Raw genomic sequence first — 60,948 nt, 5'->3', positions numbered from 1 at the left:
TTATTTCTAAGGATCTTATGGTGATTTTTGGCTTGCCTACCTATGTAGGTATTATCCTGCCTCTGTGATACTGTATGATCTTACTTTCCCAATGCAAGTATGGAAATATATCCCCTGTTACAAAAGATTAATTTAAAATATCTCTGGATAATCATTTGTAACCTAGGTGATGACTATTGCTGTCCATGAGGAGAACTCTGGGCTGTCACCCAAATTTAGAAAAAACAATGCTTACCTCTATCAATAAATGAGACACTTATATGCAAAGAGATTTCAAGGAAAAAATAAATATTGGACACTCTAATTTAAACACTGAGGAAAACATGGTGCTATACATTAAACACCAGAATTGAAGAAAGACACTTAGACTTCCTGGTTTTCACACTCCCAAACTATGAACAGTAGATACATTTAATATTTAATGCAGCTTTATTCCAAGTAGATAAAACCATTATTGCAACAAGAGAAAAGAAATACAAGAAAATCCAGAGCAAAATAAAAGCACCCTAGAAAACTGTCATTTCTGTTCCCATTAACAGACATTTACTCTTGCAAGAACAACTGATTTCAGTGACTTCAAAGGCAGTTACTGACACAAAGTTCAGACAGGAATTGCTGGAATTTCAGCTGCTGGCCTTAAAGAAAAAAAAAAAGTAGGAGACTTCTCTGACAGGTGCAAAAATGAATACAAAATGTATTAACACAATATGAAACAAACATACATTAAATAGTTTTGTTTCCTGGTACATCAGACTTGCAAACAAATTTTATAAAATTTACATATTCAATTAAAAAATTTATCTATCATTGTGAAAAACACAGTTCTTTATTTCAAGTTTATATTAACTATAAATATCTACGGACAGGAGAGATCCATTTCAGGCTGGCACTCCTCCCTTCCCCATCCTTTATGTCTTCTGCTCTTTGCCTTTTGGAGAAAACATCACAGCGTAAGGCTGCCGCCTTTTTGGACGTTGACAGGGAGCAAGGTCCTCTTTAATGTAACCTTAAAAAGAATAAACCTGGGGTAAGAAATACTATATAAAAACAGGCATAACTTTAGCTTTAATGTGTGTTTAGCCTCAAAAAATAACTTGTAACTTTTTTTCTTTTTGAGGCAACTGGTTCTGACTTCACATAAAAGTTTTGAGATCCCAGTGTGCAAATATCATTCATTAAAATACACAGCTGCTTTCTAGTAGGTGACTGCACAGTAATGCAATACAGACAGTTAACAACGAAGAACAGAATGGAAACTATGAATTGTTCATCTATTCAAAACACAACTGCGCTTTCCATTTTCTTTCTACCAAGGATTTTACATAAGAGTAACAAAGTATGCAAGAACTGCTAATTCAATTCACTTATAAAAGTCACTTTTGAAAATGTAAATCCTAATAATACAGAGGAAACTTCAGGCACATGTGTTTTGTAGGTATAAACAGTACCTCCCTTTGTTTTAAGAGCACCCAGATTTAAAAAGACTGGAAAAAGCTGAACATGAGCCTATGGATCAAACACACCTTGAAAGCTCTCTGATAAGAGAAGTGGATAGAAAATTTCTATACCATACTCAACTTAGCTAACACTGACAGTGAACAGACATTTTATGCAAGTCCGTTTCAGCACCTGGCTTTTGTCAATTCCTTACTGTTGATCAGCAAAAATGCCCTCCAAAATGAGAGTAGCAGATTTCTACTTCATAGTTGGAAAATTCTGCCTTTGTAACTAAATTATTAAAAAAAAAAAAACCAAAAACCAACAAAACAGCACAAACAGATGGTTCAAGATACCAATAAGGAGGAGAAAATATCTATGTTGTACCCCACTACACTGGAGTGTAGAGCAATTGCTCATCGTGGGAACTCTCTCGTGTTTTAGTTCTCTTACTGCACTGCTATAAAATATTTCCTTTTCCAAGGGAGGATTGATCTAAAATCTGCCTCTGATATGCTGTTGAGAACCATTAACAACTGAACAGCTCTTCCTCCAGAAGAACAAGGAGACAGCCAAGAAGCTAATTTTTAATGAGGCTGCAAGCAGATTCCAAATGGGTAGTAACAAGTTATATGGTCCATAAAAATCAAGGCTCCCTGTTGTGAAAGATTAAGGATGATACTGCAACACTATCACACAACACACATATGCAACTCTGGCTACATTTTCCTATGCCTGACTTGACACTGTTACAAGAACAGATAAAAGCAAAGATTAATGTTTCACAGCTAATGCACAAGTAGAGATATAAGGAACTCAGAGTTCCTATAGGCCTGCTCACCCCAGCACTTCACCACTTCTGAAGAATTGTACCTAGAGTACACTACAAATTCACTGTGTTTTAACATAATTTGTAGAACCTCATTTTTACACCAGTCTCTAAGATTTTGAAAAATTATTTAGAAAGAACAAACTTCTATGTGAACAAGTGCATCTAAAAAAACCCCAACCACATCTTTTCATTGCCACCAACAAGCAGGGTATATGTATGAAAAACTGTTTAACTACACCTTACCTGCAACATTTCCATTATCACCTGGTATTATGAAGCTGTAAAAACACTGACAAAGGACATCAATAGCGCTGCCTATCTCTCCTAAGTAAGTACAATCTCTTGGCCTTTAACTCTGAAAATCCAATTCTTGCTTATGGTCAAAAATATATAGGGTTTAAATTAAGTTCTATGAAAATCCCAATTATTTCCCAATGCCTTCTCTATCTAGGCTCTAAGAAATTCTCCTTATATTCCTTTCTTAGAAATACAGGAACTGCTAAAACCAGACAATGGTGGCTGCAGTGGCTGCTGATAAACAGACTTCAACAGGACTGGGTGAGAAAGGCTGCAATGAGCTAGAGATAATTTCAGGGGAAAAAGAAAAAAAAAAAAGAAGAGCTTTAAAAAGAACTTTTCAAGCTTTTTTTGGCACAAACCTCTTTCCACACAGGTTTGGGTGGAAGGAAATCCAACCTCCCAGAAATTTTCAGGAGTATTTGGAGGAATGTAGCGAAATCTGTGTCTTGAACAGGAAGCGAGTTTCTTCTCTCTCTCTTCTTCTGGAATGTCTGCATAATACTGAATGTAAGGAGGGGGAAAAAATCCCAGTTAACAAATTCATACATAACAGAAACTGCTTTACACAATTGACATTATCAATCACTGTGTTTATTAACACAGTTATCTAAAAACAATGGTGAGGACAGCCAGAGTGGAGATTCGTTATCCAAGTGACAAACACTTGGCAATTATCCTAAAAGCTTACTGAATTTACAGACTAAGTATAACAAATTTATCATGGCAAATTTGTTAACCTTCTATCTTTTAACATACCATAAGAGACAAGGTTGAGGCATGTGTACAATTACTTATGTCAACAGTCTACTTATTGATTTTACAAAGCTAAGTAGCACAGGTGTTGAAAGAGATTGGAATTTTAAAATTTTTTAAGTGTCAGCTTGCATCTAGAAATAAAATAAAAAAATTAAAAAAACCCACTACAAACCCCATGCTGCAGAATTATTTCCAGTATCCAAATTTACAGTAGTAACTGCAAACTTAAGTCAAAATGCTTCCTACTTACTTAGCCTCAAATTAGAAGTAAATAAAGAGGTAGTTTAAGTAGCTGACTGACACTGGGACTCCAAAAATTATCTGTCAGCTGAGCATTCTCTACAGTAAATTGGCTACACTCTTTCACCCCTGTCAGCTACTGCTGGGGGCTGCAGTGAGAAAAGTATATACTCCCTCCAAAGCTTTTTGCTGGGTGTTTCCCTGAGTAGCATCATAGAAAGGTAGAGTATATTTTTTTCCATGCAGTTTTCTACTATTTAATTTGTAATTCTCGTTGTATCTCCTAAAAATACATATCTGGACCTTAGAGCACATAGAGGGTCAAAATATTTTAAAAGTGAATGCACTGTTTGATTCAACTGGTAAGTCAACAGTCAGAGCCACACAAGAAGCCTGACCCTTGGTAGAAAATGGTAAAACAAATCTACTGAAATGGCAGTGTTACAATTCAAAAAGGCAAATTAAAGTTTATAACTCATTCAATCAGATGAAAAGTGACCTAGACTGGGGAACTCAGGAAGAGAACAGGATACCTCTATCAAAAGAGATTATTTCAAGCTCTCAGCTACTGGCATGATTTCAGAAAGCCTACTTGGAATTGTAAAGCATGCTCATTCAATTTTTATTGACAAAAGTTAAGAACAAGGTGTTAAGTCAACAAAATTAACTATAAGAATTTGATAGTGTCTGTATAGACAAATATTGCTGAGTTTTATTTAGGGATAATTATCAGTGCTCCTTATTTTGTCCTGTAAATAGCCTGAAATTTTAGAAATTAATCTACTAAAAGTTGTTAGTGTGTTGCATTTTTAAAAATTAAATAATTTATGATTAGTAAGGAATAATTACAGATCCAACAATGAAAAATACAGTACAGTTTAGGAGGAACAGAAAATAAGAACAATCAAAAATCAAGATAAGCATGTTTAAAAAATAAATTAGAAAGAAACTTCTTTGGTTTCTTTAGAAATCTATTAGGATTGACAGAGAATGAGAGTTATGTATGTCAGCTAAACAGCAAAAAGAACTCTCAGTTATTTTCTAGATTGATCCCACTGTCCACAGCATTTTTAATCCACACAAAACATTTGAGCTAGGCTTTTCCATGTGTGAAGATACTGCAATCTCATCCTATTTCCCTGTGAAAGAATTGTTTATAGAACTCTACAATTTGCAGTTTCAGAAAGTGAGCAAACCCACAAAATGTTCCTCCCATTAGTTTAGCAAAAATTTGCAGAATAATTTTAGTAATCTAAATGCATATAAAAATGCATCTGAGTGATCCTCCTACTCACCTAAGTGTAGCTACACTTAATAACCACACCAACAAAGTCTTTACAAGCTACCTGTAACTTCTGCCTACAATCTCTGATAGCATCACAAGGTCATAAAAAACCAAAACAAGACTTCTTATCAAAAGTTCTACACTGTAAAGTGAATTAGATGCTTCCACAAAGCTTTAAGATAAAGCTTATAAAGGACTTTAATATCAGCCTGCTGCAGCATGTGCAGAAGTTAAATCCCAGGTCTTCTCAGAGTGACAATAACTGACCCCACTGACACCACTTGCAGCAGAGGGCAGGAATCAATTTACTGATCTCCATCCACTCCTTAAATATTCCCTTAGACTGTGGCAGCTTTTCAAACCCATATGGCTAATCAGCAAGCCAAGGCTTTTCTAAAGCATCATTTATACTTTATCCAATACTCCCTTCTCTCACAGGCATTTAATTCAAAGCTAGTTTTATTATTGTGCAATGACACAGCCAAGCATTCCACACGTTCCAAGACATTAATCTTGAATGGTGCAGACTTAAAAAAAAAAAGCCACAAAAAGCCAAAACCAACAACAAACCCGAACTTTCCTAGCATTTAATGTAGAAACCTACTGTTACAAAACTGGAGCTGTGAATGTTTCCAGACACTATAGTTATCACTCCAATTTGACAGAAAGTAACACAAATTGGATTTACAGAAGGAAGATCTCTAGCTTACAGAAACAGGAAATTAAAATGCTTAACACATGGCTCTGGAACCATGAAACAGACTGAAGGTTGGGGGCTGTTTCGTTTTCTTTCAAACTCTTTAAATCAAACATATTTTTTAAAATGGTATTTATAGTTGACTGTAAAAATTAGGTATTTGTATTTAGGGAGTTTTACCAATATTTTTCAGAAAATAATTTCATTAAAAACATACTCTAATAAATTTCTTCAGCTAAGTAAATGGGACTTGACTATAAAGTGAATAGCAAGAGAATCTCTGAAGATGTTGGTTCTAGATACGTGTGGAAATTAAGTGGAAAGATTCCAGAAGATCCATCATTGTTCAGTCATGAATCCACACTTCTACTGAGTCATCATTTATGAGCTCATAACTCTATTAATGGCTAAATAAAATATGTTCTTATTACACATGTAATTATGTCAATATTTTATCTCCACACCAAGTACCTGAAAGCAGCTTAGAAAATAGAAAAGGAGAAAAAATTGTGTAATGTGAAATCAAAAATTTCATACTTTTTAACAAGTATTTTAAACAAGCAACTTTAAACATTTTTGCATGCATTTGCATAAATATACACATTGTCTCCTATGATGGTGCAATTATCTGAAAAAATTAACCCAGAAAAGAAAGAAAAAAATCAACCAAAATGAGGTCTATAGATAGACATATAAAGGTACAATAGGATACAGAACTTACTTATTCCAGCACCCATAAAGTTCAGTAGAGCTTTTGATCTAAAGTTTGGAAATCTGTAATAGCTCTTTGAACTACTAATGTATTTTTTATTAACAGTAATTGTACTGGAACCATGATGTAAGAAGCTCTTCTGTCTTGCAGACACACATAAAAAAATCAAACCCAAGTCTTTCCATGCTATATGTGGTTACTGCAATAAATACAAACAAACCACCTGCAAATTTGGTTATCCAGCTTTGGTAAACACTTACTTCCCAGCTGCTGTAGGTAATGATGATGATGCAACCAGATTAACAATTAAAAACAGCACTTCAGCACTTAAGATACTGTCTGGAGTTAGAAGAATGGAAGACTGACAAATTTTAAAGCACTACTTACTATTTCACATTCCTTACAAGTGTGGCCAAGTAATTTTCTTCTTTCTTCTTTTTTCCGAATAACCTCAATATGAGGAAAATCTAACACAGTATTCTTTCTGAAAAACAAAAACGTTTTCACATAATAGTACTTTTATTTCTTCTACATGACTGGAATTTTCCATTTTTTTACAACACAATGATGGACAGACAAGTTAAAAAAATAATTCAGAAAATATCTACAAAACCCAAATCATACTGCCTTTCATAGTTGAATAGGACAATTTCCATAAATAAAACAGTTTTCAAACATAATATGAATGTTTACATAACCAGAGATGTGTGTTTCATTATTATGGCTTTTCATAGTGTAAAAGTAATTCCTATATAGAAATTACTCAAATAGAGATCTTCTATAGAACATTTTTGTCCAAGACAGAGTTGTGCTTGCAATGATTTCCATGAGAGGAACATATGTTGGAGTTCAAGATCAGTAGTTTCTTTTCAACTTAACTACTTTCAAAACAGTAAACAAGTTTTCCTCTACAAAGAAAACATGCACTGAGATAAAATATAAGCTAACTGAAGGGCTTGGTGTCATTACAAAAGGAAGACTCAGACTTCTAATTATGATTATACTGGAAGGCAACAGAGGAGGCACTAAGAGGTGCAGTTGTTGAACACTATTCATTTATTGCCTAGAGAGCAAGGGGTAAAAAAAACAGAGAAGGAAAGGTTTTCATTTGTACAAGCAGCCCACAGGTCCTTGGCTCATAAATTCAGGCATGACCACACGCCTGTAAGAAGCCACATAGATTACAAAACACTGCATTCACTAAAATTATAAAAAGCAGAAGAGGCAATCCCTTCTCTTCAGCAAATGTAATAGGCATCTCAATATTTTTTTCCCTTACCCCACTTTATATCTAAAGTCTTTTATCTTATGTAGTTGATCTTCTACTTCTGCATCTTCTGCAACTGTTAGGCTGTTACACACAAACACATTTATTTTATGGAGGATCAAGTTTCCTATAGGGAAGATACAAAGAGCCTTAAAATGCCCATAGAGAACAAACTAAATTACCTCTCATCACTTTTGAAATAAGGCTCCACAAAAGCTTTCTGCTTGGCTTTATCTTGTTTATCCTCATGTTCTGTAAATGGACATGCAAAACAAAATATAAGGTTAACACACTGCCTGCAGAAACTTCTGTAAAATTATTAACTAACTTTTAAGAAATATAAAAATGTCATGTACAGTTCAGTCTGAGACAAGAGATTCAAATAGATACAAAAAATGATACAGAATTGATAGAACCATCAATCAAAAAGCATTACTGGAGCAGAAGGAAAGCAGCAGTGACATAAGCAAGAAAGAGAAGAAGAACATCAAAGGAAAGGCTGCTTAAAATACAACATACTGTAAAATCTTCCACAGAACCTAGAATAGTGAGGAGAAAGGAAGTAAATAACTGTAGCCAAAACCTGGTGTTTCTTTTAAGAGTCAATTTAATGTTCTGCTGTTGTGCCAACTTCCACTATACATTCCATATTTGTGTGGTGAAAAATGAACTACCAAAAAAAAAAAACAAAAAAAGAAATTCATATTGCTTTATGTTTTGTCCTTAAAAGTAATCAACTTTACCACAAACTGATGCAAAAAGAACTGGTGGTTAATTTGGGATATTTGTTCCTAAAGAACAGTCTGATTTCAAATCAACTCTTGTAGTTTAAGTAAGCTAATAAAGACAAAACCAAATTATATCCCACTCTTTAGTTTCTTGCTTGCTGCTGTTATTCCCTTATCCTGCTCTTCATCATGAAGAGTTTCTCTTTCATCACATGCAGAAGGACTATCTTCTGGTAGGCAGGATTCATATTCTTCATGGCTTGTCTGATCAAACATATCTGTTATTTCTCCTCCTGTTATTAAAAGCACAAAGAACATCCAAATCAGTGTCTCAATGATTTTAGTCAAGAAATTGCATTTTGACTAAATGTGCATCAAAATAATTAACATTTACTTACTGCTCCAGTACCAATTAACTCAAAACCAGCTATACCTTAATTCTTGCTGCAACTTCTCTGTCAGTGTTTCAAATGTGGCCAATGCTCATTTATTTTTCAGATACCTTGGATCCCATTTCTAAAATCTGATTAACTGCTAAAATCACCATGAGGCACCTTTAACCTTAATACTGGATATGTGATATTTTTGTTCTTGTAATTATGGACTTATCCAAGCAAAAGGAAATACTTTTTGTGGGTAGGAAATTGTCACTGCCCTGCAGCCATGATTCACCACATACCATACAGTAAAAGTGATATAAACTCATTTGGATTTATTTTAAACATACTAGTTCTATTTATATGTCATTAAAAACGAAATTAGTCTTCTCATACAAAGTATGATGTGATTACATAGAAAACTTTCAAAGCTGTTTACTGCAGGTGAGATCAGAACTGTTACATGGTTAAGTATTTCACCCTTTAAGCACTGTAAAGGAATAGCTAGCTAATGGCTTCCTCAGCACAAATCCTGTCTTTTTTCTTAACCTATGTTAAAAAAAGAACAACCTCAAAACCCACCATCAACTCTCTAGGAAACAGACTGACCCCGTGTAACCTATAAAAATTCATCACCAGTTTTTTACTGCAAATCATTTTCTACTATCTAGCCATACAGGAAAAAAAAGATACCCTTTTACTCTTTCCTCCTCCTCAAAAAAAACAACCAAACAAAAAAAAACTCCAACAAATCCCCAAACCCCCACCATACCACAAAAAAGCAAACCAAACTGAAGAGAAAAAAAAGTCTTACGTGGACTGCTTTCCTGATTTTGCTGTTGATTTTTCATTTCTAATAGCACACTGTCACTAACATAAGTATAATCCATATCAACAACTTCCCCTCCAACTCTGGTCTGAGAACCACCCTAGGGAAAAAAGAAGCAAATGACAATTCCACCCAGAAGCAACTGGTTAGTCAGTGTCAGTGCTGTGTATCTGCAATATTTTCAAAGCAGTTACTGGCTTCTTTTTGGACACTGATTTATTTTTTTTTTCCTGCAGGTTACAGCTTCATTAGAATTCTTTCTCACAACCATTTGTCCACTTTCATACTGAGAATATGCCTGCTGAGTTTATGAAGTACAACTAAACAGTGGACATGTTTTAGGATAACTATAGCATGAACAAATATCAAATGAGCCAAATTCTGAATTTTGTTACAAAGTGGGTTTGGTCTGCTCAGAACAATGTTCATGATACTGCTTTGCAGGCTTTTCCAACATCACAGAACATGCAGATTTATTATAAAAGTTCACCTTTGTATCAATCACAGTAATGTCCATTTTGTACTGTGAAAGGTCAGCTCCTGGGTCTATGCTCCACTGGAAGTTTTCTAAAGAAGGTTTATCTTTCAGGTCTGCATGCACAGAATATGAGAAAAGAAGGACAAATAATTAGAATCAAACTCTGCCAGAAGCATCTGATCTGCTGGCTGTTCTGTATGTGCTTTATGATGGCACTCAAGGTGATCTGGGATAAGCCTGGGTCAGGCTGACAGGCTTGTAGCTCCCTGGATCCTCACTCCAGCCCTTCTTGTGGATGGGTGTCATATTTGCTCACCTCCAGTCAAGTAGGACCTCCCTGGTTATCCAGGACTGCTGATAAATTATGGAAAGTGGCTTGCTCAGCACTTCTGCCCACTGCCTCAGTACCCTCATGTGGATCCCATCTGGCCCCACAGACTTGTGTGTTTAAGTGGTGCAGGAGGTCACTGACAATTTCCCCTTGGACTATGGGGGCTTCAATCTGCTTCCTATTCCAGCTCAGGGGCTTGGTACCCCAAGAATTACTATTAAAGATTTAGGCAAAAATGCACTAAGTACCTCATTCTTTTCCTCATCCTTTATCTCTATGTTTCCCCCACATCCAATAAAGCTTATTCTCCTTAGCCCTCCTTTTGTTGCTGATGGATTTACAGAAATATTTTTTATGGTGGTAGCCAGGTTAAGCTCTAGCTGGACTTTGGTCATTCTTATTTTTATACTTTATACTCTTATTTTATATGTAAAATAACAACATCCTTGTAGTTGTCCTGAAGTTGCCTGCCCCCTCTTCCAAAAGTCATAAACTCTTTATATCTGAGTGCTAGCCAATGGTCTCTGTTCAGTCAGGCTGGCCTTTCTTGCAGCACACGGACACAGCCTGCTCCTACAACTTTAAGATTTTCTTCTTCAAGAATGTCCACACTTCATGGACTCCTCTGCCCTTCAGGACCACCTCCCAAGGAAGGACTATCAAGTGATCTCCTAAACAGGCCAAAATCTGCCCTCCAAAAGTTCAAGGTAGCAGTTCTGCTACCTCCCACTTATTCATTCTCTGAAAATGGAAAACTATCATTTTGTGACTGTTGTGCTCAAGATGGCCCCCAACCATCACTTTACCTACCAGTCCTTCTCTGCTTACAACAGGTCCAGGAGGTGCCTTCCCTAGTTGGGTCACTATTGAAGTTAGATCAATGACAATGCAAGTGTCAGGTCTAAGCAAAGAGTACAAGTGTCTGGTCATTGCTTCAAAGATGCCTCTTGGTTTAGCTTTGAGGGGAATATTTATATTTCAAGCTACATGGCCACACCAACTATTGGCAAGTATCTCTTAAAATCATAATGCAATATTTCTAAATAAAGTATGCAGTGTAACAGCTTGGCTGAGGAGTACAGAAGCTTTGATTCTACAATGCTAGTTCAAGAAGTTTTCCACCTGGGAGAACTTAAGAGGAAAGAAGATACATCCTCTTAAGAGGAAAGAATATATGACAGCCTGTGTTGATTATCAATGAAGATACAAATTTCCTTACCAGATCATTAGGAATAAAAAAAATGACTTATGCTTACACTTGAGTAGTTTTCAAGTATTTGATATAGATAGTTTAAACTCAAACTTCATGAGATTTTATTATTACACCGCAATAAATAACAATGCTGAACAAACAACAAAGAAGAAGATTCCTAGCCTGTCGAATGTACACCTGAATACCAATGATATACTTATTATACAGTGGCAAAAGTATGCCAGGAAGACAGACTTGTACATGTTAGGGGTCATCTTGAGAAATCCCAAATAGAATGTGACTGAGTTAGACGCAGAACAAAGGATTAAAGTGGAAGAAAGGAAGACAGGAAAAATTCTATTCAATCCGAGCACAGGCTGAGGGGGTAGGCAGGCAGTAAAAGGAATATTTTCATCAAGTTACCTTGCTCATTTTGTTGTGCTTTACTTTTTGATAGTCTACAAGGGTTTGGCTGAAGTACAGATGCTGGTTCAGACTCTCCATGTCCTGTCCTTGTTTTCTTTCTACTGGGTACATGGCCACTGGCAACCTAACAACATATTGCAATTTTACTATTACCCAAAACTCAAATAAAATACTTCAAAGGAGAAGAAAAAAGAGTCAGAAAAGCATACCTTTACATCATCAAAAAGTTCCTCTGTCTCTGCAGAACTCGGCAGTGGTGCAAATTTGAAGGGAGGAACTTCTTCTTTTGTTGGGATCTGGTTTTTCCTGTCAGGGAATGTTCTTCCCAGCACTGCCTCTTGTACACAGGATTCCTCTTGTAAATCTCTGCCAAACAAACAGCTCTCATTGTTGGCATTTGAAACGGATGATGAACCTTCAGGAATGGTCTTCCCTACGTGTGAAAAAATGTCATGCAGAGTCACTTGCTTCAGTCTGTTTTTATATGTCTCCTCACTTCCTTGTTTTTTCTCTTGCCCACGAACTCCAGAGAAGCGATCAGACAGATCCAAGGGCTTATCCCCTGTATGTTCCCCATTAACCTGCTGAACATCAGATCTAAAGGGCACAGAGCTCTCTTTGCTGAATGATGTTTTCTCACAGCTAACTCCATTATCATCTTCAGCTTTCTTTCTCTTAGCACACCTGCCTTCTAGCTGCTTCTGGTATACAAGGAGGACATCGCTCTTGATCACCTCATTTTTAGCTGTGCAGGTGTTTCCAACACAGGTCACAGCCTCATTAGAATTCTTTTTCACAACCATTTGCCTATGGACAGAGGCCTGGCTGATAACCGAGTTGATTTCTGTCCCAAGATTCAGCGGTGCAACAAAAGCAACATCTTCAGATTTTGATCTACTTTTATGAGATCTAGAACTGGATGGATTGTTGAAGAGATTGGTTTTGAGATGAGGCTTCAATCCCAAATCTAAAATACAAGGAGCATGAACTGTACTTGAGTTGTTCTTCATGCTGCTAGAAGCTCCAAAAACAGGAGAAGCTACCCGAGAATCCCAGTCATCATGTGGTGGAGTGTTATGAGATGGATCTGAAATACTGAATACAATGAAACATGAGAGATTTTTCTGGTGTACAGATGGAAGGAGAGAAAGTGATATTAAAAAAAACATGGTTTCTATTGCTGATCTGCTTTAAAACTGTGTGAGCTGCTAGTATTAACTGAAAACAGAAGGAAAAACAAAAATTAACCTATTCTAGGGATAGGTACTGCTGCACTTAGAGCTGTAGAAGGCAAACAAAATGCAGATCTTGCCCTTCATTTTGGTGTATGGTATGAAATTCTGTTCCACATTCAACTGAGAACCAAAGACAGAATTAAGCTTGCCAAAGTATCTCTTCTATCCAAGGACTCCCTACCTTTCAGTGCAATGAAAGGGAAGAAAGTGAGAATGGTTGCAATAGGAGTCTTTTTAGGTTCTTGTATAGATCTTAAAACCACAACAGATTCTTAAAGCTTCTGCAAGCGAAGGAAAAAAGTGCAAGCTCCTTTCAGGTACTGTTTTTAACCTGTCATCAACAAAACACATTCAAGACGACAGATAGGGCCAAAAAAATCCAGTTTAGACCACAATATCCTGAGGAGAGTGGGAAGGGCAGCAGTCAATTGGTTTGACACCTAATCAGAGCAATAAGATCCTTCTTGCATTCCAGCTCTAGGCCCACTATCAACAGGGTTGTGGGCCTCAGAAGATACCTTGCAATAATGAGAAGTTAGGAAATAAGGGACTGTGTACACAAGAAGCCCAAACCAGAAGTTTGTGAATTAAGTAAAAGCCTACAGTTTTGCATTCTATCAGTTTCATTGCTTCTCATGTTATTTACTTGAAAGAAACCCCTCTGATACAAAATATTTGTTTCCATTTCTATACCTTTAAAGCAAAATGCTGCATGGTATTTGAAATTCTATAAAGACCCAACTTCTATAAGCCTACTTGAAACAATTATAACTATTAAACTGAGTGGGAAACACACCCTAAATTGTTGTCATCATTTCTTGATTCAGAAGCTGGATGTTTTCTTGAGTCTTCAGACTGCATGTTCTCTGAGGCCTGGCTCATAACTGTATTAGTGAGGGGAAGATTCAGTACACTCTGGGACTCCTTGCAAGTGGTGAAGGAAAACAAAGAAAAGAAGTGTGAGAAGATATTGGATTTAAAATTAGAAATATGCTCAGTTGGCACATAAATATTCAGAAGACCCATTCAAATCAAAACATTCAAAACTCTGAAAAATCATAAAAGCTAAGAGACGAAATTTGGACCAGAAGCTTTAAAGAAATCTTATGGAAACTGAAAAAATTCATTCACATGCATAGACACAAAAATATTCTTCATACTATAATTTTCATGGTAGTTACCAACCAAAACCATCAAATAATCTCACCTGAGTCACCAACCAGTCTCAAGGCCAAGAAACATTTTTCAATGTCTTAGATTTGATTACAAAGGGAATTTATCAGACCCAGGGATTTAGATCACTGTACTAACAAAACATGAAAGGAGGAACCATGTCTCTACCCAACTCCTCAAGCCCCCCAGACAGGTCAGCACAGTTGTATCTCTTCATGCTCAAGTCAGCAAAGACTAAGCAAAAGCAAACCAAAGTAGCTTACTGGAACTCAGAATACTTTTGCAGAATTTTAATGCAAAAGAGAAAACCACTGTTTTTGTAAACAACTGGCCCAAAAAGTTGCTTATGTAAGAAATTTGGGAATACTTACAGATTCCTCTTCAACACTAAGTCCAATTGTTTCTGCAACGACTGCAGCCAAGTTAAAAGATGGCTTTGGAGCAGGATATCCTCCCACCCTTGGTTTATCTTTGTGAGTAGAAAGAAGATCACAATAAGATACATATGCATTTTAGTATCTTGCTCGACTCACAGAGATGGTACAAACACAGAACGAAAAAGATCACAAATTAAAACTGGCATTTATGGAAATAGTTTGATCTCTGTCAGATAAAAGTCACATCTGGAAGCAGTAAGTGGCAAAGGAATTTCTGATGAGAGCAAACTGCTGTGTCAGTTTGATACAGAGAAATATGTGTCCAATTTGAATAATACAGCTCCACAGAATTAAAAATCAATGTATAAGTTGCTTTTCACACTCCTGGTCCAGGGCACAAATAGTCTGATAAAAGCACATAGAAGAGAGATAATGTGTATTTATGATACAATGCTTATATTGCATATTTTCTTGCATATTTCCATTATTTTTCATTTGTTTTTATTAGGAAAACAACAGTTTCCCCTCTTTGAGGGGTTTACCATTACTCAGTTCATTAAACTGGGGCAAAATAATAATATTGGAAAGCACAAGAACAGCAACCACCTCAGCCCTGACTTGCATGAATAATTCCATGCTGATTCTCAGTCATTATTTAAAAAGGTTTGTGCTTTATTAGGTTTCTGTGTTAAAAAAGGTTAAAGAGATGAAACCTCAGTTTTAAAATATTTTTGCCTTATTTTGAATGGAATTAGAACTAAATCTATTAATACACTTACGTGGCACAGGGGACAGTTGTGGATCACAGGTGTCTGTCACTAGTATCTCTCCTCCATGGTGAGTGCTCACTTGTGTGGAAAAGAGTGGAATTTTTCCAAACTCTAGGAAATGTGGATTTTCACATGGTGAAATTAGGTATTCTGTTGTGATAATTTTGCATAGATACAAACAATGACCTAGATCTTAAAAGCACTTCAATGTGAGATTTAATATTTCAGTATATCCAGCAATGTAAGCACATCTGATAATTTGTGACAGTGATGTGTCAGAATAAAAATAAAATTATAAATATTATATATTAATCCTTTTTCTCACAAATATGATTTCAGCCAGTCAGCCCTAAAACACTACTAACACAAAATGACACCACCATCTAGTCTGACCACATAAAAATAGTTATTCAAGCTGTATTTGGCCTGTTAATAGGGCAATAAAATTATTGAAGGATAAAACATCCAAGGCAACAATGTTCTGCATCAGCTAAGGTAACAAAAAGGTGAAAAACCTGAGATCTGAATCATGACAAACATATGCCATGCAGTCCTTTCTACCTTGATGACCAATAGCTTTTCAAAGCCATTAACTGTGAAAGGTATTCCCACCATTTCTTACATATTAAACTTTGGATTCATTTAGTAGCTTCATTTTTTATACAGAATATGGAGAGAGAAAGGTATGCTTAGAAAAGAGAAACTACTCACAGCACTAAAAATTTCAAATGCAAAATAAAGGGCATGAATAACCAGACCACCCTTTTCATCCCACAGTTATCCTATGTTTATTCTTGGGAAGAGGCTTTTAGTCAAGACCAATACTTAGATGTATTCATACTTAAAATACTTTTTTTATGCCACAAGATAAATTGACCTGGATTATAATATTTCCTGTGTATCAATAAAATACAAGCACAAAGTGCTTTATTTCACAAAAATACTTTTTGTAGACAAAATATATTAGAGTTATTTCTATGACACGTTTCTATTTCTTGACAGAACAAAGTCTGGAAATTAAAGGCACACAGTACTTCTGAATTTAAGACACAAAGCAAATGCAAACAGTGTGGAATACAGAGAGATCGTGTAGATATCTACCAGTTCCAGTTACATTACTTCAGTTGCAGAATACTTTCAGAATGTGGCAAAATATCTGTTTCACTCTCCACTAGGTGGTGACATTGCTGCATGCACAAGTCAAACGCGAACAGATACTTTATCAGCCAATTTGCACGTAGAGAAGAAACATAGGCTGGAAAACTGTTACATTTGCATGTGCACATGGGTGAATAAAAGTAGAAGGTTGAGATAAGTTCTGAGCAAATGTAACAGTTGAAATGATGTAACAGTTACTGCTATAGACTTTTTCCCCTGGACTCATGCATTATCACACAAAAAGAGAAAAAGCAGAGCAAAAAAAAGCACAGGGGTTGTTTTTTTTTTAATTTTTGCCCTTTGCAAACAAGTTTATACACCATCTTTCTCTTTAGCCCTTAAATAATTACAAAAAAAAAAATACTCTTACCACTGTTGCTTTCCCTAAGTTCCAAATCTTGGGGTGTATGTTCTGCATATCGGACATGCCTATTCTCTTTTTTTCTTCTCATACGATTAACCACAGAAAATGAAGATGCTAGAACTGGAGAATCTGGAATAACTTCTTCTGCCTCCACTGCTTGCTGCTTTTGCACCCTGGAGACCAAATCAAGTGGTCAAATAAAAGCCCTAGTCAGCAAGATGAAGAGTTTTCACTTCAGCAAGCAGGACAATCACACAGTACGAGAACCCAACAATTCTGGAAATGCAGCCACCTCAATAAGATTACACTGTAAAAAAGTCATATTCAACCCAGTTTTTAGATACATCTAACAAAAGATTAACAATTGCTCCATCAAGCCCAAGAACAGCATAGCCCAAGAACCCTAGCTCTTCACATTTGAAATCAACATACAACTGCACTATGGAAGCCCTTTTTCCCAGAGGAAGCTAGGTACTGTAGAGGTTATAGCTTGTCCTTTGAAGCAGGTGCTTCTTTAACAAAAGAATGCTGAAATGGATGGATCAGTGTCTCCCCCCCTGTATGGAAATCCCTGTACATCTTCACAGTTTATGACCCTGAGATTGGCTGAGTTGGTTAGAGCATGGTGCTGGATAACACCAAGATCCTGGGTTACTTCCCTGGATGGGCCATTTGCTTAAGAGCTGGACTTGATGATCCTGGTTGGGTCCTTTCCAATTTAGGATATATTCATTGATTAGAAATTCTGCCTTAAATACAAAATAAAAGCTTTTGGACAATTTTAAATAGTACCGAATAGCACTGTATTCAAAGCAATCCCCCTCCAAAGCATTGATGTTACCTCTAACTCAACTCAAAAAGATCTTCAGGAAATAATGTAAAAAAGCATGGAAAAAAGTAATGTAAAATACAAGATGAGCTATGAAGTTTACCTTCTCTCACACTGTCAGCTCTAGCAGCCTGCTGGAGAGTAGGTATATAAAAACTGGTGTAACAAACAACGTCTTTTCTTTCCAAAAATTCTATCTATACATAGTGAGGAAATAACAACAAAAAAGGACTGATTTTGGATCTTTGAATTTAAATAGTTTGTTTAGTACTTCACAAGGGGCTAACTGCCCTATGGTGGTGGCAGTGAGATGTGGAAGAGGCAGTAAAAGAAAAGCACACAGAAATCTATCTCAGCCTGCTTGGTCATCTTCCTGCAATTGCATTTTCCCTTAAGATTCTCAAGAGAAAACACAGGCCAAAAGATAATTTCCTAACTATAAAGAGAAGGATATAAGATTTTGATTTAAGGGAAGAAGAGGAAATACAGATAAATTTTTGCTTGCATTGAAGCTGAACCACAACATCTTATATAAAATAAGGTAATGGAAACTTTAAAAAGCTGTCTGGCTTGAGACAAAAAGCATTTTTGCAGTTAGGCTTTTTACCACTACTAACTTGGAACACTTAATGATGAATACTGATGCACTGATGCTCTCAAGTCTTGATGAATCCCTTTTGGCATTTTGTAATTCCTCTTTTCTAGCACATTTACAAAGAAAGCACTGGAAAACTGTATTATCTACTACCAATTTCTTAAGACACAAATCAAAATAAACAACAGAGCAATATATTAATCAATTTACTTCGCAAATTTAAGTTAGCTGCTAGAGTTCTCTTTAAATTTACTGGCACACATGGCCTTGTTTGACAAATGAACCGACTAAAAATATATTTTTCTGCACCTTACTTCTATATAAACCAAGAGGTAGGATGGTTTCTACATACCATCACAGAAAAAAAAACACCAAATGAAGCAGCTGCCATACATACTGTACATCATAACTATGTAATAAATAACTCCTGAATCACAGATTTATCTGAGACCCCAGGAGAGGTTTTTGCAGAAATTTCCTTGCTGCTCCCATCCATGCGTAATGAAATCTCAATGTCATAAAGGATCAGATAATACAATTCTTCTACACTTCCTCTGACTTCACTTATATGGAGAATTCTCCGATTTTTATTCCTATTATTATAATGTGGTTACAAAATACAGAAGACTGCAAAAATCTGATTTCATATCATGCAGTGGAAACAATATGCTACTTTGCACCTACAATGTGATGATATTATATCAATCTAAGTTGCTAATTCTAAATAAAGTACCATGACTATAGCTCAACCAAACCAACCAAATGCAGTAGTATTAAAACTGCAGTTCCATCCTTGTAAATTACTGTTCATCCACTCAACTCTGCACTTATTTAAATGATCACCTAACATGCAAAGCAAATAACGTATTGTGACATTGGTCATTGTCAGCTTTCCTGCATTGGCCAGAGATTTTTAGTCGAAGCTCAGGTCATGAAGTATGTTACCCCAAGAAAATTAAATGCATACATAAAAAAGAAAGGACAATGAAGGTGCAAAGATGGGAGACAAACCAAGAAATACAAAGGAATAGGGCTGCAGTCATTCTGAACTGAACTCTAGTTGTTTCACTCCCTACTGAAGTTGAATTCTGACAGAGACAAGAAATAAGCCACATGCATAAAAAACCTTCTGTATCAAGTCCACACATCCTGTCCCATTTCTCCCAGGCATGTACACAACTTAGTCACAGATAGGGAAAAGTGAGATAATTTTCAGATGATGTCAGACCACAACAAGAAAGGAACACTACCTCTGCCTTGCACAGTACACCACATTCACATATTAACAACAACATGAGATGGCACATTCTTACTATAGCAGATTAAAATTTCAGTCAATTTGTAGCTCATTATTTCTATGTCTTTTTTTCAAAATTTACTATAGTATTTTTCTTTTAAAATTGCAAAATTATAATAAGTTTATTTTAAAAATGTATTGCAAGATCCTGGGACTTTTTGACTATTTAAGTAACTACTTTTCTGAAGTCTTTGTCTAGGAGGAAACATAAGGTAAAGAGGCAACCAAGGAATAAAAGCATGAGATGTAAGGCTTTGCTATGCACTGTGATCAGAAGTCAAGAAAAATTTCTATGATAAATTCACTTCTCCCAGTTTTACTCCCAGTTTAAAACAAGATGCACACAGATAAAAGAAAATAAAAATCTGCACAACAGAAGGCAGCTGGGCTTATGTTGTTACGTTGTAGGCTATCTTATCATAGTCTATCTATCAGAAAGAGGAAACAAGATTTAAAGACTTAAAAGCTGATATTTATATTCCCAGACATTTCTACTGAGGAATGGGGGAATATCCCAAACAACCCAAAACTTACTCTAGCTCCTTCTGTAATTGCTGGAACTGTTCAGTTAACTTTTTATTCTCATCTTGTAAGTTGTTTTTTTCATTCACTGAAATTTATAGAAAAAAGTATTTAAAAAATCAATATACACATGTTAACAAAATAATCTTGTCCTTGAAGGAAACAGAACCAATTGTAAAATGTAATACCATGCACCTTCTCTGTGGTTTACAAAAATTAAGTTTCAAGCTAGTCATTTAAAAAGTAGTAAAATGACATGTTAGAAAAGGCAGAGGTGACACAATTACTGTATCACAACATTAGTTCTACACAATCATTAATTACTTTTGTCCACATACACACAAGTGAGACTGTGTTGTAAAGATGAGTGAATTGCTCACTTGCCTCCATGGACAAAATTGCTACCTTAGACTAAGGATAACCTATGAAATACAAAGCAATTTGAATTTGCTTTTAGCCACTAGTGCAACCATTAAGCCTTTCTTCCACGCTGTCTCAAACTAACATAGTGATAGCTCCAACTCTTCCGTCCACTTTAATTTTTGTTTTTGCTTTTATTTTGCTGTTGTCTATTTTGCCTCTAGATTCCTCAAATTATCTTTTTCATTGTTCTACAGATCTCAAGCCAAAGCCATGGGAGCCTACTGTTGTGTCACAGCTCAAGATTTGTACCTAATAGGTGCCACCTTGATTTTTAAGGTTCAGAGCTATATTTAGAGATTGGCTGTACCCTGTTTGCTGTTCATCATTAAACTCACAACTCAGAATAATTTTATGTAAGTGCTCAATATTAGAAGTCCTTAAAACACTGATGTGTTCTGTATTAGCATAGTATTTCCACAATTTACTTAAGCACCAAAAAGCTACTTTTTGTCTAGCATTTCCTGTATTTTAAATCTCATTTAATGTCTGCTTGTTCTTGACAAATAAAGACAATTAAATGATACAAAATAATTAATGGTAAGGATACCATTAACATTCAAAAATTCTGTCCTTTATTATTGTATGCTTTATACAACCAATCTTTCCAAACTCTCTTTATGAACATATTTCTGTCCTGCTTGTGTATCACCTGAAACAAACAGTGTAATTTGTGTCACATGTACTATTTCTTGATTTCAAAATGAGCTGGCTACAAGCTGCCAGGTATAAAGCTATTTTTTGTGGCGTCAGTTGGTTATGTGACAGTTATGGGTTTACTGCAGTTAAAGTCCAAGATCAACTACAGGACACAAGCTGGATCCACTTCTGTCTGAACTTGATACTTTGCAATCACCAGTTCCTTTTGAAGTCAGTGTATTCTTAGGAAAGCTGGCAATCATTCTAGCTGTAGGAATAAACAGAAGCAGTCACATTTTATCTAAAGTAGCTACTTTACAGTGTAAGATTTTCCACGTCAGTTCACTTTCAGTATCAGCACTTCAATCTAAGAAGGTGGGTCAAATGACTAGTCACTGGTATGTTACATATTTTCAGACTGTACAGTTAAGTATCCCCTGACTGAACTTTCTGGGCTTACTAAATACACCCCATATAAATTATATCAAGTTACAGGAATAACTGGAGAACCAGTTTACAAAATAGCATGTTTTGTCTTCAGGCTTGGGGATAAAACTCACTAAGCTCAGTTATAAGTTTGAGATTCTGCTGCCGGATATTTTCAAATTCTTGCTGCTTCTTTCTCATATGTTCTTCGGTTACAGCACAGCGATCACATAACCCCGCTCTCAATCTACAATAAAATGAACAGAAAAAGGTCCCTCTGTTAAAAAAATATTGCCATGCATGAAGCAGATACCAATGTTTAACAGACCTTTTGAACAATGAAAACCAGAGAACTTCTGACAGCTGTGCAGAACACCACTAAGTACTGTGGTTTTATACATTCACATAGCAATGTTTTGAGATTTCTGAACGATCTAATACTATATGCTCTAACATTTGCATAAATGATTGTAAGTACTGGATGCTTCTAAAGCAACATGCATTACTTTATATAATAAAGTGGAGCATGTGACACCTTGCCGCTGAAATCCTTTGTAAGGCATCCTACTAAAAATACTGTTGGATATAAATCACCATTTTATGTAAAGTTCATTCAAGAAAATACAAATAAGCAAATCACTTCACTAAATAGAATTACTACCTCTTTTAAGAAGGATATGTACTGTCATTAAGCAAAATAATAAAATAAAAAGGACAAATAGTAATTTCACTCTTAACAACTGCCAAGCAAATGTGAAACCCTTTATCTTCATCTAAGCACCAATAATTTTAAGTGGATACAGAAGTTCATGAGAGGCATTGACTCCACTGTCTCTAACAGTTCAGATTAGCTGTTTAAAATACATCCATGATCAGAAAAGGACTGGTTAGAATCACTCCATCTTACCTGACACATTCATTCATGCAATGAAATATGTGCTCATTTTATAGTTGATAAATGGAATATATTTATTTCTGGTACACAGCAAAAAGCTAACAGTATTACCAAAGTGAAAACCAGACTCTCTTTTGCCTGCTAAATAAGAAACCAGTTAGTCAAAAGTTCTCCATTGCTGATGCTACTACATCAAGTATTAAAAAATCCCAACTAAACAAACTATGTAACTTTCCAATTTCACAGCTGAATATTGGAAGTAAACCCCATACCTGTTTATTGGTGTTTTAATATTGTGGAATTATGGCAAGCGTAAAATACTGAAATGCCTTTTCATACTAGCTTATCTGAATGTGTAACAAACACAGCATTACAATCTCCTTGTATTAAGTCAGTTGAAATACTTCTTTTGTTTTTCACAATGTGAGTAATTCATCTGCTAAGGGATTAGAAAAGTCCATCCAGACCATGAATGCCTGTCTACTAACATGGTATGAAAGTTTATTACCTGCATGGCTAAAGCTTATCCCTAATGCCTGTCACAGAGAAATGGAGTTGAAAGTAAAAGTAGAGTATCACAGCTCAAAATTTGAGGTAACATTGGAATAGTGGAAAATCATTTACTATGTAATGATCTCCTGTTCCCAGAAAGTTTCTGAGAGCCTATTAACAGCAAATTTACCATATACTTTCCAAAACAGGTATAGTTTTTAAAGAAGGAAAAATGCACTGTAATTTCATGTCTATTTGTTTTGCTTTGCTGCACCAGATTAAACAGAAACAAATTAGGAAAGTGTAGAATGGATCAATATGTGAGGAGAACACCTAAGTCCAAAAAAAGGTAACAGATGGAACCTATAATCAAATTCAGGTAAAACAGGCAATTGGTAAAAAAGACCCCCTCAAACTGAAACATTTCCTAGTGAGTTATTTCATTAGTTTCACAACATAGTATATAGCCTTTGGGTTTTGTACTTGTATTACATCTTGATCAATATAAAATTTAACTGTACAAAGATGGATACAAAAGAACAAACCTGAAAATGTCTGTTTGCTTCCAAGCTGCTCTATTCTAAATTCTTTTGAAACTGAACTAAACAAGCTAAGCACTTTGAAGATAACAATAGAACAGAAATTATTTATTTTTATTCATTACTGATTTTATGTTTAATTATATAGATGAGATAAATATATATGTTATATATTTATTGATTGCTCTTCAGAAAAATGTAAATTCTACACCTTTGTCTATAACACACTATTTGGATTGCATTAGAAAAGGACTGGCTTACTAAAACAAAAATCAATAATGCCACACCAAAACACAATAAACTCAACTTGCAAAGTATCCAGAGCTACTCTGCGAGAGCAAAACTCAACAAACTCAAAAGCCAGAAGACACTACTTCACCTGTCTTCTAAAACTTTGATAGTGTCATGAAGTGCTTTTTGCTGTTCTCTGAGCTGTTGGTTTTTGGTATAGAACTCTTCAAGCCTCTCTGCATCCCTGAAAAGAAAAGGAGGAAAAATTAGTTCTAGCTTTAAATTGCAGTAATTACTTTTTCACTAGAGAATTTTCTCTGGCATGTTTCTTTCATATCCTCAGGAAATGTGATTATCATGAGCACAAACATTATGTTGAAGATACACAAAGCTAGTGTTTCTAATTAATAATTTACAAATGACAGAGGAAAGATGCAGCTAGTTTCTAATTCATAATACAGGTGATCTTCTGTTATATAACTTTTGTTCAGGTAAAAACTAGAATTAATGACAGTCAAGACATAAAAGCTAACAATGTTCAAGCAACAATTTCAGAGAATAAACTCAAACACTTCTCTTACACTTTACTGTGTTGTGGAGCTGTGGGGAATCTAATGGGAGCTTCCACAATAAGGTCGTTTTGTTCTTGTCATATCAGTAAGTAAATTATGCAGTGTGGCAAACCACATTAGGTTTGGAAATCTCTGAGAAGTCTTTAGATCCATTAGAGGTTTACTTCCTCAAGAAGAAATTCTCTATAGAGCATGTATTCCCATAATATGTATAAAGACAAAAGAAGTCTCTTTACAAAACGCTCAGAAGCAGTTGTAGAAGATACCTTCTCTAAAAACCAGAACTAATTAATTGACAAAGAATATTTTCTCCTTAAAAGAGCTAAGGAAAAATAGTCATGTTAACTCCCCAATTTCAGCTCCCTTTCAATGTTATTATCAGATCACAACATCTCTTCAAGATGCAAACATAGTACGAGTGACAACCACACAATTATTTTCTACAGGAATATTAATGTTCAATAAAAGCTAAGTGCCTGAATCTGTGTAACATGACTGTGGCTAACTTCTGAGAAATTTCCAGTTCTTCTTTCTACCATGGAATACTTTGTATATATCCATGAAAGCAGTTGTTTGTTTTCAGTGTGCCTGAGATGGATTATTTGTGGAAGTCATGAAATCGGCTCATGAAAAGCTGTTAAGTGCACACACACACACACAAACACAGCAGGAAATGAAAACATATTTACTAACTTGATACAGTTCTTTTACACAAACAAACTTTTCATTTGGCACTATCCCTTTAACATATGTTTAGCTAACCACATTTTCATATTGCTGGCATTACAGTAGTTCAAGAAACTAGCAATCATAGGTAATAAAGTGAATGGGACAGCTGGAAGCTTCTACAGTGTACAATCACAAGCACATTTAATAAACTGTAATTTACGTACAGATGCTTTATTTTTCTGTATTATCACACAGGCCCACATAGGCCATTCCAACTGCATATGCAACCTATAAAACAGCTACATGCAAACAGCATGAGGGACCATTTAAGGCTTATACTTCTACTTGGGAAACACAAAATGTTAAAGTTCTCTTACCTCAGTTCACTAACCAAGTACAGCCAGACCATGGCAAAATTCAAAGTCTGACAAAAGCAGGCTGTATTTTCCTGATGTTTAGGACATTAAAAAATCCCTCCAACAAAAAAAAAAAACTAAAACCACAAATAATCCCCTCATTTTTCTGTTTATACCACTCACAGGAGGCTTAAAATAGCAAATTTAAAAATCGTTTCTTGTCAATTAGATGTCATTCTATGGCATTAAGTCACTTGCAATAAATAAGGAAGATATTAGTGTACACTAATACTGCATGCCTTTCACCTAAACCCTGTAAAATGCCCCATGAAGACAGTAAAACAACAGAAATAACTAGGCTTTTGGTTGGGTTTTCTTTCCTTAAAATTTCAGTGCGCCTGACAAACATGACAGACTCTGTGGCTATGAAGGCACTGCATAATGGCCGGTCTCTGACCTAGGGTTTACAAGTCATTAGCTCCAATGCTGGAGTGGGATACAAAATAAGGTGCTCATTGTCAGCTTATTACCAAGTTTGAAATACTAAACCCCATGTATTCAGATGCAGCAAGGAGAACAAGACCTCCTATGTAACAGTACTGTATCCACAATGTGGCAGCTGTAGAAAGATTCCAACAAACAACAACTAACCTATTTGGTACTTGTTCAGTCACATCACTGATAATATTTCTCATCTAGAAAACTGACTGATCAATTTAAGACTCCAGAACAGGGAAGCAACTTATGATACAGCAGGTTAATATCAAAAGTAAGAGATAATTTCATCATTTCAGATTAAAAATGAGCAACTACTTAATTTATAAATTATACTTAAGAAATAACACATCCTGTAAAGAGCTCTGTACATCTGCAGATAACTTAAGCTGAATTATTAAAGTAAGCAGAGTTTTTTACACCTCTAAAGAAAGAATCCATGAAACCTTAATTGATCTTACAAGAATTGCAGCTCATCAATGGGACTCTGACTCTCCTTTAATAAATTAATCATTAGGACGAGTACTTACAAGCATCTTTCCTTTTTCAACTTAGATATTTTCAGCTGTAAGCCTGAAAAGTGGAAAGAAGAATTACATGTTATAGAATTCTGATTTTAAAAAATGAGTGAGACAATAAATTAACTCCCCGTTTACCACTGTTATCTGCAAAGAGAGACAAAAAATGTCAATAACCTGGAGAGAAAAAGGTTCCTTCTGGACTTTTTGAGTGTGTTCTACAGGATCTTGGAAACAAATATAGTCATTGTGATCTCCAGGAAATAAGGACTTAAGCAAACACACAGATTTCCACTTACACAAGTAAACAAACACCTTTGTGAAATAACCACACATGAATAGCCAGCACTGTCAATATATTTTCATTGACTATGCCCACAGAAATAGCATAAAATATGTTCTGTGTGCACATAAATTCATAATACAACACTGGAAATGAAGCATCCAATCAATGAACTGAGAAATGCTTTACAGTGTATATGCATAAAGGAAACATTAAAAAGATGTGATTCAAGGCTTTAAAGCACAGAAGGACAACATCCTTCTTTGGAGACGAGCTACCAGATTGTCTCAGTCAAAGCTTCCTTGGACTACCTGAAGGTGAATTGATGAATGATATTTCATCTGTGGCCTTTCTCCCCCATAAGAGTTCCACACTCCTAACTCTATATTCTGAGCAGAAGGAAAAAGGTTTTCAAATATAACTGATGTTCTCAACAGGAGTGGGCAGCTGACAGCCCAGGGGACAGAACACTGTCCAGCCAATCTGCTTGCAAGGTCTTGGGTGCATTTGTATGTGCATAGAGACAAGAAGATATTTGTGCACAAAACAATTCAACAAGTGGGATACAGTGCTATGGAAATTTATGTGATATTACCCACACACAAGCTGGCCATTCCTATTCCAAATAAACAGAAATAATCAGACCCCAATGACAGAACAGTTTCTTAAACAGAAATACAAGAGAAATTTTCATATCCATCAGAAAATAACATTTCCTAGCACGGTTATTTTCTTCTAACTATGAAAAGTTGCTACCAACTTCAGGCTGAACATTAGGTGTCTTTTAAGTTCTCTTGCAAAAGCATTATGCATTTAGGATAGCAGGATAAACTTATAAAACCAGAACACTTGTAAGAAAACTTCAGACTATTTTGAATTTTAGCCTAAATACGGAGTTGATACTACATCTTACTATAGAAAATGTAGGTTAAGGCAGCTAACAGACTATTTTTTTTCTCCACTACCACACTCAACTAGGAATAGCTCTAAGGGAAAAATTAATTGCCTGAGAAGGTTCACTCCTCAGGCCACTTAAAATGTCAAGCCAGCCACAGACTCAGTGAACCCATACTTGCTACAAGATGCCAGTGAGACAATGAGTTAAAAATGCAGACAGACTACTTAAAAAAATTATGAGGAAATATAGCAAGATTTCTTTTATCTCCAAGTGTTCAGCACCTGTGAGAAGTTATGTTCTATCATGCAGATCAGCAGAGAAAGAGGGTTTATTTTTTTAAGCAGTTGCTATTCATCAAGTCAATTAGGCATCTGCAATTAGAACCCCTATAAAGCTTGCTTTAAAGCTGCTCCACGCCCATCGGAAGGAATGAAGCTGCACAACAATGCATCTCCTGTATGAACAGGTAGTCTGTTCAGCAAGTATTTAGGATTGTAACTTTGGCAACCTGAGCAACCAATTGAAGAGGCAGGGCTCAAAAGGCCCAGCACTGTGCTACAGGTAACACTATCTCCTCTCCCACCTGAATTCAGGAGGAACTAAACTAGTTACTTAAAGGTTGCATTTTTTCTTAGTTCAAATGACTGCAATGAGAAGGCAGGAAACCAGCCTGATACATTTATCCAAGAGCCTTGAATTACTCCATCTGCTGTAGTCTCTTCCTTTTACTTTTCCAGAGCATTGGGATTTTTAAGCATGCTCATTTAAGGAGCTTGGGTTTTTCAGATTTCCTTATTTAACATAGGGAGCACATAAAACTCTGTGGAACTACACTATGTCCCTTCCCAATTCAATTTTATCTTTTACACAATATTTTTATGGAATAGACAAGCTGTAGATTTATATAATCTACATTACCTAAAGCTTGTAAGTGCATTAGTAAATGACACTCTACACCTATTAAAGCAACAGAGATTTTATTTAAACTATCATTAGGCAGATTAATTAAACTATTTTATGAAACTTGCTATGTGATTAGACTATATAGCTGTAATATTTCAATTAATGGCTATGATCATTTCTGTTCTGATGAATTTTCAAAAGCATTAAATGCACTTCCTCAATGCTGACAGTGCCTGGGAAGACCACAGACTCTTTATCACTGAAGATTTCTTGAAACAAGTTGGACAAGCTACTGTCAGCAATGACACAGACATAATCCTACCTCAAGGGTACAGAGATGGACTAGATGACCTCCTAAAATCCCTTCCAGCTCTGTTTTCTATAATTACTTACTTTTGAGGAACTTCCAGCCATTTCCTTTCCTACAGCAATCTACCAATGAGATTGCTTTCCTCCTAAGTCTCTCCTTCTATGACTACAGTTTTTGTCCATTGATATCTTCTGCTTTTCAGAGGTAGGCAATAATTTAAAAAAACTAGGCAATTTCTTGTACGTAAAACACTGCTCACATTTCTATGCCAATATATATTTTTAGTACAGAGTTTTAGATTTAAATTAATCCTCAGAAACCATCTCAATCCACATGCAGCAAGCATCTATATAATTATTTCAAGCAAGAGGTAAGGATTACCACCTGTAGAAATAAATCACTTTACAAAAAGCATTATTGAATTCCTTTGAATCTTCTGGGCACTATGGAAGTATCCCACACATAGGAAATAAAAGCAAAGAGTTTTAATGACCATTATTCTGAGTTGTTAAGCACTTCTGAACTCTATGAAAAAAGTCAACTAACACTGACCATAACCAGTATTTTGGAAACTGGGATGTAGGTGTTCTACCCATTGTTTCATAATGAATTTAACTTAAATAATAGCTACTTTCAGCTGAAGAAGGCCAAAATTTGGATCTTTTTGGAAGTGATCAGTTTAAAAGAACAAGAAGCTGGATTTCTTTACATAATGGTGAAAAAACACACCCTTTACAATATAGTAATACTGAAATTCAATAAAATCCCTTTCAATTTGCATGAGTTTAAAGTATTCTTCAGTCTACATTTTAAAGGTACAACTTGTATAGCATTTCTGACCATGTCAAGTTCATGTGTCATAAATTCTACTTTTCATGGATTTTAAATAAGTATTCCACCATTTCAGTGTTCAGTACATTGTACATGAAAGAAGCTTTTCCAACAACTACTAACTTTCCCTTAATCCACCTTCTACCACCTTTAAAATAATTTTTGCTGACATTCAGATTGGAAACTCATGAGTCAATTTTAATTCTTATTTATAGACTTCAGAAACAAGCAAAGTCTAGGCAAGTCTGTGTTTGATGTTTCTAAAATATCTTCCAGTACCATTTTCTATAAGAGGATCCCCACCTTCTGAAAAAATTAACTATCCTTCAGGCATGTCTTTGATGTTATCATGGAATACCTAATTTTACCTAACACAGTGTGGGACATACTGACAAAGGGCTAGGCATGAAAAAGACTGCCTGGTGGCAAAATTACCTGGCCACACCCTGCACACATTCTAAAGAGTATCTTGCTTGCATAAAGAAAACCCAAACTTGAAAATCACGTGCTGCACACCCCAAGAAACTAGAGAAAGGGTCACTTAACATAAGTCTCTACATCAGAGCTTTTTGTTTGTTAAGTTTTTGTTGTTCAGACATGCCATAGATTGCCAGATCCCATTCTGTCAGTACTTCCGTGTTTATCTGTGGTTGACATCACACCCACTCCAAAAAGAACCATCAGCAATTTAAAAAATAATTATTAAAAAAAGTGTTTTTTTGTAAAACTGTAGCCCATATGTTAATGTAAAGAAATGCTACTGTCTGCTAGAGTTTTTTTCTAGTTGCCATATTGGTATATGCTTTTTGGTTGCTTGTTTGGTCTAGTTTTTTTAATAATCAACAACAAAGTGTCACAGCCTAGTGCTGCAAATAATTGAATCAAGACTTTCAGTAGGAGGCATGTAACATTTATTAATTATAAAACAATCTCCAAGAGTTTTTGAAACCGAGAAGTGATGGTCTAACTGGGCCAAAATGGACAGACCTGAAACTGTTTTGAGGTTAGCAGAAACAACCAAGACCATTAAAATGCCCTAGGTAAAGATCCACTTGCATAACTACAGCTCTTAAATCACAAAAACTCAACTACTTTTATTCCAGCCTAATATAAATACTATTTCATACATAAGAAAAAACTTCTTAGAAGACACAGTCTAATATCATTTCAATTCCATCCAAAAAGAATGGATCATGTGACTTTAGATTAGCAGAACAAAATGTTAACTTATTTAATGTTTTTAGCAAAAAGCCCTTACGAATGCTTCTTTTAAAACAATATTACAATAGCAATTCATGTAGTGCAATAATTAATCTTTTTTTAATTACTGAAGAATGAAGAGACACTAACAGCCAATCTGTAGTAAAATTGTTATTACAAGTCACATAATGTATGAATAATCAAATTATAAAAACATTACAAATTTTGTTGAGAAAATGTAGAACACTAAAATCTGAAGAAATGATTTTCACTTCAGTAACATTAATCTGCAGTGTGATTTTGCATAAGTTAGGGGAAATAAACAATGCAAATAATTTTAATGTATCTGAAGTAACTAAAGCCAAAAGGAAAAAGAAAATAATCCATTGAATTACATGGTTTGGAGATTTGAATCACAATCCATTAAAGGTAAAGTAACACATAGATATTTTGTAGGCAAGGAGAGACTCCATGTAACATTGTGTTACTTTTTCTTCACTGACCTAGCAAATCATTTATGTGTGTTGATAGTTTAATCCTGTTAAACCAGGCTTAGGTGGTCAATCTCTAAGGATCATTTGTAATCATCAGGTCCAACTTTCTGCATAACTGAAAACATTAAAAATCTATTTAGTTCCATGCAGAGTATTTTGGTTCAAAGTTTTCCTGTGGTAACTGACAAACATCAACTTTAACCTGAAACCCAACCTTCAATGATTTACCTTGTACTTCTTTATCATGACATTCCTTCAGTTTGGACCACAGTTCTTTGAAGAAATCTCCTGCAGGTTCTGCAGAACTAGGGCTGCCACAGCTTCCTCCAGATGCATTCATATTGCTTTTTCCTGCTCCCAGTTTCTTTGACTTGCAGAACTGGCTCACTCTCAAACTTGATATTTTAAATTACATAGTTATAAAACTGTTTCTGAAGAGGGGTGTACATCTGTAACAACAGAATGAAAACACTTACATTTGAATTTATCAGAGCATAACTTGTAGCCATAGATGAAATGCAAAGTTTACTTATCCTTGTTGAGGATATATATTTATATACTTTCATAGTGACAGTCACCCTGAAAGCTAAGTATTGCTGCAGGTAATTACAAACTAATATTTGCTAAGTATTTTGCTGCAGGTAATTACAAACTAACAGAATTTTCCTTCCCTTAAAAAGCTATCAACTTAAAATTAGATTAAAACACTTAAGAGTCTTTATTTTTTTTTCTTATCTAAAGATAGAGTAATACCAAATTCCTGTTTTCCAAAAGTAAGCCATAGTACCAAAATCTGGCTGTCAGCAATAGAATTTGTCATAAGTTTTATCAGAGATGGATTTGTCTATACACATCCTTTATATAAATTTGGATTCAAACGACATGCATTTGTAAAGAAAAGCTCACATCCCCTTAAAGTGTTCACAATTCTATATTAAAATGATTCCCATTCCCTGATGAAAAAAAAGAATTGGAGAGTAACCACAAAAATCTATAAATCGCCAAAACATTAATATTTGAGAAGAACAATCAAAGTCAGCTATCTCTATCTTAGAAGCTTGACTGCCTACAAAATTTAGGATAATCTTACCCGTAATTCTCAAAAACCCAAAAAAAGGGGTTTTTTTACAGAGATGATGCCCTCAGGCAAACTACAGACAAAGCATGGTACTCAGATCTGGCTCTGAGCCAAGGCAAGATTCAATTCTACTGGCACTGGGTGTCCAATACTGAAATACTCCTGTAATCTCTGTCCTTCAGTTTCCCTGCGTGAAACTGGACATTCTAAGTTTTCCCCATTTTTATGCAGTCAGTTTAAAACAAACACTTCTGAACAGGGACTGTAATTACCAGGTGGACATCGCTATCTCTATGACCTTGTAATATAAAATGCAGTAAGGAAAAAAAGATATTTTGTACTATCCCTAAATTAGCAACTTGAGCAAGCAAACCACCATGCCTATACTAACAAATGGAAGGAACAATTTGCTCTCAAATTTTTGAGGTATAAGTTGTAGTTCAGATGATACAAGGCCTATGATTAGTCAAGAAGCTGCATTTCCTATCTTGAAAGCCTTCAAACAACTTAGAGTATCTGAATGCAGCTGCTGGTTTAGCTGGTCCCCCAGATTCACCACAGCAAAATGTTCAGTCCAGTGGTCAGTAACCAAGTGTAGGGCCTGCAGGCTTTGGTTCCATTCTCCTGTCTCATCTCTCTGTGCACTGTTTTAAGTCACCTTTTTTGCAGTCTGGCTGTCTTTACAATGGAATAAAAATAATGGAACAAAATATTATTCTCAACAGTAACACTCGAACTGTATGTTTTCTATAGTATAAGGATATTTAAATGTTACAATAATGAAGCCAGCAGCTCCACATTTGCTTTAACCTGCTCTGTCCATAGCAAATTCAGTGCCTATTTCAGGATATGGCTTCATATTAGCAAATGCTATCTTCAGAGAAATCCTTAATAGAAAATAAAATTACCCTGTGAAATTAGCAATGCCTACAAGTCTTCAACAGAAGTTGAACAGTGATTTGCTTGCATCTTTGCAGCTGAAATGCTCCACTTTGTGTGCAGCCACATTAAGCCATCTTACAACACTTCTTTGTGGAACCAATTGCCTAGTGAAATTAGGAATGACTTTTAAACTCTTGCTTTGCACCTTCAACAGATGTTTCAGGATCAAACTTTTTCTCTGTCAAGCACTAGGGCACTGAAAACCACACGCTTGCTTTCACTTACTGTTTCAGATTTAAGTCTGTCAGATGACTCAACCCCATGGAAAAGTCACCTGACTCTAGACAATAAATGGTGTCCGTAGTGTTTGTTTTGGGTTTTTTTTTCCCCCAAGATGACTGCAAAAAAAAAAAAAATACACAAAACCCACTCAACGTTTCTGCAAATTATTAGTGCATCAACCGACTACAAGTAGGGAAAAAATAGCAAGGCATTTACCCAAGCTTCATCTGCCCAAAGATACCAAAATGATACATTGCTTCCTGCAGGTGCTCAACCTCCCTTAAAGCACAGGGCCCGCAAGAAGCGTTCAAGTGGAGCCTTTGACAGGCCTGGGCAGCTGCACAGGTGTAAAAGTGACGGCTTAGTCTCCAGCCCTAAGGAAGCGCTTTCCAGTCCTTAGGGGGTAAAAGCGCCAGAGCTGGATGTACGGACACTTGCAGGCAGGGACAGCACTGGAAGCTGCTTGGGGGGTGGATGCACAGAGCCAGCCCCTCTCCCGGATGTCATGCTCTGCTGCTATCCTGCCGACTGCCGCTTTCATAGAACCACCTGAAAGCGTCCATTTATTTCCCTCTTCTTCCACAACCCAACTCCCTCCGGCACCGTCAAGCTTTCCACGGCCTCACCAGTGATTGCCTCCAGGAATTCATCAGCACCGATAAAGGCGCCGAGGCCGCTTATCGGTGCTGATACCTTTCAGCCGGGGCCACACCGCCCCTCCGGGATTCTGGGGAGCACACGGCGCCCTGATCCCCGCCGGCTGCTCCTACAAACTCAACTCTGCTGCACTTCCCGGCGATGCACTTCGCTCTCCTTTCCCTCTTGCACCAACACCGCACATAAAACTCACTCGATAGACACGCCGGGATGCTCTGGGAAATCCTGCCATGACCAACACTTGGGAGTTTCCCGCCAGGCTCGGGTCACACCCCGCAGCCGGGACGCCAGAGGAGCAGTATGGCATGTCCCACACGCCGCTTGTCCCGAGCGGCGGAAGCCTCCCAGACGGAGAGAACGGGGCTCCCTCGGGCAGGCGGGGCAGCGCCTGAGGAGCGCCCGACGGGGTCCCGGGGCCGGTGGGGCCGTGGCGGGCCCGTCCCCGGGGCGGAGCGGGGGCGGCGCGCTCGCGGTCGCTCCCCGGCGGAGGATGAGGAGAGCGCGCGCCGTTACCTGGTTGGTTCCCGGCGGCTCCGCGCGCCAGCGGCGGGAAAAAAGCAAAAACCGCAGCGAGCGCCTTCCCCGCCCGGGGAGGCGGGGCCGCGGGCAACTCTCGCGAGGCTTCTGCGCAGGTCTCGCGAGAGAAGGGAGCGTGAGGGTCTGAGCCGCCGTCCCGGGCGGTCGGCGGGGAGTTCGGATGGCGGTGGTGGCACAGTGACAGGGTCACAGGATGAGCTGGGTTGGAAAAGAGCACTGAGATCATCGAGTCCAGCCTTTGATCCAACACCACCGTGTCAACTAGACCACAGCACTGAGTGCCACGTCCAGTCTTTATCACCTTCAGTGAGGGTGGCTACCACCTCCCTGGCAGTCCATTCAGTGTCTAATCACCCTTTCTGTGAAGAAACTTCCTAATGTCCAACCTAAACCTCCTCTGGAGCAACCTGAGGTCACTTCGTTTTGTCCTGTCACTTTTGCCTGGGAGGAAAGGTTGACCCCACTAGGCTGCACCCTCCTTCCTGGTGGTTGTAGAGACCCATAAGGTCTCATCCAAGCCTCCTCCAGGCTAAACAGCCCCTGCTCCCTCAGCAGCTCCTCATGGACATGTGCTCCAGACCCTTCACCTGCCTTGCTGCCCGTCTCTGGACACGCTCCAGCACCTCAATGTCCTTCCTGAAGTGAGGGGCCCAAGCCTCATGGCCTCACCAGTGCCAAGTACAGGGTCCTGCTGGCCACACTATTTCTGACACAGGCCAGGATGCCATCGGCCTTCTTGGCTGCCTGGGCACACTGCTGGCTCGTGTTTGTTTATCAACGTCACCAGGTGTTGTCTCAGCCCTCTCCTCCTCTGGCCCAGTACTGGGGTTTCCACAGAGTGCTGTCAGAGGAAAGCCAAGGGGATAAGCCAAGCCCTGGCAGGTGCCACAGTTCAGTGTCACAGCAGGCACAGAACACTGTGGAAAATCAAGGGTGTTAGCGGGAGCCTGTTGAAACAAATGTTGCCCCTGCCTTCCTGAAAGAAGTTCTTGCTGGTTTAGATGTAAAAAGGATCATCGGGTGTACTACTGTGCCAGAAGTGGTCTTGCCTTTAAAACTATGCTGTTAAATTTATTGGTGCCCCAGGATTCATATTCTGCTTGCTGGGGCTTACACACAGAAGTATGTGGGGGGCTTCTCCCCATGCTCTTGATCTTAACTGTTTCTGTGGCTTATCATTTTACTGTAAAACAGGGCAGCCTAGGCATATTTTTGTGTTTTATGTGACTATGGAAACCAGTAGGCACATATAATTAGTACAGTATAAGGTTGCTGAACTTTTTTGTTACTTCTCAGTGTTATATTTTTTTTGCCCAAATTGCAGATCAATGTTCCTTCATTCATTGGGACCAGCCCTGCTGTCTGCAATGAGATAAACCTCTTGATTTTAGGTAGTTCTTAGTGATGAAATAGAAACAAAACAGAGTTTTTCACTATTACTATTCTGTCTTCACGTGATTCCGCTGGACCATTTTGGTATGTATAGGAACTCCTGCAGAGATAGCTTGGTGGCATGACTAGAAGACATAATAGTGATCAGTTTGGAAGGGACAGTGCTGCAAACTTATACTTTCTAGATTGTTAATAGCAATATTTAAAAAGTTAAGTGTTCAGGTATTTCATAATTGTTAGTAGCTTTCCATCTAATTCTTTTTACATTACTCAGATCACTCAGGTCTCAAGAAAACATAAATAAGGAGCTACAGCATAAATAAAACTGTATCCAAAATACTATTTCAACATTTTTGAGGTATTTTGAAATACTGTCAGACAGGAGATGACACATGATTCAAGCTTCAAATCTGTTGTTCCCCACTGTTGAAAATATTCTTGGTTTCCCATCAAGTACGTACCATGAATTCTGAAGTATTTTGAAAAAAATCATGTTCTTAACTTTTCTGCTCATTCCTCATCATTGTTTAAACACTTATTTTTTGACTTAAATCAAAGAAACATGTTGTTCAGGAGCTCAGCAGCAGATTACTTATTGTAGGATCAAATTGTAAGTTTGATGCATTATCAGATCAGTAGACATATGGTGGAACTAAAATTAGCTAGATGTTTTGGAGGAAGCTGTCATGTCATAATAGGTTGTGATAGACACTCCAGTCTTTCTAAATAATGCTTGTTGGCAGCTTTTCATTCTACTTTTGAAACTTCTGTAATCTAAAAGTTTGTGATGTAGGCAAGCAATCATTTCCTCATGTTAAGAGATGTCTTAAATCTATGCACAGATCTGATAAGTAGAAATAAAGTAGCCCTCTTGCTGATCGATCAGATATTTTACCATAAACTGTACCTTTCTTACTATTTATAGGAAGCACTCTGGCAAATAATTATGTCATCCCTTTTATTGCCCAATAAACTCTGAGCTGTTTGTTTTCATATTCTCTCATGTTGATCTTTACAGCAGTATAAATCCACTGACTTCTACAGTGTTATCCTTATCTACTCTGCAGTAAGTGAAAACGGATTAACGTTAACGGTTGAACTTTAGTTTTATCTCCCTTCCAGATTTATTTGATTTTATGTACTTCATAATCACATAGGTGGCCACTGAATAAATTCCTGGCTCATTGAATGTGCCAGAAAACTACTGGAGAGTCTGATAGTCCACATTCACACACTGGATGTCTTGAGATGACTAGTCTAACTGGAACTGCATCTCATTCACCTCGTAAGAGTAAACACACACACCTAGACAATAAAACTGTGGGAAAAATGCTTCACCGTTGCTGCGCTTGAACAGATATGAAACTTCCTGTGGTGTCATGGCTTGTGTCCAGATTTCAAAATAACCCTTACTGTGGCACATTGAACTAGGTGACAGAACCCTTATCCATGAGCAATTCTGCAAAGCAGGAATCTTATTTTGTCCTAGCCCATTTTAGACCTGGATGGTCTGAACTGTTTAATCCTATAATAGTAGGTGGAGCTGTCAATTTTCAGTTACAGTTTAGTGGCAATGCCTTTCTTCTTGATGACTGGACTATTTACTAGCAAATCAGCTAATAACTGAAGTTCTATTGTGAGAGTACTACAATGTGCAGCACAGATAAAATTAAAAATAGCCTTTAATTCACACACACACCCCTCCCTTTTTGAGGGGTAGTACAGAGGCTGCATCAGTGTTTCTAACCACTCAGGTAGCAGCAGAGGACATAGTTCACTGCATACGCATACAGAGTAGGGCTAAAAGATATTAGCAGAAAAGCTTACTCTTTTTTTGTTTCTATTACTTTAAATTTAGATGTAGAGATTAAAACCAGATATTAATTCCAATAGGAAGTACAATTTAAATATTTTATTTGCTTTATGCACAAAGGTAACTATTTCATTCTTTGCATATATATATGTATGTGTGTATAAAATAAATATATATATGTGTGTGTGCATAAAATAAAATAGTGAGGTCTTTATGAATTTGCATCACATTTAATAGATCACACATACATATACATGGCCAGTGTGTTCACAACCTCCTCGACTTGCAGATCTGCAACTGAAGGATAAATATATTGTTTAATTCTCTGGTCGTGTTCATTTAATGCACTTTATGTGGCAATTGCCAATAAGACCATCAAAGGAGCCCAACTTCAGATGCAGTAAATAAGAATATGTGGCACAGTTCAGCTACTACCTAAATGGGATTTGAACTGGAAGTGTTGGAACTGGAAGTGCTCTGAGTAGCATGATTTATTACAGCTGGGAAGGCACACAGGCAACAGACCCCACCACTGCTGTCTGGCACAGGTGGTTGCTCTCTGTGGAAAAATAGGGAGGAGCCACTCCATCACCCCACTAGTTGAATTTGATTCTTCTCAAGCTGCTTGCGTAGCCCCATTTGAAACTGAGCCAAGATCAAATTTCCCGATGCCAGTAACACTGTTCATTTTAAGGAGCCCTCTTCTTTGAAGTGCTTTCACTGCTCCTCATCTATAGTCAGAAACTGCCGGGGCTTACTCAACTCAAACTCTCAGGTCTCTTGGGAAGACCTGATGGAGGGGGAAAAAACCAAAAAGGGCAACGTGAGGGATACAGTTGCAGGACACCAGTTCCTGGTTTTCAGGCTCTAAGCAGAAGCACCTATTTGTGTTAGCTGCATGTTTTGTTCATACTGATGTTACTCAGGATAACATGACCAGTTTGATTAGTTATGCATATTTATCTCAGCTTTGGAAGGCTGAAGTAAAAGTTAACAGATCTGTGCAAAAAATCATGCCACCTACCTTTTACTGTAGTAAACAACATGAATTCAGGGACAGAAAAGAAACAACATATAGGAAGTAATATTTGTAATATTTTACTTACCATTTGGGAAAAAGAAATTCCCAAACAGTAGCCCCTGTACTTCCAGCCCCCTAAAAAAAAAAAAAGGCAGCTGAGGAAAACTCAAATAAAACAGAACACATAAACTGTACAGGGGAAGAGGGGATGGCAAGCAGCATTTTGAAAAAGTGGTTTATTTAGTTTGAATTTTAAATACATTCAACATGTTCTGTGTTAAAATCCTATAGCTTTAGAAATCAATGCTCTCTTGTAGCATTTTAGAGGCTCTACACAGAGTTCTTATGCAAACCATATAGTTCAGCCAGCTGTAATTTTTCTTTGGAGAATGGTTTATCCCTTAGCAAGTTTTCATTATGTATTTGATAGCAGAATCAACTGAGAATATAAGAAAATGGAACTTTTTTTTCTGATGAGTATTATCAGCCTCTGTGAGACTATAAAATTTTCCTATGTTCTTTTCTGTTTATCTACACTTTGAAGAAAAAATTTTACACACACATACAGTACTGCTAATGAGAAAGTGATTTCAATTCATTGATTTTTTTAAGAGGCTCAAGGGGCCTTTTTCTTGGCACTCTACAAAAGAATAATATTAATTTTAGCATCAGCCTGGAAATAGCTGGCAGTAAACATAATTGAAACTTCCTGTTGTGTGACTACCATAAAATCTTACATAATCCAATATAGATATTTTGTATCTAGTGGTTTGTATCCACTGATTCTGATATGGGTTTTTCTCACATCACGAAAGAGAATGGTAATTGTTTTGCTTAAAGTTAGGCAAAATCAAGAATTCCCGGGAGACGGAAGTAGCTATGTGAGGGTTTTTAAAAATGTAGCTACACAGATGTTGAGAAGATTCACATTTACTTAAGTTAAAGAGTTATTTTGTCCTAACAGGCATGACAAAACCTGTCTTCATTCCTTTCTATTCAGCTCAGCAAGTAGTTCTGTGCCCCAGTAGTTAATCAGTTACCAGATTCCACAGCTTTTGTTTTCACACCGTTTAATTTTTCTTATTTGACACAGAACCTGTGAATGGATTCAGCTGCAGATACAGGTACAACTTTCAGGTCAGCCTACCCTTTATGACTAGCACTGCTTTTTATTGCCATTACTACCACCGTTACTCATTCTAAACAGGTAAATTTCTAATAAGTATGTAGAAAGAAAGCAGGTAAGAATGACAAGTAATTTTCCTATCTTACCATGAAAGAGGTAAATCTAGGCTTAAGTAGCTCACTCTATAAAATTGAACTATTAAAAAAATTAGTCTGGCAAGAATTAGTAACCACACACCTTACTGTAATGACATTATGCCTTATCACAACACTGCTGTTATGTGGCAGGGATTATAAAAATGCTGTATAAAAGAGAAGCAATATAAGCAATACTTAAGTGAACTGCTCAAAATACCAAGTCATTGGCTGTGGAGTTTCTGTCTCACTGCTGTGCTAGGTCCATTGAACTGTCTCTGCAGTAAATACCCTGCAGACAGCAGATGATGTTGAGCTGCACACAGAAAGCTCAAACAGCTGCAATTACCAAAATTCTGTCAACCAGTGCTGTAGAGACTGGCAGTACTCAGACACATCAAGGAAATAGACACTATACCACTTCAAGCATCAGAGAAATTTTTTGCTTAAGGTTATCTTAAATTAATTTTAAAGAAAGATTTTCAAAACTCACCCTTCTGTTTGACTTGTGAAAAGTTCTGTTCTTGGTCGGGGTGATAAATATTTACTATTGACTTCCCCTCCAGCTATAAACCTCAAGTGTAAGTGAGATGAGGAAGCCACTGTGGACCACACTAGAGAATGCCGAGTGGAGATCTGCTGCACCTAAGATATATACAATGTGCAATGGATAACCTAATATGCCTTTCATTTAACTGGCTGGGCAGGTTTTTGCATTCTGGAGAGCATGGAATCATACCAGAATTTGTTGGCATAACAGGCCCGTCAGACCGGTTCCCGGGGCACCCAGGAACCTGCCCAACCAGTCTGCATCAAAGGCCAGCCCAACATGCTGCAGCTCAGCTCGGCTGGGGAGGCTTCTCCGCGGCGAATTATGCACGCCTCTGTCAACTCCCAACATACTACTCTGAGAGAATGATGTAGCCTCCAGCAAAATAATTTACCGAGGGGTGGGGGAGTGATACATCCTTGTTAAGTGTAGCAAGATCTTATTGTTATAAATTTTGTTTCATTTTATATGCAGATGAACTGGGCTAGAGGTCTGCCCAGCATAAGCGCAAAGAGAAACAGAGAAGAAAATGCCCTTTTTTTATAACACTAACAGTACAGACTTATTATAATGTAACACCAAATCTTTAGTGTGACCAGCTAAAACCCCCAAAATTATGCACTAATTCAGATTTCTTTCCAATGAAAAGTGTATTTACTGTATTCATAGAGTTCAGTGTATCTTTGTTACCACATGAGAAACAGCATACTGGGAGCTTGCACGTGGAATATCCACCTTGTGACTTTGGTGGAGCCCAAGTCTGTGCAATCTGACCCTGAGTTACTGCACAGCCTATTTCAAGGTGAAACAGGTCAGAGAACATGGCACGTTTGGGCCATAACTGCGAGGAACTACAGCAGTTGCCCGGCTACAATAGCACATGGGCTGCAATAGCAGCTGTGCTGCTTCTTGTTCATGGCTGTGGGGCAAGAATACTTGCACGGCAGTCCTGCAGATTGCATAGTTATTCAGGCTGTAGGCAGAGATCAGCATATGCCCTGACAGAAGCCAAAGCCTGCATCTGTGTAAACTTAGTACTCTTTTTTTTTTTCAAATACAAATATAGCCCATAATTTTTAGATCTCCTGCTGTGATTGTCGGAGATGTTGAGTTAAATCAGTAAGAACTGTAATTAACACTTCTGGAAAGGTAATCATGGGTACATATACAATCAGTTGGTTAAACATGTGCTTCTTTTTTGTTTAGGCACCCAGAATTTAAACACTCAGGCTTGAAAAGGTTTGCTGTATTGAATGTTGTCAAACCACAACATTCAATACAGCAAACCTGTATATGTGTAACTCTAGAAAGCTGTGTTTGTTCATAAAATGATTCCACAGTGATATTTATCATTTTTTAGATCATCTTTTCTTACTTACTGATTTTAGCACTAGTTACTACACAACCTGTGATTAGAACAGGAAGTTACCACCAAATTCAAATGGTGCTGTGTAGGATAGGCAATGGTGTTTTCACCATTGACTTGAATATGAAGGACAAGCTGATATTTGAATATACTCAGATGATTTTACTACAGGAAAGTAACCCTTCCTATAAAACTGCCTTGAAAGGAAGGCAGCTAACTGAGCTGAAATGCCAGATGTATGCTGTTTGTGCTTGCACTCACACCACCTTAGGCTATGATTGCATACAGCTAAGCAGGGTTGGGCTGGGTCAGTACTTGGATAAGGGATTTACAGAGAGTCTGCTGCAGGAAGTGGTTTTGCTGATTCAGGAGGCTCTACTGAATAATCGGGCATCACTGCCAAATATGATGGGGACATTGGGTTCTGGGTATGCCCCAGTCTTGGTGCCATATTAAATGGAAGTTTTAAAAACTCCAAAGCTCTTTCTACAAGCTCTTAATCTTGAACTGTAAATCCCTATCCAATGTGAACGTACTGTTGTCCACCTACGATTTGGTTTTATGAGTGTCGCATAATTGGACAAACTGTGTAACTGATTAACACAAGTAAATTACCACCCAAAATAGCTGTAAGAATGTAAAATGTGGCAAAGGTTCTGCCTGTATACTAGACTTAAGGAGGGATGGTGTGCTTGCTTCAAAGCTGGTCTGCTTCCAACTGTGTCAGCTGGTCTCTGAAATGTTCCTTTCTGCATCCTTTCGCTTTCAACTATGTCAGCTGGTCTCTGAAATGTTCCTTTCTGGATCCTGAGCTCAGCATTAAACTTGGAGTCTTTTAGTGAACCTGATGGTGGGTCTTTAAAGGCATTGTGCTTGCCATTGAACTCTTTACTGGACTCTGAAAAGCCTGGGGAAAAGGGGATGTTTGCTACCTCTTCCTTTGACTTGAGAGCTTTTAAGGAGCTTGTTGTTTCCAGACTCTTGTTCCCCCCAAACAAAACCCACCATGTACACACCTTAGAGATTCAGCAGGGGCTTTTCCTTAGTTAGGGCTTCTCATACAGCGTCGCTGTCAGGACTGAGATTTTAAGTTATGCTTTTATATTAATTTCCACAAGTTACAGAAATTTAATTTTTCATGACTGAAAGGCAAAAGTATAAGACAAGGAAGTTATTGTATGTATCAACACATATTTTGACATCAGTTGACTGTTGTTCCCAGCCTCATAACTCATAGCAGTTCTAAATGTAAAGTTACCACAGGCATATATATTGTAGTATCAGGCTTCCTTGGAGTTCTCAGTGAGAGAGATCATTTTTTCTCCTGAAGAAGGCAGTAAAATTATCTGAAGGACCTATTTCTCTCTTATTTCAAATATAATTTGCATTAAATGGATTTCACAGATAAATTCTCTTCAAAATCAAACCTACTGTTACATGCTTTTCCAGTTGAGAATAAAGTATAAGTTGTTTGTCATCTCCAGCTTCCATCAAGAAAAGTCTTGTAATACTTATCTGTGAACTCTACCGATTTATACAGTGATCACATAAAATCTTCTTCAGGAGAGGAGTCTCAGAAAGGTGCAATTCTGAAAAGTAAGACAATATAAATGGTGCAGGCTTCAACTTGTTCTTATAGTGAAGGTATGCACAAACATTCATGTCTACAAGTATTCATTACAGAGAGTTTACAACATACCTCCCTGTAGCTATCAAGAGCTGTTCAGTACATTCACAAGCAAATTCAGATAACACACATGCCCCCACCCCTTATCACAGTTAGATAATATTTCTTTCCTCTTGACTAGTTGTGTAGCAGTGTAAGGGCAGGAGACTGTTGGTTCATAAAGGGCATAATGAAAAGTAGGCCAAGTCCAACCTTGGAAAAGGAAGAGAGGGAGCAGCAGTTAATTTCTGACCTAGAGGCTAACTAGAGAAAAATGCCTTCAAGTGAGCCAAGGGACGCAACCTAAAGCATTTTTGATGCCTTCCTGAGCAAAAACAGGTTTAGAACTTGTTGTAACTAATTTGTTGATAACAACAGTTTCTCCTTTACCTTGTCTGAGACAGCAGGATATAAAAATTAATTACAAGAGAACTATCACGATTCTCACTATAAAAGTGAGCCTGATACAAAATCTTGCAATTTTTCTCTGAGAGGAAAAAGCCTTGAAATGTTATTATTTTTTGGTGTCTTACAGACATTTAGGACTGCTTTGCCTTTTATTTTCATGGAGATTAATCATTACAGAAGTGTGAGTATTTGCTGTAAAGAGAGAGTTATAAAGCAGGACCTAGAAGAGGCATTGCTGTCATTGTTTGAGTGTCTGAATAATAAATATTTTTTTGTTCTTAATCTTCTTTTTCAAATGATACTGTATTAGGGAAAAGGCCTTCTATATGAAGACATGGAAGCATGGGATATCATGGACCTCACAGTTATCTTTTCACATACTGAAATCAGATATTTAGTTTTTCTGGTTTGTCATCTAGGCCTTCAGTTTATTTTAAATATGAGAACTACTTTCCCATCCCTTAATCTGTACTTATGGTATCCTCTGCAGGTCTTGGTCAAAGACCTTAGAAAATCCAAGTAGATGGTCTACTACTCATTTGTCTGCTGTTTTACTAATACACCAGATAGTTTTGTTAAGGAGCTACAATTTTCTATTGTAGGAGTCCTGAAATATTCTTAGCACATTAGATCTCTCTTTGTGTCTCTTATGCAAAAAAAAAAAGGTAGTTTAAATAATGCTATTACTGAAGAAAGACTCACTAAAATTTTCAATAGGTCTGTATTTAAAAAAAGAATATGTTATTTGTTGCTTTCTGGTTCATTGAGTGAGAAAATATGTTTTTGTTCTGAAACCTAATGTTACTGAGACAATGTCTTTTGTTAGAAACTTTAGATGTCACATTGGTATTAAGCATCTTCAGAATTCAGAACATTGAGGCAAACCCAACCACTCTTACTTCTGTTACTTCATTCAGTCCTGCTGCAGAATTTTTTCTTCCAATACCTAAGGCTTTGTTGGTCTCTCCTGGTTCTTGTACTTAAAAAAAAGCAAGAGGAAGAGAGTATTAGGAAAACATTAGTTGAATGTAAATAAATGTTCCAACTTTTCAAAAGCAAATCTTTTGACTTTTGCAGTTAATGTCTTTCACAGAAAAATCCAAGCTTCTAAAGTTAGAAGGAGCTTTGCTAATGATCTTACTGAAGCCAGATTTTTAGTCCTCTTTTGTTATCTTGTAGGATAAAACAATTTTGAAAAAATTACTGTTCCAGTATATGTTTTCTGGCTTGAGCTGTTAAGGGAGCTACTCACTTTTTGAAGCAAGGGGGAAGTACAAACTTAGGCAGCCATTTCTCTGTGGTGCTAGTCCATACACAGTATACAGAACCACGCTTTATTGTGACTCAAGATTCCCTTTCTGGCCATGCATGATAAAAACAGAAAATCAAGAGAGATGCTTCAAGCCTCCACCTTTGACTTTCAGCCTGTGACTTAAACCGTAAGTATGCTTGTATCAGTTCAGCACATCACCCAGCAGATCACTAGCTCTACATCCTCTCCCTCTCTCACTTCTTCAACTTCTGTCATGTTGTTCAACTTCTGATCAGTTGTTTATATTCAGCAGCTACAACAGTCACACCATTTAACCTGTTGTCAGGTCCCTTAGGGCTTTAAAAGGGAAGAGCTCACAGCAGTCTTGCAGCATTATTGAAACTGCATGAACAGAGTGTCTTGTTTTTATGCCTCATTCAGTACCTCTTCTTTATCCTGTTTCAGATTAGCTACCTCTGGGAAATTCCAGGAGGAGATATCTTGTGGCAGAAGGAGGGGAAGAGCAGTGGGAAAGGTGTGGCAGTGCCTTTCCCCAGCACAGGTCTCTGCAGAGCTTTTGTCCACCTTCCTCTGAGACACACATCTGAAGCCCTGACATTCACGAATGGCGGAGGCTGTCACTCACCTTTTTGATTTATCCAGAATCCAACTTTGCCATTGTCTCCAAAATATTCCAATGAAAATGTTGGTGGTCTTTCTTGGTGGAGGGTATCAGTAGAATAGTCTAGTTTAAAAATTTTATACTTAAATAAAAGGAATTTTAAAATCACAATTATTAAATAAATATAATAGCACAACCACACAAAATCCATATCAGGATAGCTGAAGTATCAGCAAACCTTGGCAGGGCAGACAAAAGTGGTGGACTCACAGGATTATTTTTTAAAGCAAAACATTTCATTTTGAAATAAAGGAGTGGTAGCATGTCTGAGGAGCACATGCTCCAAACTTTTCAATATATGAAAGAGATCAAACTTTTGGGAAACTGGCACATGCACAGTGACCAAAAACTTTACTTAGTATGATATGAATGCTGTTAAAGGCCTTGAAATTTCATGAAGAAACTGTATAATGAGATGACAGCTACGGTATGAGCACATTACTGGACTAAGTCGAGAAATGAAACTATACATTTTCCTCATTTCCAACTGCTTTATCACTAAAGAGGTGGGATCAACTGAAACAAAACCCACAAAAGACAAACACAGAAACGTTAATGGTGATTTAACAGTATCTTTTGTATTAGAGTTATTTTCCTCCCTCAGGAAAACTTCATGGATAAAACATAAACTCTTCACCTGCACAGGAAAGATATGAACTTTGAAGTGATTCTTCATTACATGATGCCAGTCAGATTTTGTTTTGCACTGTGTTTACTGTGCTGAGCATAACACCACGGCTTTTTCAATGCTCTAGTGATCAAAAAAACCACAAAAGCAGCACAATGCAGACACAATGTAAGTATTGCTGTAAGTACAGCAATACTTACATTGTGTCTGTACATTGTAAGACACAATGTAAGTATTGCTGACACAATGTAAGTATTTCAAAAATAATGAGCTTCTGAAAATTCCAAGGGAAGTGGTAATTTGCCTTAAGGAAAGTGTATTTTTTTCTGGTGCTTCCATAAGCTCCTGACAGAAGGCAGGATTGTCAGGACTGATGGCTCAGGTTGCCTTTGTCCAAGCCTCCACCTAAGGCAAGGTCAGAATCCAGCTGATGGCTAAAGATTGAGTCATGTTTTCTAAGAAAACAGACACTACAGGATTTTAGTGTAGAAGAGCTTTTTGGATGATTCACTTAAGCTTGACCAAATTCATCTGCAGCCACTTAGTTTGACTTCCATTCTGAATCAGCTAAGCTAAGACAGGAAGTCTGGTTTTGAAGGTGAACTTCAGTGATCAGACTTTGGATTTGCTCAGTGTAATCAGTTTAAAATCTCTTCTTTCATTACTGTGTCTAACATAGGCAGATTAGAGAGAAGTAAGATATGGTGAAAATTTACAGCATTCTGGATACCTTGCCCTAGTCCCTTCTGAACAAATTATTGTAGAAAATGTCAATGTATTCTACTGTCAAAGTGGTCTAACCAGTGAATTCTGATGGTGGTCCCTAGTCCTTTTGGCAGGGGTTACCTTTTATAGCTGGGACTTAATCCACTGAAGCTTGCTCATATCCCACTCATGAGATTAATTTGTATTCCTCCATGATAAGCAAAAAGTGGGCAACAAAGTCAGTAAGGCTGACCTGGAGCATGTCCTCTAAATTGGTGCTTATACAGGTAAAGTGTGTCATTTAATTTGGTGCTATGTAATACAATTATATAAAAGGAATTGTCCTAATCATCCTTTGTGAATGTGCTTGCAGTATGGTCTTCTTTAGGAAATAAATGTTTTGACAGATGCTTTTTTGAAAGTAAAATAATTGGAATTTGATCTAGAGTTTAAAAAGGGACTTACTCATACAGTGTGGAGGCCCTGAGTGTTTCTATTTGCAAATCAGCAAGGTGTTTTTCTTATGTAAGCATATAGAAATGCAAAATCAGAACACAGTGGTGAAATCATTCTTTCCTGGGCACAACACCTTGAAAAATCACTCTGATACACTCTCTAGAATTAACAGAACTGCATTTCTGCAGGCACCCACCCCATGCTCCCCAATAAGTTACTTCTAGTCAAAACTAACTGGGAAACAAATATCACTCTCCTCACTTGGCCCAAACACTAATTCTCCACCTACCTTCTTGAAACTGGGCTGACTCATATGCAGTCAGGACCAGACAATATGCTCTGTAAAATGGCAGCAACTAGGAACCTAAAAGAAAGCAAAGAATACTGACCAACAAATGTTTTTTTTAATTAAATAAATGAAAATGTGTGAGCTAAATGGGAGAACATTTTTACCCACCCCAGCAATTTAAAGAATGTATGGAATAGTGAATAGTGTATTTGTACCTTTGATCATATATTTTTTCTAACACTCAGGTCTGTAGTTCATTACTTTCTGGCTTGTATTCAAGCAAATAAAGGAATATAATTAATTCTAAGAACAAATATCAGGGACTCATACTTGAGTTATGCTTTAAAAGGCAGTGAAACAAAAGCATAAAGTGTTAAACCACATCCAGGGTATTGATCTAGGCTCTGCTACTGTTAAATCAAGCTTCTGTGTTAGAAGTTAAGGGATTGTTATTTCATTAAGGAAGTGCATAAAATAATTTTTCATCCTGAAATTGGTGATCTTAGTGTAGGTGTGTGAGGAAATTGTCCAGTTGTTCTTTCTCTTTTCACTAATTTGCTGCTCTGTAGGTTTTTTAGGACTCTTCAAAGACTTGTCCCTGCTTAGTCTGTGGGGGCACATAGAACCAAGGAATGAAATGGGTCCCCTGTTTCATAAACTGGGCTGGCAAGGATTCTGTGGCCTGTATGCCTGTGCTGGAAGGGACACCTGCATCCCCTGTGCAGCCAGCTATCCAGCTGCTCCTCAGTAAAAGGCCAGCAAAACAGATGAATGGGGACTCTTTTGGGGTGAGAGCAGAGGGGTGATTGCTTTTTGCAGGAGCAATCTGTTGCTTCTTTCTTCACTGCGGCAGCAGGGGTTAAACCCTCAGTTCCTGAGTTTTGTCAGCACATGTGAATTATGATAACCTGTTTTTAGGGTGTCAAGGTCTCATCTTCCCTACATGTTGAGAAGCCCAGGGACAGTCTGGTGTCAGCAATACTGTTTTCTAAGAATTCTGCACCCTTATATACTTAATTCACAGATGATATCTTTATTGTTTTTCCAATCATGCTACTTATACTTTAAACACAGAGCAGTACAAGGATTAATGAAATTGGAATGTGCAGACTGGAACATGGCCTGTTTGTTACAGGAAGCCTGTGTCACGCGTTACTGACAATCTGACATAGGCTCGATTGTCTGCACGGTGGCGTAAAACGGGAAAGTTCCCTGTGGGGAAGTAGAAACCATTTATCAATGGCTAATCTCCAGGCTGTTTTCTTAATGTCAGTGAGAAACAATAATTCAGTGACAGAGAGAAGTTGTTTTTTTGTCATAGGTATTCTACCTGGGTCAGCAGCAACATCAGTTTATTTAGAATTTTCTTTTTCTGTTTTACATTTTTGCAGTGCTAAGCCAGAAGAATAGCACACACACATACAAAAAAAAAAGATGTTCTGGTCTCGGTGAATTTCAAGGCACATGGGGCTGATTTTTACCAGTACTGGAACTGGTTTAAAAATGGATCACAGTTGCTTCGGTTTCCCCCTCTCATCTTATTCAAAGTTTTTAGGTCGTGTTTTGCCCATTTCTGCGCTGTGTAAAAGCCTGAAAGCAGAAGTGTGCCCTGGCCCTCTACCACCTTGTTGGCTTGAAAACAAAGCAGGGTTCAGCCCAGCCTCTGTCATTCAGATCAAAATACCCTTTTCAACATAAAAAGGATTTTATCGGTAGGACAAAGGTCAAGTAATTGAATTGCCTCACATTTTTTTTTAAGGGACACCTGAATGACTGAAAATTCAAATAATATTCAGCTTCAGTAAAACTATAGGAGTTTCTGTGTGCCACAGGCATGACATAAAGGTTACACTGAGCTCCTGTGGGTGAGTAATATCAGGAGTGATCAAGGGCAGGAGGGCTGGACAGGGTGCTGAGTTTTGTTTTGCTTCAGGCTTATGACAGCCCTATTGCACTGGAGATTTGGCATACTTTTTTTTTTTTTTTTCTTTTTTTTTTTTTCCTAGCTGGCATAATGAAAGTCTACCTCTTCTTCTGGATGCATATGTGTGGGTTGTAGGAACGGGGGAAACATACTGAAAGTCCATGTGGGATCACAGAGCATACTCCAAAGCACCTGGCTGGTGACCTGCAGCTTGTACAGCAGCCCTGTGTGCTGTAGTTGTTAAGTCTTGTTGGAGAAGGCAGCAGCTGACAGCAGTTGTTGAGAATAAGAGAAAGAGGGCATGGGAACAGCAAGGATGATAGCTGACACAGCAATGGAAGCATGGACCAGAATACAGGTGAGGGGAAGGAATTTGGACAAGAACACAAGGTGTACTTGAGTTTGAAAGGTTCCTTGTTGTGAAAGTGAATGCCTGCTGCTACTTCCTCTAAATATACTCTCAGGTGGTTTTACTGTTACCCAACTGCTTATGAAGCACTTCACCAGTCCTGGTCAGAGGCTACCTGCATATTAATTTTCAAGAGAGAAATTAATCTTATTTATGTGGAGGAAGCGATTAGCACCTTTGATAAGCATATTGCTATCCAGAAACCAGACAATTCCAACATCTGAGAAACAACATAATGAATGTTCCCAATCATCTGGTGTTTTCAGTGGTATCAATCAAGCAAAAGAAATCAAGAAAACATCTTTGTCCAAGCAACTTTCTCCCATTTCTCTTCTGGTTCAGATTTTCCTCTGATTCGACTCCAGAATAAGCACATTATGGCAATTGTTAGCAAGGCTGGAAGAGTTAAACCAGGGTGAATATGGCCCTTTTGTTTGTGCTATCTGTACTTTTTGTACTCTAAAGCCCAGGGTGACACTTGATATTGTACTTAGTCAAAGCCTTTCAAATGGTGCTCTCTGTATCAGATTAATGATGCTCTGAGTTACACAGGCAGCAAATCAACCAAATCAATACACATACAATAGGTCAGGTGGCTTTTCTTTTTTTCTTTTTTTTTTTTTCTCAAAAGAATGAAGGACTTGCTGTGACAACAACACCGGAAAGATAGAAATATGTGGGCAGATGGCAGGAGGGCCTCATTTGGGCAAGTGAACAGCCTGAACTAGTGTCATCTCACCTGGTATGTGACCTGAGAGAATTTGGCTCTGAGTTCTTTCCTCCCTTTTGCATGCCCTTTGTTCATTGTCTTTCAGCAGTGGCTGATGTTTGAAATACATATGCTACTGCTGCTTACAGAGCTCTAGCACCTGAGGAAAGCCCTGGTCCCTAAACCTGAGCTTTAGGGACATTTTAAAAACAAAAGAACATAACATCTCTCTTGGCACAGCTGTTTAGTCTGGTCTCTTTATAAAGTTTTGCCACTGAGAACATGGCAGTTGCCTAATTTTGAACTGCCATTACCCTACTTTTACTTTGAGGGGACACTCATCTCAGCTGGGATCTCTGCACTTCCATCAGGGCTGTCTCAACACCTAAATGAAAGCTGTTGTGTGAAATATTCTTTTAAAAAAAATCTAGATGCTATGAAAAAAAAAACCTGCCCATTTTATGCAAATGTTTGGGTCAGAACAAGAAAAAGGACTCAACCTGAGGTATTTGCCTCTACAAGATCAGACTACAAGACTTCCAGAGAAATTCCAATGAGATTGTTGTTACACATGCTAAAATAGCTTTTCTGTTCCTTTCCTTTTTTTTTTTTTTTTGTTAGGTTACCTTGTTTTATCATTCAGAAAGATCAAAAGACACACAAACATCATGAAAGAAGATTAGGAAAAGATGCAAATGCAAAGAACCTGGCGAAAGACTGCCAAATGAGTCGCATTGAGGAGACTGAGCTGGCTTCTGGCTGGGTCTGAGATTCTAGAATTAAATTGAGCAAGATATATGCACTGGCCACTTAGGAAAGGCAGATGTAATACAAGTGGAATTTTATTTCTGTACTTCATATTTCTTTGTAATTGGAAGACAGCTAATAGCAGGAATGCTGTTGCCTCAGATCTGTTCTGGAAGAGATGATTTCTTAAGGCAGAGTGTACGTGAGGAAAGATGTTGGCTTCCTATTCAGTAGTATTTTCCCTGTTTGTTAGCATGACAAATAGAACAGCATGACAAATAGAACAACACTTCCATGATGTTTATATGTCTTATAATACGTCCTAGCAGTAGAATCAAGACCAAGTGCCTTTATTTTAATTAATTAAAATTAATTAATAGTTAATTAATTCCACTTTTCCTGAATTACCCATGAGGTTTAAGTTATGTATGGCAATTACCTCCTTTAAATTATAAAGCATGCAGAGGGTGGTTATTGCCTGCTGTCTTTCTGTCTGTGCTGTGGCAGGGACAGTGAACCTTGCTGTGTGTGCTCTTGTGGTGACACAGGAGTGCCAGACACCCTGCTGCTGCTGCTGGATCCATGAGGATCTGTGCTGGTGGCCCCACTGTGCCAGGCTGTGCTCCTGCAAGCAGCTGCCAGCAGCTAGCTTCCTGAGGAGCTCCTGTTCCAGGAGGTGAGGCAGGAAAGGGTAAGGCAGCAATGCATCATCATTGTGGCTGTAATGTGAAGGAGGAGAAAAGACCCAGAGAGCTGAAGTGACAAGTCCAAGGTTGCCCTGAGGAGCTGGAGTTACTGTAAGGAACAGAATTCCCTTCACAACCTGTGTCTCCAGCCCAGGACCTACCCACAGAGTGGGTTAAATCACACAAACCTTAGAGATTTCTTTACAGTTTAGTTTCATCATGCTGCTAAAACAATGCCAGTACCCAGCGATGCTTGTTCCATGTAACTTCAAGGACTCAGGTAACTTGAGCAAACAAGGAAAACCACAACCAATGGGCAAAAACATGCTGCTCCTTGCTTGGACTTCTAGTCTTGTTTTTTCAGCTGAAGGTGCCTGGTTACTTTTTAATTATCTTAATCTGATTAGCTTTCACTGGACCTGTTTTAGAATAATGAACCTAAACTTGAACCTAACAGCAGTCTGAGGCTGCTGTGTGTTTCTGTAGAGTGGTATAGTACCTCCCCATCTGCTTGCAGGACATATTACAGGGCCTCTGCACAGAAGCTGGTGAAGTTAAGTGGTTCTGGTGCATTTGGTGTTTTATACCAACAAATTACCAGATGTCTGAAGTGGGTCCCATGGCCCTGACAGACCTCCCTAAGCCATTTGTGAGGCTTCACTGCATAGAACCAATGTACTTGAGTCTACTTTGGACTGCACTGTTTCCTTCAGTGGTTCTTTCCTGGGCTTTGTGGCATGCTTTGAGGTACAGCCCTGTGTCAGTTGAAAGGATAAAGATGATGTAGTTGATCCATATTTAAAAGCAAGACCACCATCCATCCCAGAAATCCATAGTAGAAGGCAAAACCAGTGGACACTGTAGTAGCAAATGATGAATTTCAGCTCCTTCCCAGAGAGCTGTGCACAGACAAAGGGGTATTTTCCAGATCACACCTTTCCCTGCATGTCTAGGGACCCACAGCAAAGGGTAATGCTGCTCAAAGCTTGTAAAGCTGGGGTCCCTGGAGAGGGACATTGCTATAAAAATGCCTGCACTTAGCTTACTAAGAAAAAAAAGATATTTAATTGTCAAAAATTAGAGTGTTTTTATGGTTGTATTTAAAACCCGAGGGGAGCCTGTAATAGGCTAAATAGACTACTTAGAGAGAAGCCCTCATGTTTTCCTCTTTTTTGTGTGTGTTTTAATTTACTGTGTGTAGCTGCCATTATCCATAAACCAAAACTTACGACTCTGTTACAACAGGAGAAAAGAACACTTTATTGTCTGCTGCTGGCAGATCACCCAAAGTCCCCTCCCAACTTAACAAGCATTAAGCTTCAGTAAGACACAAGACACTTCAGAAAAAAACATCGCCACAAGGCTAATGATGACAACAGCTGCCAGCAAACTTTCCATTGCGAGCAAGTAAAGACTTGAAACAAATTTTAGCTCAAGTTTTGTTTTAGTAGCATCAGTGACATGTCTGTACCGGCAACGGCTCAAATCGCATTCCTTAACACTAGGACTGAAGACCTATCTCCTGGAGTCATTACATTGCAATAGCCTGGTAGTCATGAGTAGAGTGAAGTCTTTAACGAATCTGACCTTTTTCTTCTTTTTAGAAGAGGTATTTATGCCCTAAAAGGCCAGTGGGACAAGTCACTAGAGTCTCACACAACTGAGAATTTTTGCATGACAAAGAATGTTAAGGTGCCTTTTATGTTTGGAGGAAGGCATGAGAAAGAGGTTGTGGGTCTCAGCAAAGCTGAAGAGTCAAGAAGTTTGTAATTTTGTTTACTTTTCAGATACTCATTTTCTTCTTAACAAGTTATTTAAAGCCCACTCTTCATCAGTGACCATACCTACACGAATAAGAGGTTTGTACAGGATGGGTAGATGAGGTGTGACCTCTCTTCATTCTTCCAGCATCCAGTGCAGTGAAAATTTTATTTGTATGCCTCTCTCTCAGCTGGATGAAGTTGCTCTATGTGAAGATCTTGTATAAAGAAAGATAATTAGATGAAAACAACACAAATCCCCTGGTAAGAGTAAAATGTCTAAACAATATAAGTACAAGATGGTAGAACACAGGTAGTGAGAACAGGCTGGTAGGAAGAGAAGACCACAAGGTCTGTTTTTGATGCACTCTCTCTTCTCACAACAGCTGTTGCCACTTTGCTACGCACCTTCAAGAGCTGAAAAGATATAATGAACAAAGGCAGGCTGAAAAGCCCTTCTGACAGCCTGACTGTCTTTTCTGTCCTGTGAAAAGAGTCTCTCATGGAGACTGTCTTGCAGAGGTGGAAGTGGCCATTAGGTTAAAATAGAACTTACTTAACAAATTGTGTTTTTTCTAAGAAGAATCAGGAAATTTTGGGTCACATGGGCTGCATCTCCCCTACCCTTGTGGATAAAGCACAAGACAGAGAGCTGTGTGAAACAAAATGCACTTTCTCATCTGTGTGTCTGCAGTTCTGGCCCTGAAGGACAGCTCAGCAGCCTATCTATCCTTGCTGCAGATACCAGTCATTTTAGGAGGCACCTACGCTGCCTTGTCTGCCTTGTGTAATTTTGCTGCATGCTGACATGTTTGAATCTGGACTAAAGAATAGTATGACTCCAGATCTCTGTTTAAAGCCCTGTTTTGGGTGTTAATATTGAAATTATTTGGACATGAAACCAGTTGGAGCTTAAACATGCGCTGGGACACAAGCTTAAAATACAGTCTAAAAGTGACCATTGTGATGCCCACAGCTGTGTAGACTGTAGCCCAAAGTCCTGTTTCTGGAGCCACACAGGGGCACAATGATGTGACCTCTTGCTTTTGTTTATTTGTGGTGCAGATACACCAAGTAAAGCACATACTTAACAAAAGTACAGACCTCCTAAGCTTCTTCTATGAAATTGTTTTATTTTTGTGGTCTAGTATGAGCAGAATAGTACAAAATAGGCAAAAGGAGTGTGTTGTTAAGGAGTTACACTGATTAAAGTAAAAAAAAAAAAAAAGCTAATTATAAAAAGTGAAGAGGAATATTGGATATGAGAGTTTATGCTGAGTATTTTGTATGGAAAACCTTATATTAAAGCTGCAAAGAATCCTGATTTGTATTTCAGGGATGTAATCCTGGTTACTTATGTACAAAATGCTTGCCTGTCTTGATTATTTAGGATATGTTTCTCAAATTAATTTCTTTTAGAACAGAACAAGATCAAATTTCTATGTTCTTACTTCAAAGCAAAACTCCCACATTTAGCCTAAATGAAATTAACTTGGCTTGATTTATCTTTTAGTCATTTTTTACTGGACATGTTGTGTTATTAATTTAGGCAGAAAGCAGAACACTCATTGTTTTCACTGGAGAGTCCTGCTTAAACCGTGGATCCACATTACACTATCCTAGTGATGAACTTGGAGTAAGTAATCAGATCTAAAGAAGGAGACAATCTGATTCTGGAAATGTATTACTTTTTATGCAACTTGACTTTAAAAAAGGAACAAAAGACAACATTCAGTTTGAATCATGCCTCACAGAATTAATTTTTCCAAATGAAACTCTCTTCTCTGAGAAGTAAACTTCATTTGAGGGGAGGGGAAAAAAAGAAAAGAAAGAAAAAAGGAAAAAACCCCTGAATTGCATCCTCCCACGAGGACATTTAATTTAATAAAGCAGCCTCCTCAGGATTGCTCCACTGTTGCTTAGGTGCCTCGGGGGCAGGATTCTTCCTCATGAGGGGGAGGACCTTGGCCAGGCATGAGGGAGACGCCAAGGCTGGGTGTTAGGGAGTGGATTTGTCCCTGAGGGCAACATTCCCCTTTCCAAACAGCTGTATGAATTTCTAATGCAAATTCTGTCTTCATTATGTCTGTGAGAGGATTCATTTTTAGGCAGGTCAACTCCTTTCTGAATTCCCCTGGCTAACCTGCTTGGTCTGGCAGTTTGCAGGAGTGCCCACCCTGTGCCCTGGTGTTTACCTGCCACCCCCCTCCATCCTTGCCCCCAGGTGATGGGATGTTGGATAACAACAGGGTAAATGAATTGTTGGCAAGTTGTAAAAGGTAATCTGAGTTTTGGCTTTAGTGTCCCAGTGTTGGTAATCCCAGGAAGAACAAGGTAGCCCTTCTGCCTTTCAAGGTGGAGTCAGTGGAGTCCCCTGCCCTGTTTGTAGCTGGGGTCCGGGTGGTTGAGTCAGCTGCTGCCCCAGCATCAGTCACCCACCAGCTCCTAGAGCCAGAGCTGTTTCTCCTTGTCACACTGTGTCAGCAATTCCTTCTTACAGCATCAGTTTACAAGGTAGTAACAAAAGACAAAATCCACTGTATGCTCCTAAAGTGGAAAGGAACTTTGTCTGTTAGCCTCAACATGAGCAAGACTGAGAAGAAGCCTCCTCCTGCCCTCCCAGCCTTTACAATAGTGCAAGAGTCTTTCAAAATGTGAAACAGATACCTGCTTTTGGGAAGCTCAATGTGTACCTGTTGCACACTGCCTTCAACACCAGTTGTATATTGTCCAGGAAATGGCAAAGCAGAATCTACAGTTTTGCATACACGAATAATACACTCTTCTATCCAGAAGGAATATTCTAAGGGTATAAAATAAGTTGTCATTTGGTTTTAAAGCATTTCAGGCCAAACAAGCAAAGAATGGAGACAGGAATGAGAAGATTTGCAACAAACTTGCATGGAAGAAAATCCTCACTGGGTGGTTGGCATTTGTGTGCAGCATCTTGACTGATGAGACGCATTCCATGCTTTGGGGAATTTGTGAAGGACTAGTCCTTTGTTATTGTTTCAGTTTGGTGTTTCTTTTTATAAGGGGGGGCAGGGTGGACGGGAGTTGGAAGAATGGATGTGTGATTTTGTTTGTTTGATCTTTGTGCTCTTGCCTCCCATGTCAGTCTTTCTGATTTGTCTAACCTGTTTGATTGAGTTTTCAAGAGGAAACATAAGGAGGGGAAGCCAAGGAACTGTGAAGGAAAGGGCATTGAAACGCTCTTACATCTAGAAGCAGGAGTGCATCTGGCAGCACATTTGTGCCTTTAAGCCAAAACTTCTCTGATTAAATGTTTTTGGCTAAAAATCAGAATTGATAAGTGCATTGCATATTGAGCTCCTTTCCAAAAGTGCTACAAGAAAGGGGAGGAGATACTAATCTGTTCAGCAAAACTCGATGGTACTGTATTTTAATAACTAGCTATGCATATTTATTGTAAAACATGAAAAGTGGAGGTGGCCAGTGTCAGGGTCTCATAACCAGACTTTTTAAGAAAAAGCCGACAATAACGCCAGATGGCGCTTAAAGCCCAAAATAGCCCTAAAATTGCCTTAACCGCAGGGCTTCCAGTGCCACCTAGTGCCGCCACCCACCCTCTTGCTCCGGGCAAGTGACATCTCCGGCAAGGGGAGCTCCCAGCACGGCTGCTTTCTGAAGGAGCAGGTTATGCTCGCTGTGTTCATAATGTGCAACATGGGTGATGGTTTGTGATGGGGAGTGAGTCTGGAGGAGATATTACCACCTTCCAGCATTCTAAGTCGGTTCTTGCACTCCTCCCAAAGTATCATGGACAGTGTACTGCTTTAGGTAAACTTTTCACTGTTCTTGTGGTATTTTTTATGGCATTGAAATTTGCTATCAAAAATCAGTGATGCTATCAAAACCCAAAATGTATTAATAATAAGAGGGAGTCTGTGAGGAAATAAATATGCTTTCTTCAGTGTCCCTTTCAGAGTGATACTTTGCACACTTACATGCCTCCAACAGAGATTTTACAAACAGTAATGAGTTGTTATTGTTATTACAGCTATTGCCATGTTAGTTTGCTTGTTTCCCTTTATCCTATAACTCACTAAGTGAAGCAAACAGAAGAGAATGATTGTAGACAGTCATTTTCAAGGATTCATTTGGAGCAGCAAGTCTTCAGTTCCTTCTGCTTTGCTGCTGAGCTTGCAAATACTTGCTGGCAATCTCTGTTGTTCATCACAGGGAAAAATTTTAAAGCAAATGAACATCAAAGAAGTAGTGAGAGGAAAGGATTGGCAGTCTCCACACTAGACTAGCCTATGTAAAAAAAAAAAAAAAAAAGGAAAAAAAAGTTGTTTTATCTCTGAATGGATGGGACTTACTCATCTCTCACAGCTGCCTGTTTTACACAGTGCTCCAGCCTGCCTGAGCATGCATGTTTTCTGAGTGGAAAATGTCCTGTCCTGTTGTATCAGCTGCTTGTCTCCTTGGGGGAAAAAAATAAAAAACTGCTGGCAACAATGTTCTTTTCTTGCAGAGATATGATTTTCTGAGCAATGATTTTCTACATTTAGTGGCTTCATTGCATGCTGAACATTAGTATTTCTAACTGAATGAAAATCTTCCTAGTAGTTGAAACAGGTTAATTGCAATTATTTAATAAAAAATGCTTACAGGCATTGCCTATTAAGTCATTATTTTGCATAGCAACTTGTTTGCCTTATGGTATTGTTTCCCTATCCATGCCAGTTCTCTAGTCCTCCCATGGATCACAATCATTTACCCACAAGCAATAGGCAAATAAGGGTGTTATGTTTTTGGGCATCTTTCCCCCCTTCATCCAAGTGTTCATGGTCTGCTTTGTCTGTAAAGGACACCTGAGCCACCTAGAGGGCTGAGGGGAAGGAGACTTCCCTGGGATAAAGTCAGTGGAAGAGTGAGGAGACCCCCAAGGGCTCACTGGTTCTTCCTGGGAGACACACAAGGGACACAAAAGAATTCACAGCAGTGTCACAAGCCAGACAAGTAAAGCCTTGCTCTGAGTTTTTGAGTGCGTAACAAAATAAGGGAGAAAATTATTCACTCATCTGGAGAAAGTGTGGGGGAAATAGCAGCCGACTTTCTTGCCAACTTACATATTTTTAAAAAACAAAAACATTACATTTGTGATATAATTAATATGCATTTTGGCTGTCAGTGTCACAAAGTGCAATATGCAAGTTGCAAGCCTCAGTTTAGGAGAAGACAGTGACAGACACTGCACTTCTGCCAGCTTCAGTGGAATGAATTCTCAAAATTAAATGTGTGCTGGACATTTGGGGGGTTAAGCACATCTGTACTGTGAGATGCCTGCATAAGTATTTTGCTGAGTCGAAGCCTGGGCCACATGTGGACCCAGATTTGCATGTAAAGTAAGGACACCCAGTAGAGCAGAGCCATGACTAAGAATGTATTCCCTCGAAGACACTTGGAATGGATATTTGTGCCTGCAGTAAAGATTGTCTGATGCTTCCCAGTGAGAAAATGGGCGCAGGGTAAGTGGGAACAGATGTGGGGATGGAGAGACAAGCCAGGGAGAATAAGAACAGCAGAGTTTTCCAAAAAGAAAATACATTTTTCTTCTGTGATTGAACTGTGCTTTCCCAACTTTCATCTTTCATTTGCTGTCTAACAAATAGCTTTGAAATATACTCATTAAAGTTCTGTCTCATCTGCCTCCCGTGGCTGAGCATAGACAATAGTCTTCTACTGTGTCACCAAATGCTCAAGCAGATTAGGACAATCGTAGGCTGTGCTGTGGATCTAAGCTTTTGGGACCTGATGACTACTCATGAAGTTTTCCAGTTCTCTGTCCCTCATTTTTTTTTTCCTTTAATGGAATTGCATGTAAAACCTACATTATTCAGCTTGCAAGTCAAGCATTACAAAGTAACAAAATATCAGAAATAAGTAGTCTCTGTAACATTGTCTCCTCCATGTCCATGACATTTACATGTTTTTTCCCCACAGAGCCCTTAGTTGCACAGTCTGAGCTATATTCTCAGAAAAAAAATCAAGATTCTATTAGTCTTATCTCTGGTAAATAGCAGAGGATGGACCCAAAGTTACAGTCTGGACCACTGATAAGTTTCAGTTTCCTGTAGTAGTTCTGTTAAAATCGAACTACAAGAGAAATTTTCTGGAAAAAGAGATTTTCTGGAAGAAAAGCAATCAAATGCTTACTATTTTTCATCCTCCTTCTCTTTTTGAAGCCTACAAAACAATGTGGTTTTGTGTGTGCTTTTTGAACCAGGCAGGTGGTGAATTCCCAAGCGGATTATGTGTTTCCTGAACCCTCTGCTGTTTGGTTTGGCTGGTAATTAAAATCTTGGGTAAATTACATGGAAAATCTGTGCTGGCTGATTCCTCTCATGGTTTAGGTAGTCCAGGTGGATTAAGAGGTGGCTTCCA

At 38.0% G+C, this 60,948-nt stretch overlaps 1 protein-coding gene across 2 annotated transcripts; it reads right to left on the bottom strand.

The window, feature by feature from the left end:
• Nucleotides 1–410: 410 nt before the first annotated feature.
• RBBP8 (RB binding protein 8, endonuclease) lies at nt 411–34,892 on the bottom strand. Of its 2 annotated transcripts, none has more exons than XM_071418212.1 (19): nt 34,791–34,892; nt 31,607–31,827; nt 26,472–26,514; nt 23,998–24,093; nt 21,827–21,939; nt 20,220–20,295; nt 16,971–17,137; nt 15,452–15,553; nt 14,667–14,764; nt 13,919–14,046; nt 12,097–12,982; nt 11,885–12,011; nt 9,951–10,051; nt 9,446–9,560; nt 8,395–8,547; nt 7,709–7,778; nt 6,647–6,743; nt 2,929–3,070; nt 411–1,006 (listed from the first exon to the last, which is right to left on the bottom strand). In XM_071418212.1, exons 2-19 carry the CDS (start codon nt 31,716–31,718, stop codon nt 909–911), a joined length of 2,724 nt encoding a protein of 907 aa, XP_071274313.1. In that variant the 5' UTR covers nt 31,719–31,827; nt 34,791–34,892; the 3' UTR covers nt 411–908. The 2 variants fall into 2 exon arrangements, with proteins under 2 accessions (XP_071274313.1, XP_071274304.1); XM_071418203.1 differs by having other exon boundaries at nt 34,471–34,868.
• Between the last annotated feature and the right edge of the window lie 26,056 nt (nt 34,893–60,948).

The sequence above is a fragment of the Agelaius tricolor genome, unplaced genomic scaffold (genome assembly GCF_023055355.1).
Source record: "Agelaius tricolor isolate 1412-34295 unplaced genomic scaffold, bAgeTri1.0.p SCAF_2, whole genome shotgun sequence".
Lineage (NCBI taxonomy): Eukaryota > Metazoa > Chordata > Aves > Passeriformes > Icteridae > Agelaius > Agelaius tricolor.
This window is presented reverse-complemented; position numbering and strand designations above follow the sequence as displayed.

What these genes read in the sequence shown, in the direction of transcription:
- RBBP8 (XM_071418212.1), bottom strand. Translation starts at nt 31,718, where the DNA reads ATGAATGCATCTGGAGGAAGCTGTGGCAGCCCTAGTTCTGCAGAACCT. An exon ending in TATTTCAAAAGTGATGAGAG is followed by an intron (nt 6,744 to 7,708) that starts GTAATTTAGTTT and finishes TTTGTTTTTCAG; the next exon opens with AAAGAATACTGTGTTAGATT. An exon ending in CCAAACCTGTGTGGAAAGAG is followed by an intron (nt 1,007 to 2,928) that starts GTTTGTGCCAAA and finishes ATTCTTTTTAAG; the next exon opens with GTTACATTAAAGAGGACCTT.